This window comes from Miscanthus floridulus, chromosome 10 (genome assembly GCF_019320115.1).
Source record: "Miscanthus floridulus cultivar M001 chromosome 10, ASM1932011v1, whole genome shotgun sequence".
Lineage (NCBI taxonomy): Eukaryota > Viridiplantae > Streptophyta > Magnoliopsida > Poales > Poaceae > Miscanthus > Miscanthus floridulus.
The window spans coordinates 4,770,817-4,838,012 of NC_089589.1; the positions used below are offsets into that span (position 1 = coordinate 4,770,817).

A 67,196-nucleotide genomic window follows, 5' to 3' on the forward strand; every position below is an offset into this window, starting at 1 on the left:
TCAGGCCAAGAGTACCACCTTCTTTTATAATTGACCAGACGCAGCTTACCAGAGTCCGGTCACCACGTGACCAGCGTCCGGTGCACTCTGTGAAACCCTGTCTTTTCTGTACAGGGCGCCGGTGAAGTTTCGAACCCTTGCTCCCAAGTGCTAAACATAATGTGTATCACCTTTGTGCATGTGTGTTAGCATATTTTCACAAACATTTTCAAGGGTGTTAGCACTCCACTAGATCCTAAATGCATATGCAATGAGTTAGAGCATCTAGTGGCACTTTGATAACCGTATTTCGATATGAGTTTCATCCCTCTCAACAGTACAACTATCGAACCTAAATGTGATCACACTCGCTAAGTGTCTTGATCACCGAAACAAAATGGCTCCTACCACTTATAACTTTGCCTTGAGCCTTTTGTTTTTCTCTTTCTTCTTTTCAAGTCCAAGCACTTGATCATCACCATGGCATCACCATCAACATGTCATGATCTTTATTTGCTTCACCACTTAGAATGTGCTACCTATCTCATGATCACTTTGATAAACTAGGTTAGCACTTAAGATTTCATCAATTCACCAAAACCAAACTAGAGCTTTTAGCCCTGCCCCGCGCGCCCCGAGCTGCCGAGCCCCGCGTGCCGTGCTGTGCGCGCCGGCTGGGAGTGCTCGACCGCGCCCATCCCCACCCCGCGCGCCGAGCCACGAGGCACCGTACCCTGCCACGACTGTTGCACCATGGCGACCCCTGCTGCGCTGCCCTCCCTTGCCCGCTCCACAAGGGCAGCGGGGGCCGTAGGCCGGTAGCAGGGTGCCGTTTGCTGGCGTCCTATGGCCGCCCGCCCCCACCCGCTTGGCCACTCCTATTGCCGCTCAGGTGCACGCATGGGCGCATGACAGCTTCCCCGCCAGCCGTGTCTGCCTCTTGTTGACCGGCTGGGCGTCCCCTGCACTCGAGGTACATTAGTTTTTAAATTTTGTTATTTAACAATGGTTATTATTTGGTTAGTGTGGTAGTGATTTAGATAGGTAAAAAGATATTTAGATTGATAGGTTGATTGATGGGTACTTTACATAGTTAGATATATAGTTAGTTATATAGTTGGCAAGATAGTTAGTTAAATAGTTATATACTTAGTTACATAGTTAGTTAGATAGTTACTTGACATAGTTAGTTAGTAGTAGTTAGTAGTTAGTAGTGAATTGATAGTATCTATTTAGTTAGTTATTACATACTAGAGACCTTGTACTTAGTATGCTTCATTTATATTGGACTAAAGGAATTGTGCGTCCTTATGTGTATGAACTAGATGGACAACCTAGTGAGCATATATCATGGAGGCTCCATGGAAAGAGATCGCTATGGATATGTTGAGTTTGTTGAGATGCAAAGCGTGCCTGTGTTATTCAATGAAAAGCCTTCATTTAGTGAGTTGGTTGCAAGGGCTCGGGAGGAGCTACATTACCATGGAGCTGATGATGATAATGGCATCGTAGTGGAGGGTGTACTTCACCTAGGTTCCCCTCCCAATATCCTAAGCAAGATGATCCCAATTGGGTGTGCAGACCAGTGGGAGAACTATGTGAGATCAGCTATGAAGTGCCAGTTCCAAAGTTTGGACGTGGTTGTGCATCGGGTGTTAGTTGATCCCATCCCTCATGGGGTTTCCCCACCAATGGGTCAGCAGGCACACTTTGACCCTCCCGTCTTGGAACCTGATATGGATGTGGAGGTTGCACCTACGGTTCCCGATGCTCAATCTATCCCCAATGAGCTAGTTGGAGATGCTTGTCAGACTCATGATGTTGTGATAGATCCTCCTCATGAGATCCCTTTGACACAGAATCATCCGAGTAAGTGTCTTATCCATGGCATTTTCTATCTAAAGTACGTATTAATCAGCGGCATCAGTTTTTCTAGTTCAAAATAGTGATTGAAGTCTAAAATCGAATAGGCTTTTCAGTCATGGAATCTAGGGGAAATAGCCTTTACAGTGATTTGTCATGTCACCATCGAATAGACTTTTCAGTGTCCTTCGGAATAGTGATTGAAGTCTAAAATCAAATAGGCTTTTTAGTCATGGAATCTAGGCTCTCCAATGTCCTACGATGTAGGCTTTTCAGTTTGGAGGCTCTCTAGTGAACAGCACAATACAATGGCTAGCAAACCTGCCTCCGCCTATATATATGCGTTCTAGGATACATTGCTAACTAAAAGGAAAACCAAACTAGTATTCGGTTTTGTTGCAGTAGGAATGTCTGGAGGGTCATCTAGAGGAAAGGGTTTCAGGAGTGGGAGAGGAAAAGGGGGGGGACAAAGGGAACTCTCATTGTGTGGGAGGGGTCTCTTGGGCTTGATTTCTTTGAGGAACCCATGTATCAGTTTCTCCCCGAGAGCAAGAGTGATTTCACTAAAGAGTGCCCTCTTAAAGGATATGATAACAGGAAGGAAGATTGGCCAAAATAAATGCATGGTAAGGACTGCTTAGTGCAGATGTTCACCGAGGGGGTCGACGGAGGTCGTCGCTTCTTTAAATGCCCACGAGCATGGGTAATTGCTATTACATTTTGTTTTGTAAAATATGTTTCTCGAATACCCTTACAACTCACAGGACATACTTATTGTAGTCTTCCGAGTCCGAAGAAAACTGTGGATTCACTAGGTGAGTCGATCCTCGACCAATTTATTCGCATCAATAGTACATCTACTACCTACAGGACCAAATCTTCGATCTACAAAGAGAAGTTAGCAGTGGATACAAGGAAAACGAAGACGACGACAATAACAATGGTGCAAGTTCACAGGAGACACTCTGCAATGATCCATATTACACCTGCCCTAATCACAAGAATAAGGGGCCTCCGCTATCACCCCTGCCACCACCACCAACAACAATGGGAGGCTACTGTGGAGAAGGTGCAACACAATTTGCTATGTGGCCACACTACTAGGACGACCTTATCTTATTCACATGGCACATCCATGTGTTTGTTGTTTGGTTTAATTACCTAAGGCATGATAGGTTTAGTCGAAGGAACTATGTACCCTTGTTTGGTACATGTTCTCACATGTCATTTCGTGTGCTTGTTGTTCGCTTCAATTACTTAAGGCATGTTAGGTTTAGTTCAGGACATCTATACCCCAGTTCGGTACATGTTCTCACATGCCATTTCATGTGTTTTATGTGTTGAATTATATAATGCCCTACTTCGTTAGGTTTTGTTTGCAACACATGATCATATTTCATTACGTCCGCAATATTAAACTGAATATTATGACCATAAATAATGAAAACAACTACATAATGAAAAGTCCAATACTATGACATAATAATACTAGAAGTACGTGCTGACAAACTAAATAACACAGTACATGACCTAAGCATGCCCATAGTTAAAGTGCATTACATGACAACACAATGAAAAGTCCAACAGTAGATAACATTGTTCATGAATAAACCATAGAACTAGCAAGTAATGGAGACTACTGAGTGCAACGAGGTCACTTTCTCTTCCTCAGGCATCGGGATTCTCCTCCATCGCTGCTTTCGCTCGGCGTGCACGCTCATGCTTCTTCTCCCTCTCCTCCATGTACGCAGCAATATGCCTCTTTTTCTCCTCTTCCTTGTGCTCCTTTTTTGCAGCCTCCTCTCCGCATCTCTTCTCCATCATCTCCTTGTCCTCTGTCTCCCACCGCAACAGTTTCTGCATCCATTCCTTGTCTTCAGGTTTGATCTCAGTGTCAATCCACTGCTCAAAATCACAGAGCGGTGTAGGGGTCTGCAAAAAATGTAATTATTACAAAACAAAAAAAATCATACAAGATGTCATATGACACAAACATCAATTCCTCACCATCTTGTTAATGCGGCGCTGACAAAATATAGGCTCAAACGCAAAATTGGAACACATCCAATACCTCTGCCTACACGTGTCCTCTTCATTAGACCTGGCTACCTTGCAAGTATCGCCGCAAAAGCACATGGACACTAGAACACCACTAGACAGAGGCAATGGGTCAAAGGCATTTCTGGTCATCCAGCCATAACTATAATTTAGCAATTTTTGTTCTAAGAACCAAAAGCAATTAACATTAAACCCTACACCTAGGGTTTCCCATTTGATCCACAATAATGACAACGTGAGCTAAGGTTACCTTGGTTTAGTAGCTTTTCCACGCCTTGGCATCCTACGGTTGTATAATATAAATATTAAAATTGCATGAAACCCTAAGTAATGACGATTCTAAAGTTGAAAAATCCAACTAATATATACTGAATCGATTTGAAAAAAAAAACTAGGAGGGAGCGATGATACCTTGTGCTCGAAGATCTACGAATTAAATCAAAGTTTCCAAGGTCCAATATGCCGATTCGTGAGGTAGGGCGAAGTGAGGAGAGAAAAAATCCGAGAGGGAGGAGAAAGAAGAGGAAGAAGGCTCGGGCAAGAAGGTTGGGCGCTGGGTTAAAACACCACCTCGCCACCATAGATCTTGGTGCCGTTCTCGGCACCAATAACCACAGCGCCAAGCTTGGCACCAATAACCACTACGCCAAGCTCGGCGCCAAGATCTACGGCGCCAAGGTGCTTGCCAAGTCACCGCCACGTCTGCGCCGAGCCCAAGACTTAGGCGTCAAAATCTATGGTGCCGAGACGTGTAAGCTCGGCGCCACCAACGATGGCGTCGAGCTAAGGGTCCAGATTTTGAAAGCATACCTCCAGGGGCATATTTGTGAAAAACTTTCTAGAAAAAGGGCCAAAAAAATCGGCCGCCTCCTCACAAGACCGACGTCCGCCCTCCCAGCTGCTTGCCCCTGTCGGCTGCCCCCGCCGGCCGCCTGCCCCCGCCGTTGCCCGGGCCCAGACGTCCGCCCCGCCGCCAGGCCGCCCGCCCCCAACCGTCGGCCCCCGCCGGCCGCCCGCCCTAGGACGTCAGCCGCGCCGCTCGGATGGTCGCCCCCATCTCCCCGTCGGATGGTCGCCGGCTGCTCCTGTTGCCCCTCCCCGTGTGACCGTTCCTCTCCCTTGCCGCACCGCTCCCTTCCCTTCCCGGAGCGAGATCCGGTGGCTGGTGCGCCGGCCCTCCTCGTGGGATTCGTCGATGGTGGAGGCGGGATTCGGTGAGCACGACCTAGATCCGCACATCCACGACGGTGATGGTGGCGCGGTGGGCAGGCTACGGCCCCTCCGGCGGCGCACCCCTCCGGCAGCGCGTGCGCAACAGCTCACACGGGCCGCGGTGTCTTACCCATCACGATGCGATACCCAATCGGTTATGTAGTGAGGAAAGGTTCTATGGCTTGCTCTTCTAGGTTGTGATTGCTATACCTTTCAAGTTCTAGTCAGTCCATTGCGACAGCAGAAGTATGAATTCTGAAAAAAATCAGGTTCCTACATATGAATGTTTCATGAAATTTGGGTAGGTGTGCTGTCCACAACTGTATAGGAAATTTTCTTATTGAATCATGAATTTTGGGTTCAGATACAGAGCTGTCTACACGCCACCGAATTTAGATAATTGCACAAAAGAGATACTGGAATTCAGAGATGTTGTATTCAGTAACCTGGGATGCGGCTTAAGGACACCTTGGGCTATAACATGAACCAGCTAACTATGCTAGTTTAGCTGTAATTTATATCTCACATGCTCTCTTAAATGTCAATGCTCGGATGTTTACATTGAACATGTCATTTTCTGGTCTTAATTGTACTTTAGTGTTCTGCAGGGATATGAGCAACAATGATTTGTTTAACCAGCTCACAAATATAACAACGTTGTTAGTGATTTTTCTTTCTTGAACTATTTGTATTCGGATATGATCTAATCACATGTGTATATATATTGTTAGTCATATATGCTGCTCTGCTTTTCAATGTCTTGGAGTAGGACAGAGCTGCCTTCATTCGTTTGGCTGGCTCAGTGAGTTGTAAAGTGCTGCAAATTCCATCCTATCACCTTCACTAAGGTAATTTATGGTTCCACTCGCTTCAAAAATTTTGTACATACTAAATCTGGTTCCAATGGATCTTCAGTACTAAGTTTTCTGTAATTGGTTTATATAGTTCCATCATTTGTGCTAGATCTGGTGGTGGATAAAGAATCACATACTTTTAAAGTTCTAAGTGTAACTAGCAGTAGTAACATTTGTGTGCTATATGCAACACAACGATAGGAGATGGGCAGAGTTTTTTAGGCTCATGCTTTAAAGACGGAAAGAAAGCCATTATATAATTAGAACTTCTAACTCATATCAATGCCTAGCTAAGTTCAGTAGTTTAGATTTTTTTCCTCCACCTTTTCTGAGATGGGCAGTGTTTTTTAGGCTCATGCTTTAAAGACAGAAATAAAGCCATTATATAATTAGAGCTTCTAACTCATATCAATGTCTAGCTAAGTTCAGTAGTTCAGATTTTTTTCCTCCACCTTTTCTGAGATGGGCAGGCTCATGCTTTAAAGACAGAAATAAAGCCATTATATAATTAGAGCTTCTAACTCATATCAATGCCTAGCTAAGTTCAGTAGTTCAGATTTTTTTCCTCCACCTTTTCTGAGATCACAGTATGTGGTTTACTTCCATAATTGAGTAAGAAGTTGATCATGTACTTGTTTTTTTTTTTTGCTGGAACCACAAGTCTCAGCTAGCACAAGTTTGAAAATTCACTGTTTTCTCACCAATGCTACCATAATTATTATTTTTGTACAAGATTAGATGAAGATGTTAAATCGTGTGATATGGATGGACAAAATAACAATGAGGATCATACATGACATTCACAACCAGGTAATCATCTTTTCCACCCCTTTTGTCTTCTAAGTTTGTAGCTGCCATTCAGAAACAAAAATTTCTTGGTATTCACAACCAGGAATTATTTATCAAAGCATTTCTTGGCATTTTACTTTTTAGTTAATGGCACCAAAACAAAAATATAATATTGTCAGCTTACACTTCATCAGTTCAGCAGAAATGTTAAGGACTGTATATATGTGATAGTTTGTATGCCTCTGTTACAGGTGATTGTCTAAATGTCGGCGCAGTTCCTGCTGCAGGTTCGTACCTATTCATCGATTTGCTTCAACCCCGATTACTCAGGTACTACTAATCTTGGACTTGGATTCTTAAACAGCCTAGATTAAATTCATGTGTATGCTATGGCCAGTGCTTCAGTGTTGGTGCAAACCTTCATAGTTGGTGCACTTTTTTTTTGCTGTGTTGTTTTACAGTGGCACCTATCACTATCTTTTTGCTGTGTTGCTTTACAGTGGCACCTAGAACTGTCATGACAGATTTGACGGAAATTTTGCTGCACAATATTATTTTCATATTCATTGACAGTAGGGGAATCGAGAGAGAAGCAGATCCAGTATCTGTGCCACAGCGACAAACTCAGGCAACATTGATTCCCTAATGCGACAGAAAATGTATTGTTTAGATATTTTCTACAAGAAATTCAGAGGTCCTATGAACCTGCAAGTTTTAGATGCGAAATTGTTTTGTGCTATTATTGATTGGTTTGAAGCTGAAACTATGCGCAGTACGATAGGTACCTGTAGGGTTAGTTAGACAACCTAGGTAGAATCAATGTATGTTATGAACATAATTACTATATTAGAGACTAGATTTCCTGATTTCTGGCATCTTTGTTAACTTTAATATTATTATTATGCTTTACAAAATCTCCTACACACTTGCTGCTTAGCTCTATGGTTTATGCAGACATGCACATACATTTATCTGTCGTATTTGTTACTCAGTGCTTTATTCTTGTCTGTATGCTTTGCATTGTTTACGAAATTTACAACGGTTTCCTACGTTACTGGTGCCTCCTCATGCTACATTTTTATGCTTGCTAGTGCAGCTGAACGGGGGTTCGTGCTAGGCCTGGTTCACTTTGCAAATTTTTTGAACCCGATGAATAGTACCACTTTCGTCTTATTTGGCAAATATTGTCCAATCGTGGACCAACTAGACTCAAAAGATTCATCTCGTAATTTCCAACTAAACTGTGTAATTAGTTATTTTTTTACCTACATTTAATACTCCATGTAAACGGCTAAAAATTGATGTGATGGAGAGAGAGTGAAAAAACTTAGAATTTGGATGGCATCTAAACAAGGCCCTAGTTAGCATATTTTTTAGTGCTACTTGTGTACAAAAGTATAAAAGTAAAATACTTTCTTATTCAGTTTCTATCTATTTTGGTTGTACACGTGCTCTTCCTATCCATGTAGTGGGTCCTTGGCGTCTATAGTTGCACATTTCAGAAGGTGTAGAACACTTCAGTATAGATTTCAGTCAGCACGAGAGGATGGTTTATCTACTCAATACTCACAGTCATGTACTGATGGTTGTGTATTTTGAGCTTTTACCTAATTTTTGATGGCTTCCATGGACAGCAAGTGTTAGTTTGTTTTTTTCATCAGTTGTATATACATATGTTGAGACAAGGATAGCTTGATTTTAAGTGACATGATTGTATATGTACTTGAGTTTGACGATTGAATGAGTATGTCTAATGTGATCATTTGTGTATGTCATCCTAAATCATTTCAATATTGCATTGGTCTTGAATGTTTAATCCAATGTATACGAGTTTTAGATATACAAGGTTTTATTTTTTTATCTTGTTTAATTGAGCGCGATGGATTGTTAGTCGCTAAAAGTCCTTATTGTGATGAACTGTCGGTCGCTAAAAGCTCTAACATGTTGTCGGTCGCTAAAAGTTGCACCATCGAACTGTCCGTTGCTAAAGATGATGTCCGTTGTTGTTTACATATATAATGATGGCTTCAATAACATCTGCAGGGGTCCGTCGCTATAACATTTAGCAACTGACTGTCTATCGTTGTACACCCCTTTCAGCAACTCCAAATCAGTCGCTATTTAAGGGTCGTGGTGTAGTGAACGTACATTAAAAAAATAGATGAAACATTGGGAACAGAAGCTTTAAACATTCGTGTATAACCATTGCAACATATGCAACATTTCGATTGCCTTTGCAACATCCATATACCTACGAAACATCTTAAACACTTAAACATATGTTTGCAACATGCGTTTTTCATCCTTGTTCTTTCGAACAACGCAGAGCATAGCGGGGAACGGTCAGTTTCGGTCAACCGACAACCGAGGATGGTGACGTGACCTTGCAGCGGCCAGCTGTGCTTGGGCCCGGCCAGCGACGGCCCCCTCTCCTGACCGCCTGGTGCTTGAGCGGTGGTCGGTGAGCATGGTGGAGAGAGAGGAAGGCGATTGGGGACGCTCGAAACGGTGGAGACGGAGGATGGAGGCCGCTTGTCGGGCGGGCGTGGTGGAGAACGTGACTGTGAAGCGGTCACGGTGAACCACGCTGCGATGGTACGGTCGTTGCTTATGAGCGAAGACAGCAGCCAAACGAAAGAAACACGAAAACAAGCGCAGGAAAAAAGTTGTTGGACCATTCGAAGTGTCGCGGCCCACGCCAACCTAATCGTCCAGTCGACCGGACGCCCAGTAGTAGAAAGATATTTTGGAAAGGATATTTTCGTTCGCGGTGCGCTGTATGCAGTCCACACGTGCAGTGGGGAGCCAATGATTGGTGGCGTGGCGGTGGCCAGCCACACACGGACACGGCACGGCACGGGCACCACATCCAAGGCAAGTCATACGTGGCACGCCCGCCTCCACCTCCATGGCGGTGCCGGCCTCCGCCTCCGCGTGCGCGCGCGCTGGCTCGCCGCCGGGCCTCCGCGCGTGTACCAGCACCACTGGCACCGCGGCCGCGGCGTTCTTGCTCCGCCGCCAGCGACTACCGCCGCCACGGCATCAGCCGCTCCACCTCCACGGCCGTGCCAGCTCCGACCTCCGCTGCCGCTGGCGACTCCTCACGGCGCGAGGCGAGCGCCCGTCCCCCGACGAGGAGGAGGACGACGACGAGGAGCAGGCGGCTGCTGGTTATGGGTCGTTCGACGCGGCGGTGGCGCTGTTCAACCGCGGGGAGTACCACGCGTGCCACGACGTGGTGGAGGAGCTGTGGTACGGCGCCGAGGACCCCGCGCGGACGCTCCTCCACGGCGTCCTCCAGTGCGCCGTCGGCTTCCACCACCTCTTCAACCAGGTTCCTTCATGAACTCTATGCCAATAGATGCTCGATGAATTCTTCTGAATTTGACATCGTCGGTGCAAGTGTGCAACGACGATCCAATTGCTCCATCCCGATATGACGATCTCGGCCTGCGCGCGCAGAACCACCGCGGCGCGATGATGGAGCTCGGCGAGGGCCTCTGCAAGCTCCGCAAGCTGCAGCTAGACAGCGACGGCGGCAGCCCTTTCTCCAGGTTCCGGGACGAGGTCGCCGCCGTGCTGCAGTTCCTCTACCGCACCCAGAAGGAGCTCGCCGCATGTACGTCGGTCATCGCCACTTCCTCGATCGTCGACGTGTGCTAAAGCTGGATCCGATTTGCATAAATAAGTAAATCTGTTTATTTCATTGATTCAGGCACCGATGAGATGTGCTTAACCATGGACGGCTCGGCGAGCTCGTACCAGCTGCTGGGCAACTTCGCCGCCGGCCAGCAACTCTACCGGCTGGAACTGGAAGCCGAGGAGGACGGAGCTTGTTCCAGCATACTGTTCTCTGCACCTAAGGGCAGCGATGGCGCTTCACAAGGAGCTCATCAACCTCAGAGAGTGAAGCTTCCAACACTGCGTGCCACGGAGCAACATCTGGCTGCGCTTCAACGTGCATACGAATATACGTAGCTGGCCTAGCAACTAGCATGTGGACAAATCATGGTTTAAAATAACGGACTACCGTGGTGCTATAGCGGCCGGAGATACTCCACACTAAGTTATTGCTATTTGTGCCGCTACCGCTATGCCAACTTTGACCACTATTTAGCGCTATAGCTCCGCTAAATTGCATAACTTTAGCGTTCAAATAGCGGCGCTATTTCAGATTTTGCCAACGAGCCATATCAAAACATGCTAAGCTGTGTTGTACAATTATCCTCCTGAGGTCCAGTTGGCTGCAAAGTTAAAAGAATAACAGACGTTTGATGTCTCCATGGGTGTGATTCTCATACGTAATATTCGTATGTACATTGAAAGATGAGAGGTCCTGTTGTTGGCTGCAAAATTCCCTTCATCCCATAGACGTTTGATGTCCATGGGTGTGATTCTCATAGGAAAGATGAGGTCCAGTTGGCTGCAAAACTGGTCTATATGGATCATTGGATCTTAAATTTAGCCGGATTATATTGTACTAGCAAATATACCCGTGCGGTTACAACGAGAGAAAATAAGCAATCGAATATTCATAGAAAATGAGATCAGGAACGCAATAGATCTATTTGTGTGTTACCTTCAAAGCTACAATGATGCCAATAGTATGACAATGTTTTATAAAGAAAGATTAGTGGTTATTTTATTCTTAGTTAAATTACATCAATAACTTAGTGGTGCACAAATCTTTATTTTATAGAGAAATAATAGATGTTGAAAGGCATATGATACTTGCCTTTATTTTTTTATATTTTAAATTTATGAGAAATAAATATACAACCAAAAGAAATAAGAATCAAACTGGGATGCTCGAGTCACGTGGGAAAAAATCATAAAATGCTCACGCAAAAACAAAACAAAGAGCGTGGTCCGGGAGCAACTCGGCGAGGGAGATGAACTTGGACGACGGGAGGATGTTGCACTACTACACAAATGATTTTACAAGACGATACCCTTTCATTAACCGAGACGGTCACAAAATCCAACCGTCTCGGTTATTCCCTACGGATCGGAAAATCGATTTACGGCAACCGCCTCCAAAAATGATTTATTTTCGGAAGCGGCCGTCTTAAGGCAACCGCCTCCGTAAATCGATTTATGGAGGTAGGCACACTATAAGGCCCGCCTTCGAAAATGCTGGCCCAGTCCTGAGCCCAGGCAAAGCCCAGTCCTCCAAAAATACTTAGTGTTTCAGTCTGAGCTCCCTCCGTTCCTCAGCCGCACGAGCCGTGCGCCCTCTCTCCTCCTCTCGCTCTCAGCGCGTGGCGCCCTCTCCTCCCTCACTCCCTCCGGCGCTCTCCTCCCTCCCTCCGGCCCTCTCCTCCCTCCCTCCCTCCAGCGCTCTCCTCCCTCCCTCTTGCGCGCCCTCTCCTCCCTCCTTCACGGCGTCGTCCTCCCTCCGTAGCCCCGTCCTCTCTCCTCCCTTCGATGCGGATCATGGCGGAGCGGCAGCGCTCGGCAGCGCAGATCCATGCCGAGGCTGGGTGGATCCATGGCGGGGCGCGCGCGGATCTAGGCGGGGCCCGGGCGGATCCTCGGTGTGGTGGCCCACCTGTGGCGGCATCGCGCGGGACGACGCGGCCTCCCTCTCGCGGGTGCGGGCGGCGGCGTACCCCGGCGGCGAATCCTCCCTCTCCCTCGAGCTCTGCGGCGGATCTGGCCGAGGAGCACCTCCTACGGCGCGGATCTGGCCGAGGAGCACCTCCGGCGCGCGGCGGATCCTTCCTCTACCTCGAGCTCGACGACGGATCTGGCTGAGGAGCACCCCCAGTGGCGGCGGATCTGGCCGAGGAGCACCTCCAGCGGCTTCTCTAGGCGGATCTACGACCGTGGTGGTCAGATCCGCGGGCGAGGTGGCCGCTCCTGGCCGTGTGCAGGGGCAGCAGCGCGGATCCGACGGCGCGAGGCCCATATCCAGGCCTGTTAGGGCTGGGCATCTAGCTTTTTCTCTTTTCTTTGTTTTTTAATTGATTATCCGAGGCGGGCATTTGGACTGTCTCCGTAAAGTCACGATTAACCGTGACCTTTGATTGGAGACGGTTACGATGTCCGTCTCCATTAACCCTTTTTGTCTGTCTCCATTAAGATTTTTGTAGTAGTGTTGGAGTCGAGCGCGACCTCTACTAGGCTGTTCAGCAGCTTGGTGGCCTTCACCAGGAGGCTCGATCTGCTTCGGTGACCACGGGCTGTCCTAGTCAAACCCGGCTGTCCTAGTCAAACCCGGCGTCTTCCTCGTTGTCGTCATCGAGGTTGAGGAACACCGAGAAGATGTGCGCAACCACGTCCGTGTCATACAGCACGTGCTGCTGCCTGATCGGCGTGGCCGCGCCTGCGCTGGAGGCGACGAGTATGTCCTCTAGGATGGCCTGGTCCAGCTACATGCCGATCCGCTTCTCCATGTCGGCCCTGAAGAAGTGTAGATGCTGGATGCGGACACCACCATCGCCGTCTTGAGGAGCCCCGAGAGGAAGGCCATCGGAGCGGGGCTATTCTTGGATTGCGCCGGGAGAGCAGACCCACGAGGGCGCGCTGCTTCTTGACGGTGCCGGCGTCTGCGTCCGCCGAGCTATAAAAAAAACCCAAGCTGATGCCCTCCTCGATATCTCCCTGTTCGCTGCCACCACGCGCAATCTTCTTCCTTTTGTCCATCTCCTCTCTCCCGATCTCAGGTGAGGGCCGTGAGGTTGCCTAGGTCAAGGCCGCAGCTGCCGTGGCCAGTTGCGCTCCGTTCGTGCCGGGTGTCAAGGAGCGACCACCACTGCGGTGCTCTTGCTGAACCAAAGACGACGAACCCTGGAGCTGTGCGCCCTGGTCGACCGCCGTCCATCATCACCATGCCGAGGGCGCTTCGCCGAGCGGCGGCGGGAACAAAGCCACATCGCACGTCGCACGGGAACCCGCGGTGTTCAGCTCTCCCTCTCCTCCGTCCCTCGGCATCGCCTGCTCGATCCGGACGTCGCGGCCCTGCCCCTTCTTTGCTCGCTTCCTCGCCACAACGTCAGCCTCATCGATCTACAACACGTCATGGTAAATTAATGATCCAGCCAAAACAAATACTCCTTTCGTCTTAAAATAAATCAAATGCTAGAGTTATCTAAAATCAAGTTGTCTTAAATTTTACTGGATTTATTCAAAACAGATCAGCTACTAGAGTTCCCTAAAGTCAATCTATCTTAAATTTAGCTGGATTTATGGAAAATAATACCAATATTTATGACACCAAAATAATGTCATTTAAATGAATTAGTCTACTTAATTGGAGTGTACTCTTCTCTATAAAGTTAGTCAACTTTAAAATAGTTTGATCCAATGGAACTCTATGAGTTGATTTATTTCATGACAACAATTATAGGATGTAAATGTTACTATCACAGTGTGCCCCTTGTTCCCATGCCATTTGGCATTATCAAGAGAGTTGTGCTGGAGCCTGCGAAAATCAGGGACTATGCTGGTTTGAAGGCCCAACATCACCAAACTTGTTGAAAAGGGCTCATCCAGCCGGCCGCGAAGACGCAAGGCCACCTCCTAGATCGCACCGCTGCATCGGTATTTGTTGTTTCCTTTTATGTAATAGCGAAATAAGATGTCTCTGGCTAGGATGGTCCAGCTACGGCCACTACAGGAACTGCTGGATTCCCCGAGTGCCGATTGCACTCGGGGAAGGCCCAGTTGCACTCGGGGAAGCCTTCCCCGAGTGCAACACTCAGGGAAGAGCCTCCGGCTAATCCTCTCACGGGAAAGTCGCCTTCCCCGAGTGTCAAAAATCGTGCACTCGGGGAAGGCTTTGCCGAGTGCCGTGCTGGCACTCGGGGAAGACTTGACGCCGTTGGCCGGCGGCCGACGTTGTTTTTTTTTATTTTCTTCCCCGAGTGCAACACTCGGGAAAGATTTTTGAATTTTTTTTTAAAATACTCTTTGCCGAGTGCCGAAGTTCAGGCACTCGGGGAAGAAATTTGTTTTTTTTTATAAAAATCCCTCTTCCCCGAGTGCCACAGCACAGGCACTCGGGGAAGCCACCTCTAAAATTCTTTTTTTTTTGTTTTTTGCTTTACCACGTAAACAACAAAGTATATATATATATATATATATATATATATATATATATATATATATATATATATATATATCACAAACCAAACCACAAATCAACACCAATATGTCACAAACCACATTTATATATCACAAACGACCAAATTTGTCCGAAATCCACAATATATTACAAACCACACATTCAAAAGTACACACTATTCCAAGTTCACAAGTTCAATACAAAAAAAACGACTCCGAAGGCGGCTCACGGCGACTGTGAGGGGTGGGACGCCCCAGCGTGCGATCCCGGCGACGGTCCAGGTGGGGATGGCCCGACGTGCGATGCCGGCGACCCTTCGACATGGTTCGACGCCCCACCCGATTGATGCTGCAAAAAAGAGAAGAGATTGCACGTGAGTGACAAGATAAAAATATAAGGAGTGTAAAGAAAAGTTGAAAATTTCGGCAGCACCTCCCCTGCATGGGGAGGTTTCCAAAACCTGCAAGAAAAACGTCGGCACGAAGGCCGACAACCACATTTCCAGCACGAAGGCCGACATATCAACAAATCCGGCACGAATGCCAACACATCAACAAATCCGGCACGAAGGCCATCACTAGGTTTGACACTAAGCATGAGCAAAGAAAGTAAAACATCCGTACTCATACTCACCGGAGTAGACTCTCGACGATATAGTGGTGGTGGTGGTGGTGCAAGCAGCTCTGCTGGAATCTCCCAACCTTGTTTCTGTCCAAGTTGTTGCACGAACTTGAGCAAACCATCTTGCTGGGCCTCTAAAGCTTGTACCCTCTGACGCTCGGACTCCCGCTCGGCCCGCTCAGCCTCCCTCTCAACTAGCAAACTCTTCTGCTGAGCCCGAAGTTGCTGCAGCTCGGCCTGCAACATTTGACCCCAATGTTTCAATAATGCAGAGCTAAGGAACGTAAAAGTGAAAGAACGACGAATGAAACTGGAATACTTACCTGGATTGAAGCCACCGCTGTCGGCCGTTGGCTTATGGGCACGCTAGAGCTCGTGCTCGCTGCTCGTAGGCGGTTGAGAGGAGGAGTACAGCCCGTCTCGAGGATGCCATCGCCCATGTAAAACCACCCATGCTTCTTGCCTTGCCCAATCCTCATCACTAGCTCAGGATCAAGGCGCTCCTCGGTCCTCGGATCGTAGTCCGACCCGTGGACTAACCTTGATGCCTCCGTGTACGAACTGAGGCGGGTGTGGACGCTGGAGTTGGTGTACGCCTCTGGGCCCGCATCCGGGTTGTACTCGATGTTGGACTTTGCCGGGCCCATGTGGGCCAGAGCATACGCCGTGAGTTGGCCAATTGGCTGGCCACCGTGCGCCGCCTCCTGCGAAAAAGACAACAACATGTGGTTAGAAATCATACAGAATTGAGCGTGGCTAGATTAGACAAGTGGTGGAGACTTACATATGTCTTTTTGTATTTGCTGAGGGTGGCGCTGCCCTGATGGTGAGGTACACCTGGCATCAGCATACGGTGCTCGCTTTTCTCGTGGTGCGCCTTCTGCCAGTCCGCGTCCAACCATCTGTCCACTATAGCAGCCCAGCAATCGGGAAAGGTGGCGCACCAGCTCAGAATCACCTACAAGCCATCAGAAGATCAAATTAGGCATAGTTAATCTAAAAAGAGATCAATAGGAGATGTTTTCTATTTACCTGTAGGTACTGCTCCCTTGTCAGAATCTCTATCTCTCTTCTTGCCTGAGTTCTGTTCATTCTTCTATTACGGTAGGTGATGTTGTAGTCAATGTGCGCCTGGAGGCGGGACTCGTGATACAAGTCCGAGACACGCCTTCTACAGGAAGCGGCAGCCACCTCATGCGCCCTTAACTCCTGTCCCGGCTGGCATCTGAAGAAGTCCTGCATAAAGACACAAGGTATCCATTATTTTATTTCAAGAATGTCCAATGAATGCAATGAATTGAGGGTCGTAGAGCGAGAAAGGCTTACCCACAACTCCGTAAGCACCTGATCCGCCAAGTTTAGGTGCCCAGCGGCGGGGAAGAGGGCGTAGTGGTCGAACGAGGGTATCTCTGGGTCCTCATCCTCCGACGTCCACACTAGGCCAGGGAAGTGTTCCCTGCACAGAAGTCCTAGGATCCCATTGACATTGCGAGCCGGGACCCCCTCCTCCACAAGCATCCAGTTCCTGCACAAGTGGTTAACAATAGTTATTATTAGCTCTAATTATGATTTTTCAACATATCAAATGAAGAACATATGAAGTTACTTACCTATCCCCCTCGGGTGCAATCAGTGGGCGGCGGTCAACAAGAATCGGTCGCTTCGGGAGCTGGCTGGGACCTCGCTTATAGGGTTTCGAGGCTGCAGAGGAAGTCGAACCCCCTGTCCCCTCCTTGGACGCGTGCGGAACAGCGTCGTCGTACATCTGTGGAATGGCGTCCTCGCCCACCGTGGGCAGAGGTACGTCGTCAGCCCTAGCAGAGCGCGAGGAGCCGAGGTCGTGGTCAGTCAGCGGTAGGCCCCCCCGCCTAGGCCTGCCCCTCGGACGCCTCTGCCTCTCTAACGGCTCCGTCTCTGTCTCCTCAGCCGCTGACATGTCCCTCGGTCTCGAGTAAGTCGAGGGACAGCTCCTCCTAGTGGGTCCCATCACCTGCAATTAAAAAGAATAAACCATTATTAGTCATGATAAACAAGAAATACTTAGCAAGGGATGCAAAATAAAGAAAATGTAATTACAAAATAACATAGTATTACATGTATTTCTAATATTCTTCATGATCAGGATTATCTGGATGATAGGTATCGTCATCACTATCAAGAGCCTCCAAATCATCAACAGCCTCATCCTCATCGCTGTCTAGTTGTAGTCCGTCAAGCATTTTCAAGTCTCTCGGATCATGCACCTCATCTGCAGCTTGCTCGTCAACAACCCATTCCTCATCTACTTCCATTTCAATCTCCCCGGTTAAGTCTATCTCAAGCATCCCTAGTAGTCCCTCGTCTTGTTGATAGAACTCCCCGTCATGCGTGGGTGGGTTCAAGTTGTAATCATCATTGTTTAGGCGAGGTAATTTACCATGTGGTGATACCTTGTGCACAATATACCAACCCTGAAGACGTGGGTCGGTTTTGCACGCATATGGACAATAATAAACTTGACTGGCTTGTTGAGCCACAATATAGACATCATCTCCTTCATAGAAGGAATCCTGTCTAGTTTCGACTATTCCAAGTTTAGGGGACTTTCTCTGTACTGCAGGTTTAAACCACTGGCATTTGAATACGACAAGCTTAGGTGCATTTTCACCATGGTATTCGAGCTCGTATATTTCTTCAACTGTGCCATAATAGTCCTCCTAATCAGCGTCGGGCGTAACTACTCCGGGCGTAAATACTCCAGTATTCGTGGTCCTTGCATTGGCCCGATTCTTCTCGTAGCCTGTTGTGTGAAAGCGATATCCATTCACATCATAAGCGTTAAATGACGAGACCTTACAGTAAAAGCCTTTGGCCACTTGTCGTAATTCGGCACTTATAGACAAATCACTTTGGCACTACAAGATCAAGCAGGAGAGAAATGAAATTAGGCAACTAGGAACGCCAAACTTGGAACGAGCTAAGTTGGTCAGAAGGTACCTTTCTTTGGAACCATGTAATGAAATCAACCTTGAAATCAGGCGAACCATGTTGAAGAAGGGTATCTCGTTCATGGTCAGAAGGTGGACTTGGATGATGCCAGTATTGATTAAAAAATTCTCTGCACCGACAAGCAACAAGGTTGTTGGATGCAGAAAATTTACGGAGTATGTAACAAGTTCGTTGAGAACTTACCCCTGATACATGTCGACTTCCTCAATGTTCGTCAACACGTAGAGCATGATCTTGCGCCACTCTTCATTGGTCAATATCTTTTTGGACGCTCCACTTGATCTCCCATGTTGCCCTTTGAATAGGCTGAGGGTCGATTCATTTTCGTCCTCATTGTAACGAGGGGGTGGATTATGCACACTTGGAAGGTTCTCACTATAGTATGATGTTGTGAAGTTTGACACCTCCTCACGAATGAATGCCTCTGCTATGGAAGCCTCAATCCTGCCTTTGTTTCCACATTTCTGGCGAACAGTCTTTAGACATCTCTCTATTGGATAGCACCAACGGTTCTGCATGGGCCCCCCATTCGTACCTCATTCGGGAGGTGCAAAATCAAATGTTGCATCGACAAGAAAAAGCCAGGTGGAAAAATCTTCTCCAACTTACAGAGCAACTCGGGTGCCGTTTTTTCCAACTCCTCAACCACTCTCAGAGATATCTCCTTGGCACAGAGCTGGCGGAAGAAAAAGCTCAACTCTGCCAGCACCTTCCAGACATGCTCAGGGACGTAGCCTCAAACCATCGATGGAAGAAGCCGCTCAATCCATATGTGAAAGTCATGACTCTTCATCCCTAAGACTTTGCCAGTTTCTGGGTTCGCTCCCCTCCTCAGATTCGCTGCAAACCCATCAGGGAAACTTAACGTTTGCATCCATTCTATCACTTCCGTCCTGTGCTTCTTTTCCAAGACGTAATCAGCCTTAGGCCTTTTCCATGGTTTGTTGTCTCTTGGAGGCAGCATCTATAGCTTAGGTCTATCGCATAGTGTTGCCATGTCTACTCTGGCCTTAGGGTTGTCCTTTGTCTTGTCAGGAATGTCCATGAGTGTTGCCCAAAGTGCTTCGGCGACATTCTTCTCAGTGTGCATTACATCTATGTTATGTGGAAGGAGAAGGTCATTAAAATAGGGAAGCCTCTCCAATCTCGGCTTATGAGTCCACATATGTTCCACACCATAGCCCACAAAGCGATCTTTCTTTGGCTTATCTTTCTTTGGATTACCTTTCTTTCTTTTACCCTTCTTTGGATTATCTTCCTGCGCTGGGACCACGAGAGCATCTATCAGAGCATGAACCTGGGCACTTGTCATCTTCTGAGGTGCACTAGTCATCACCGTGGCACCTTTCATGAAGTTCTTGGTGTCTCTTCTGAATGCATGGTCAAGAGGGAGGAACTGTCGATGCTTGTCGAACGACGAGAACTTGCCACCCTTCTTCAACCAAATGAACTATAGAGCTGCCTTGCATACCGGGCATGGATACTTCCCGTGGACACACCAGCCGGTGAATATCCCATACGCCAGAAAGTCATGCATAGAGTATTGGTACCAAACATACATTTTGAAGTTCCTCCTTGTAGCTCGGTCGTAAGTCAATACGCCTTTATTCCAAGCCTCGATCAATTCATCATAAACAGGCTCCATGTACACACCCATTTTGTCTCCTGGGTGTCCAGGAATTATCAACGTCAAAAATATGTTTTGCCGTTGAAGTAGGTCCCCGGGGGGGAGATTGAGGGGGATAGCGAACACGGGCCAACAAGTGTATGGGGCCGACATCATTCCATAAGGATTGAACCCATCCGTTGCCAGCGCAACACGTACATTACGGGCCTCTTCATCTTTGCCACGATGCTTGGCATTAAAGCTTTTCCATGCTTCACCATCTGCTGGATGTATCATCTTGTCTTTATTGTATCGAACACCATTCTTGTGCCATCTCATCTGTTTCGCGGACTCCTCTTTCATGAATAGCTGTTGGAGCCTCGGTATGATTGGAAGGTGTCATAGGACTTTCATGGGGATCCTCTCATTCTGCTCCTTCTTGCCATCACCTTTGTCTACCTCCACATATCTAGAGGATTTACACTTTGGACAGTACTTTGCATCCTTATGTTCTTTCCTAAATAGGACGCACCCCTTTGGACAACAATGTATCTGGTCATACGGCATCTTCAGTGCCCGAAGGAGTTTTGTTGTCTCGTACAAGTTTGGAGGCAGCTGATGACCCGCCGGAAGCAGATCCCCAATAATTGCCACCATATCATCGAAGCATTTTCGAGTCATGTTGTGCTGTGACTTCAACCCCAATAGGCGCCCAATGGCATCTAGTTGAGAAATCGATGTCTTCTCATGTAGGAACTTCTGTGCCGATTTCAACATGTCCAAGAACACCTTAGCGCTTGGCTCTGGCTCCTCCTCCCCATCCTCCTGCTCGTCCTCCGTACGTCCTTCAGCGAACATCGCATCCGCATAGTCACCTAACCATCCTGCTACCCCGCCATCACCATCAAATGCCTCCAAGCCTCGTCTCACGACCTCCTCTCTAGGACGGTAGGGTTCACCATGGTGCACCCACCGGGTATAGTTTGGCATAAATCCATACTTGCAAAGATGCTTCATCATGACTTCCCTTGTTCTTCTTTTCTTGTTTTCACATTCGCTGCAGGGACAGAATGTGTCTCTCGCTCCCTTAGCTGCCTTAAATGCATGGTCCAAGAATTTCTCGGTCTTATCCATCCATTCACGGGTGATTTGAGACTGACTTGGGCGTCCTGTGTACATCCACTCACGGGTATCCATCCTCTAGCATATACACATAATGGAGTAAAGTAACCATCAGTCGCATCTGCACGGCGTGCCTACTGTCTAATAGGTGAGGATAGGTCCTAATCCCACCCGCGGATGCGTAGATGAGGTTAGTTTCCATGCTCTACTCCAATCCGAGACAGAATTTCGGCAGCACCTACCCGCTGCTCTCCCGATACACGTCCTGGAAGGGAGTGTGTATCTAGAGAACAACAGGTAGGTGGTGCCGAAACTCCGTCTCGGATCCGAGCAGAACATGGAAACTAACCCATCAACCCATCCGTGGGTTGTCCAATTACACCTGGACAATCCGAAATAGATACGGTCATAGATATGCAGAGATCCGCATACCTCCAATCGTATCTATTTCGGACGGGAGACGCCTAACTGGGCTACACCGATCTACGTACGACAACGGTAAGGAAAAGAGCTTAATTATACCTAGGGTGGCGGTGGAGAAAGGCTAGCGACGCAGTGGCGATTCGGTGCAGTGGCGAGTCAGCGCTGTGCAGGTAGGACCGCAGCGCCGACGAAGACGATCGAGGTCGCCTAGGTGCTCCGATTCCCCTGCGACAGGTCCTGCTCTGCAAAAGAAGAAAAACAGCACTATAAGTACAAAATTTCGGCAGAACCTCCCCTGGATGGGGAGGTTTCGATAACCTGCAAGAAAAACCGTCGACACGATGGCCGATGTCCACATTTGGGGCACGATGGCCCACACATCCACAATTCCGGCACGAAGGCCGTCAACACATAAACGGCGCGATGGCCGACAACCAGAGCGGGACGGTTCGTATACCTTGGGCGTTGGCGGGACGTGCACGCGGAGAAGAAGACGCCGACAACGGGACATGACGTGGCGACGGTGGCACCTCCTCCCCTTCTTTCTCCTTCTCCTCCACTTCCCCTTCTTCTTCCTCCTTCCTCCTCCTTCCTCCACCTACCTCCTCCTTCTCTGCTCCCTGACCAGCGCCAGGGGCTGGGCTCCACACGGACAGACGGACGGATAGGGGCCTGGCGGCTTGCCTCGGGGCTGGGGAGGGAGCGCGCCGGCCGGTCGGGCCCCGACGCGCAGGGACAGGGGGCGCGCTGGCGGGGCCGCGCCGTCGTCTCGGGCTACGGGGGGCGCGCCGGCGGGGCCTGAGGGGTCGCGCGGCGCGGGGGCTGCGGGGGCGCGACGCCGTCTCGGGCTGGCGGGAGCGCGCCGGCGGGGCCTGCTGGGGCGCGCGGCGCGGGGGCTGCGGCGGCGCGCGGCGCTGCGGGGCTGCGGGGGGCCGCGCGGGGCTGCGGGGGGCCGGCGACGCCGTCTCGGGCTGCGGTAGCGCGCCGGCGGTGCCTGCTGGGGCGCGCGCGCGGGGGCTGCGGCGGCGCGCGGCGCTGCGGGGTCTGCGGGGGGCGCGCGGCGAGCGGCAGTGGCGCGCGGAGGGGAGCTGGCGGCGGCGGGGTAGCGCACGGACGGGGCGGGCTGGCGGGTGTGGGGTGGGGTGGGGTGGCCGGTTAGGTTTAGATAAGGCCTGTTGGGCCTTTTTTTTAAGTCTTCCCCGAGTGCCCTGTCCTGGCACTCGGGAAAGAGCCTCTTCGCCGAGTGCCAGGGAAGGCACTCGGGGAAGAATTTTTGTTTTTTTGTTTTTTTACCTTATTTTTTTGTGAGGCCTTCCCACATTGTTTAAAACTGCATGTTCATATTTGGGAAAATTTTGACTTATTTTGTTATATTTCGTTAGTTTTTTTCGTTTCGTTGAATTTTTTTGCATACTTCGAATTTGAACTGCAGGTGCATGAAATAATAGAATTTGGTGATTCAAAAAATTATATTAATGATATTTGGTGTATGTTGATGCCTTATCCAGGAACTCGCATGAAATGTCGAGCATCTTGTTGACGTAACATGACGAACAACTTGCGGGAAAAGTGTATTTAAATTATATAAAATCCGAACGAAGTCCGAAAATCATGAAACTTGTCTGGGCGTCGTGTTATCGCATGTAGAGGCTATGATAAAAAATCGAGAAGGTTTCGACGAAGTTGCAACGTCGGATGCCTAAAACCCAAACATCTCCGCATATGCGGCGCGCCGAGCCCTGCCACGACTGTTGCACCATGGCGACCCCTGCTGCGCTGCCCTCCCTTGCCCGCTCCACAAGGGCAGCGGGGGCCGTAGGCCGGTAGCAGGGTGCCGTTTGCTGGCGTCCTATGGCCGCCCGCCCCCACCCGCTTGGCCACTCCTATTGCCGCTCAGGTGCACGCATGGGCGCATGACAGCTTCCCCGCCAGCCGTGTCTGCCTCTTGTTGACCGGCTGGGCGTCCCCTGCACTCGAGGTACATTAGTTTTTAAATTTTGTTATTTAACAATGGTTATTATTTGGTTAGTGTGGTAGTGATTTAGATAGGTAAAAAGATATTTAGATTGATAGGTTGATTGATGGGTACTTTACATAGTTAGATATATAGTTAGTTATATAGTTGGCAAGATAGTTAGTTAAATAGTTATATACTTAGTTACATAGTTAGTTAGATAGTTACTTGACATAGTTAGTTAGTAGTAGTTAGTAGTTAGTAGTGAATTGATAGTATCTATTTAGTTAGTTATTACATACTAGAGACCTTGTACTTAGTATGCTTCATTTATATTGGACTAAAGGAATTGTGCGTCCTTATGTGTATGAACTAGATGGACAACCTAGTGAGCATATATCATGGAGGCTCCATGGAAAGAGATCGCTATGGATATGTTGAGTTTGTTGAGATGCAAAGCGTGCCTGTGTTATTCAATGAAAAGCCTTCATTTAGTGAGTTGGTTGCAAGGGCTCGGGAGGAGCTACATTACCATGGAGCTGATGATGATAATGGCATCGTAGTGGAGGGTGTACTTCACCTAGGTTCCCCTCCCAATATCCTAAGCAAGATGATCCCAATTGGGTGTGCAGACCAGTGGGAGAACTATGTGAGATCAGCTATGAAGTGCCAGTTCCAAAGTTTGGACGTGGTTGTGCATCGGGTGTTAGTTGATCCCATCCCTCATGGGGTTTCCCCACCAATGGGTCAGCAGGCACACTTTGACCCTCCCGTCTTGGAACCTGATATGGATGTGGAGGTTGCACCTACGGTTCCCGATGCTCAATCTATCCCCAATGAGCTAGTTGGAGATGCTTGTCAGACTCATGATGTTGTGATAGATCCTCCTCATGAGATCCCTTTGACACAGAATCATCCGAGTAAGTGTCTTATCCATGGCATTTTCTATCTAAAGTACGTATTAATCAGCGGCATCAGTTTTTCTAGTTCAAAATAGTGATTGAAGTCTAAAATCGAATAGGCTTTTCAGTCATGGAATCTAGGGGAAATAGCCTTTACAGTGATTTGTCATGTCACCATCGAATAGACTTTTCAGTGTCCTTCGGAATAGTGATTGAAGTCTAAAATCAAATAGGCTTTTTAGTCATGGAATCTAGGCTCTCCAATGTCCTACGATGTAGGCTTTTCAGTTTGGAGGCTCTCTAGTGAACAGCACAATACAATGGCTAGCAAACCTGCCTCCGCCTATATATATGCGTTCTAGGATACATTGCTAACTAAAAGGAAAACCAAACTAGTATTCGGTTTTGTTGCAGTAGGAATGTCTGGAGGGTCATCTAGAGGAAAGGGTTTCAGGAGTGGGAGAGGAAAAGGGGGGGGACAAAGGGAACTCTCATTGTGTGGGAGGGGTCTCTTGGGCTTGATTTCTTTGAGGAACCCATGTATCAGTTTCTCCCCGAGAGCAAGAGTGATTTCACTAAAGAGTGCCCTCTTAAAGGATATGATAACAGGAAGGAAGATTGGCCAAAATAAATGCATGGTAAGGACTGCTTAGTGCAGATGTTCACCGAGGGGGTCGACGGAGGTCGTCGCTTCTTTAAATGCCCACGAGCATGGGTAATTGCTATTACATTTTGTTTTGTAAAATATGTTTCTCGAATACCCTTACAACTCACAGGACATACTTATTGTAGTCTTCCGAGTCCGAAGAAAACTGTGGATTCACTAGGTGAGTCGATCCTCGACCAATTTATTCGCATCAATAGTACATCTACTACCTACAGGACCAAATCTTCGATCTACAAAGAGAAGTTAGCAGTGGATACAAGGAAAACGAAGACGACGACAATAACAATGGTGCAAGTTCACAGGAGACACTCTGCAATGATCCATATTACACCTGCCCTAATCACAAGAATAAGGGGCCTCCGCTATCACCCCTGCCACCACCACCAACAACAATGGGAGGCTACTGTGGAGAAGGTGCAACACAATTTGCTATGTGGCCACACTACTAGGACGACCTTATCTTATTCACATGGCACATCCATGTGTTTGTTGTTTGGTTTAATTACCTAAGGCATGATAGGTTTAGTCGAAGGAACTATGTACCCTTGTTTGGTACATGTTCTCACATGTCATTTCGTGTGCTTGTTGTTCGCTTCAATTACTTAAGGCATGTTAGGTTTAGTTCAGGACATCTATACCCCAGTTCGGTACATGTTCTCACATGCCATTTCATGTGTTTTATGTGTTGAATTATATAATGCCCTACTTCGTTAGGTTTTGTTTGCAACACATGATCATATTTCATTACGTCCGCAATATTAAACTGAATATTATGACCATAAATAATGAAAACAACTACATAATGAAAAGTCCAATACTATGACATAATAATACTAGAAGTACGTGCTGACAAACTAAATAACACAGTACATGACCTAAGCATGCCCATAGTTAAAGTGCATTACATGACAACACAATGAAAAGTCCAACAGTAGATAACATTGTTCATGAATAAACCATAGAACTAGCAAGTAATGGAGACTACTGAGTGCAACGAGGTCACTTTCTCTTCCTCAGGCATCGGGATTCTCCTCCATCGCTGCTTTCGCTCGGCGTGCACGCTCATGCTTCTTCTCCCTCTCCTCCATGTACGCAGCAATATGCCTCTTTTTCTCCTCTTCCTTGTGCTCCTTTTTTGCAGCCTCCTCTCCGCATCTCTTCTCCATCATCTCCTTGTCCTCTGTCTCCCACCGCAACAGTTTCTGCATCCATTCCTTGTCTTCAGGTTTGATCTCAGTGTCAATCCACTGCTCAAAATCACAGAGCGGTGTAGGGGTCTGCAAAAAATGTAATTATTACAAAACAAAAAAAATCATACAAGATGTCATATGACACAAACATCAATTCCTCACCATCTTGTTAATGCGGCGCTGACAAAATATAGGCTCAAACGCAAAATTGGAACACATCCAATACCTCTGCCTACACGTGTCCTCTTCATTAGACCTGGCTACCTTGCAAGTATCGCCGCAAAAGCACATGGACACTAGAACACCACTAGACAGAGGCAATGGGTCAAAGGCATTTCTGGTCATCCAGCCATAACTATAATTTAGCAATTTTTGTTCTAAGAACCAAAAGCAATTAACATTAAACCCTACACCTAGGGTTTCCCATTTGATCCACAATAATGACAACGTGAGCTAAGGTTACCTTGGTTTAGTAGCTTTTCCACGCCTTGGCATCCTACGGTTGTATAATATAAATATTAAAATTGCATGAAACCCTAAGTAATGACGATTCTAAAGTTGAAAAATCCAACTAATATATACTGAATCGATTTGAAAAAAAAAACTAGGAGGGAGCGATGATACCTTGTGCTCGAAGATCTACGAATTAAATCAAAGTTTCCAAGGTCCAATATGCCGATTCGTGAGGTAGGGCGAAGTGAGGAGAGAAAAAATCCGAGAGGGAGGAGAAAGAAGAGGAAGAAGGCTCGGGCAAGAAGGTTGGGCGCTGGGTTAAAACACCACCTCGCCACCATAGATCTTGGTGCCGTTCTCGGCACCAATAACCACAGCGCCAAGCTTGGCACCAATAACCACTACGCCAAGCTCGGCGCCAAGATCTACGGCGCCAAGGTGCTTGCCAAGTCACCGCCACGTCTGCGCCGAGCCCAAGACTTAGGCGTCAAAATCTATGGTGCCGAGACGTGTAAGCTCGGCGCCACCAACGATGGCGTCGAGCTAAGGGTCCAGATTTTGAAAGCATACCTCCAGGGGCATATTTGTGAAAAACTTTCTAGAAAAAGGGCCAAAAAAATCGGCCGCCTCCTCACAAGACCGACGTCCGCCCTCCCAGCTGCTTGCCCCTGTCGGCTGCCCCCGCCGGCCGCCTGCCCCCGCCGTTGCCCGGGCCCAGACGTCCGCCCCGCCGCCAGGCCGCCCGCCCCCAACCGTCGGCCCCCGCCGGCCGCCCGCCCTAGGACGTCAGCCGCGCCGCTCGGATGGTCGCCCCCATCTCCCCGTCGGATGGTCGCCGGCTGCTCCTGTTGCCCCTCCCCGTGTGACCGTTCCTCTCCCTTGCCGCACCGCTCCCTTCCCTTCCCGGAGCGAGATCCGGTGGCTGGTGCGCCGGCCCTCCTCGTGGGATTCGTCGATGGTGGAGGCGGGATTCGGTGAGCACGACCTAGATCCGCACATCCACGACGGTGATGGTGGCGCGGTGGGCAGGCTACGGCCCCTCCGGCGGCGCACCCCTCCGGCAGCGCGTGCGCAACAGCTCACACGGGCCGCGGTGTCTTACCCATCACGATGCGATACCCAATCGGTTATGTAGTGAGGAAAGGTTCTATGGCTTGCTCTTCTAGGTTGTGATTGCTATACCTTTCAAGTTCTAGTCAGTCCATTGCGACAGCAGAAGTATGAATTCTGAAAAAAATCAGGTTCCTACATATGAATGTTTCATGAAATTTGGGTAGGTGTGCTGTCCACAACTGTATAGGAAATTTTCTTATTGAATCATGAATTTTGGGTTCAGATACAGAGCTGTCTACACGCCACCGAATTTAGATAATTGCACAAAAGAGATACTGGAATTCAGAGATGTTGTATTCAGTAACCTGGGATGCGGCTTAAGGACACCTTGGGCTATAACATGAACCAGCTAACTATGCTAGTTTAGCTGTAATTTATATCTCACATGCTCTCTTAAATGTCAATGCTCGGATGTTTACATTGAACATGTCATTTTCTGGTCTTAATTGTACTTTAGTGTTCTGCAGGGATATGAGCAACAATGATTTGTTTAACCAGCTCACAAATATAACAACGTTGTTAGTGATTTTTCTTTCTTGAACTATTTGTATTCGGATATGATCTAATCACATGTGTATATATATTGTTAGTCATATATGCTGCTCTGCTTTTCAATGTCTTGGAGTAGGACAGAGCTGCCTTCATTCGTTTGGCTGGCTCAGTGAGTTGTAAAGTGCTGCAAATTCCATCCTATCACCTTCACTAAGGTAATTTATGGTTCCACTCGCTTCAAAAATTTTGTACATACTAAATCTGGTTCCAATGGATCTTCAGTACTAAGTTTTCTGTAATTGGTTTATATAGTTCCATCATTTGTGCTAGATCTGGTGGTGGATAAAGAATCACATACTTTTAAAGTTCTAAGTGTAACTAGCAGTAGTAACATTTGTGTGCTATATGCAACACAACGATAGGAGATGGGCAGAGTTTTTTAGGCTCATGCTTTAAAGACGGAAAGAAAGCCATTATATAATTAGAACTTCTAACTCATATCAATGCCTAGCTAAGTTCAGTAGTTTAGATTTTTTTCCTCCACCTTTTCTGAGATGGGCAGTGTTTTTTAGGCTCATGCTTTAAAGACAGAAATAAAGCCATTATATAATTAGAGCTTCTAACTCATATCAATGTCTAGCTAAGTTCAGTAGTTCAGATTTTTTTCCTCCACCTTTTCTGAGATGGGCAGGCTCATGCTTTAAAGACAGAAATAAAGCCATTATATAATTAGAGCTTCTAACTCATATCAATGCCTAGCTAAGTTCAGTAGTTCAGATTTTTTTCCTCCACCTTTTCTGAGATCACAGTATGTGGTTTACTTCCATAATTGAGTAAGAAGTTGATCATGTACTTGTTTTTTTTTTTTGCTGGAACCACAAGTCTCAGCTAGCACAAGTTTGAAAATTCACTGTTTTCTCACCAATGCTACCATAATTATTATTTTTGTACAAGATTAGATGAAGATGTTAAATCGTGTGATATGGATGGACAAAATAACAATGAGGATCATACATGACATTCACAACCAGGTAATCATCTTTTCCACCCCTTTTGTCTTCTAAGTTTGTAGCTGCCATTCAGAAACAAAAATTTCTTGGTATTCACAACCAGGAATTATTTATCAAAGCATTTCTTGGCATTTTACTTTTTAGTTAATGGCACCAAAACAAAAATATAATATTGTCAGCTTACACTTCATCAGTTCAGCAGAAATGTTAAGGACTGTATATATGTGATAGTTTGTATGCCTCTGTTACAGGTGATTGTCTAAATGTCGGCGCAGTTCCTGCTGCAGGTTCGTACCTATTCATCGATTTGCTTCAACCCCGATTACTCAGGTACTACTAATCTTGGACTTGGATTCTTAAACAGCCTAGATTAAATTCATGTGTATGCTATGGCCAGTGCTTCAGTGTTGGTGCAAACCTTCATAGTTGGTGCACTTTTTTTTTGCTGTGTTGTTTTACAGTGGCACCTATCACTATCTTTTTGCTGTGTTGCTTTACAGTGGCACCTAGAACTGTCATGACAGATTTGACGGAAATTTTGCTGCACAATATTATTTTCATATTCATTGACAGTAGGGGAATCGAGAGAGAAGCAGATCCAGTATCTGTGCCACAGCGACAAACTCAGGCAACATTGATTCCCTAATGCGACAGAAAATGTATTGTTTAGATATTTTCTACAAGAAATTCAGAGGTCCTATGAACCTGCAAGTTTTAGATGCGAAATTGTTTTGTGCTATTATTGATTGGTTTGAAGCTGAAACTATGCGCAGTACGATAGGTACCTGTAGGGTTAGTTAGACAACCTAGGTAGAATCAATGTATGTTATGAACATAATTACTATATTAGAGACTAGATTTCCTGATTTCTGGCATCTTTGTTAACTTTAATATTATTATTATGCTTTACAAAATCTCCTACACACTTGCTGCTTAGCTCTATGGTTTATGCAGACATGCACATACATTTATCTGTCGTATTTGTTACTCAGTGCTTTATTCTTGTCTGTATGCTTTGCATTGTTTACGAAATTTACAACGGTTTCCTACGTTACTGGTGCCTCCTCATGCTACATTTTTATGCTTGCTAGTGCAGCTGAACGGGGGTTCGTGCTAGGCCTGGTTCACTTTGCAAATTTTTTGAACCCGATGAATAGTACCACTTTCGTCTTATTTGGCAAATATTGTCCAATCGTGGACCAACTAGACTCAAAAGATTCATCTCGTAATTTCCAACTAAACTGTGTAATTAGTTATTTTTTTACCTACATTTAATACTCCATGTAAACGGCTAAAAATTGATGTGATGGAGAGAGAGTGAAAAAACTTAGAATTTGGATGGCATCTAAACAAGGCCCTAGTTAGCATATTTTTTAGTGCTACTTGTGTACAAAAGTATAAAAGTAAAATACTTTCTTATTCAGTTTCTATCTATTTTGGTTGTACACGTGCTCTTCCTATCCATGTAGTGGGTCCTTGGCGTCTATAGTTGCACATTTCAGAAGGTGTAGAACACTTCAGTATAGATTTCAGTCAGCACGAGAGGATGGTTTATCTACTCAATACTCACAGTCATGTACTGATGGTTGTGTATTTTGAGCTTTTACCTAATTTTTGATGGCTTCCATGGACAGCAAGTGTTAGTTTGTTTTTTTCATCAGTTGTATATACATATGTTGAGACAAGGATAGCTTGATTTTAAGTGACATGATTGTATATGTACTTGAGTTTGACGATTGAATGAGTATGTCTAATGTGATCATTTGTGTATGTCATCCTAAATCATTTCAATATTGCATTGGTCTTGAATGTTTAATCCAATGTATACGAGTTTTAGATATACAAGGTTTTATTTTTTTATCTTGTTTAATTGAGCGCGATGGATTGTTAGTCGCTAAAAGTCCTTATTGTGATGAACTGTCGGTCGCTAAAAGCTCTAACATGTTGTCGGTCGCTAAAAGTTGCACCATCGAACTGTCCGTTGCTAAAGATGATGTCCGTTGTTGTTTACATATATAATGATGGCTTCAATAACATCTGCAGGGGTCCGTCGCTATAACATTTAGCAACTGACTGTCTATCGTTGTACACCCCTTTCAGCAACTCCAAATCAGTCGCTATTTAAGGGTCGTGGTGTAGTGAACGTACATTAAAAAAATAGATGAAACATTGGGAACAGAAGCTTTAAACATTCGTGTATAACCATTGCAACATATGCAACATTTCGATTGCCTTTGCAACATCCATATACCTACGAAACATCTTAAACACTTAAACATATGTTTGCAACATGCGTTTTTCATCCTTGTTCTTTCGAACAACGCAGAGCATAGCGGGGAACGGTCAGTTTCGGTCAACCGACAACCGAGGATGGTGACGTGACCTTGCAGCGGCCAGCTGTGCTTGGGCCCGGCCAGCGACGGCCCCCTCTCCTGACCGCCTGGTGCTTGAGCGGTGGTCGGTGAGCATGGTGGAGAGAGAGGAAGGCGATTGGGGACGCTCGAAACGGTGGAGACGGAGGATGGAGGCCGCTTGTCGGGCGGGCGTGGTGGAGAACGTGACTGTGAAGCGGTCACGGTGAACCACGCTGCGATGGTACGGTCGTTGCTTATGAGCGAAGACAGCAGCCAAACGAAAGAAACACGAAAACAAGCGCAGGAAAAAAGTTGTTGGACCATTCGAAGTGTCGCGGCCCACGCCAACCTAATCGTCCAGTCGACCGGACGCCCAGTAGTAGAAAGATATTTTGGAAAGGATATTTTCGTTCGCGGTGCGCTGTATGCAGTCCACACGTGCAGTGGGGAGCCAATGATTGGTGGCGTGGCGGTGGCCAGCCACACACGGACACGGCACGGCACGGGCACCACATCCAAGGCAAGTCATACGTGGCACGCCCGCCTCCACCTCCATGGCGGTGCCGGCCTCCGCCTCCGCGTGCGCGCGCGCTGGCTCGCCGCCGGGCCTCCGCGCGTGTACCAGCACCACTGGCACCGCGGCCGCGGCGTTCTTGCTCCGCCGCCAGCGACTACCGCCGCCACGGCATCAGCCGCTCCACCTCCACGGCCGTGCCAGCTCCGACCTCCGCTGCCGCTGGCGACTCCTCACGGCGCGAGGCGAGCGCCCGTCCCCCGACGAGGAGGAGGACGACGACGAGGAGCAGGCGGCTGCTGGTTATGGGTCGTTCGACGCGGCGGTGGCGCTGTTCAACCGCGGGGAGTACCACGCGTGCCACGACGTGGTGGAGGAGCTGTGGTACGGCGCCGAGGACCCCGCGCGGACGCTCCTCCACGGCGTCCTCCAGTGCGCCGTCGGCTTCCACCACCTCTTCAACCAGGTTCCTTCATGAACTCTATGCCAATAGATGCTCGATGAATTCTTCTGAATTTGACATCGTCGGTGCAAGTGTGCAACGACGATCCAATTGCTCCATCCCGATATGACGATCTCGGCCTGCGCGCGCAGAACCACCGCGGCGCGATGATGGAGCTCGGCGAGGGCCTCTGCAAGCTCCGCAAGCTGCAGCTAGACAGCGACGGCGGCAGCCCTTTCTCCAGGTTCCGGGACGAGGTCGCCGCCGTGCTGCAGTTCCTCTACCGCACCCAGAAGGAGCTCGCCGCATGTACGTCGGTCATCGCCACTTCCTCGATCGTCGACGTGTGCTAAAGCTGGATCCGATTTGCATAAATAAGTAAATCTGTTTATTTCATTGATTCAGGCACCGATGAGATGTGCTTAACCATGGACGGCTCGGCGAGCTCGTACCAGCTGCTGGGCAACTTCGCCGCCGGCCAGCAACTCTACCGGCTGGAACTGGAAGCCGAGGAGGACGGAGCTTGTTCCAGCATACTGTTCTCTGCACCTAAGGGCAGCGATGGCGCTTCACAAGGAGCTCATCAACCTCAGAGAGTGAAGCTTCCAACACTGCGTGCCACGGAGCAACATCTGGCTGCGCTTCAACGTGCATACGAATATACGTAGCTGGCCTAGCAACTAGCATGTGGACAAATCATGGTTTAAAATAACGGACTACCGTGGTGCTATAGCGGCCGGAGATACTCCACACTAAGTTATTGCTATTTGTGCCGCTACCGCTATGCCAACTTTGACCACTATTTAGCGCTATAGCTCCGCTAAATTGCATAACTTTAGCGTTCAAATAGCGGCGCTATTTCAGATTTTGCCAACGAGCCATATCAAAACATGCTAAGCTGTGTTGTACAATTATCCTCCTGAGGTCCAGTTGGCTGCAAAGTTAAAAGAATAACAGACGTTTGATGTCTCCATGGGTGTGATTCTCATACGTAATATTCGTATGTACATTGAAAGATGAGAGGTCCTGTTGTTGGCTGCAAAATTCCCTTCATCCCATAGACGTTTGATGTCCATGGGTGTGATTCTCATAGGAAAGATGAGGTCCAGTTGGCTGCAAAACTGGTCTATATGGATCATTGGATCTTAAATTTAGCCGGATTATATTGTACTAGCAAATATACCCGTGCGGTTACAACGAGAGAAAATAAGCAATCGAATATTCATAGAAAATGAGATCAGGAACGCAATAGATCTATTTGTGTGTTACCTTCAAAGCTACAATGATGCCAATAGTATGACAATGTTTTATAAAGAAAGATTAGTGGTTATTTTATTCTTAGTTAAATTACATCAATAACTTAGTGGTGCACAAATCTTTATTTTATAGAGAAATAATAGATGTTGAAAGGCATATGATACTTGCCTTTATTTTTTTATATTTTAAATTTATGAGAAATAAATATACAACCAAAAGAAATAAGAATCAAACTGGGATGCTCGAGTCACGTGGGAAAAAAATCATAAAATGCTCACGCAAAAACAAAACAAAGAGCGTGGTCCGGGAGCAACTCGGCGAGGGAGATGAACTTGGACGACGGGAGGATGTTGCACTACTACACAAATGATTTTACAAGACGATACCCTTTCATTAACCGAGACGGTCACAAAATCCAACCGTCTCGGTTATTCCCTACGGATCGGAAAATCGATTTACGGCAACCGCCTCCAAAAATGATTTATTTTCGGAAGCGGCCGTCTTAAGGCAACCGCCTCCGTAAATCGATTTATGGAGGTAGGCACACTATAAGGCCCGCCTTCGAAAATGCTGGCCCAGTCCTGAGCCCAGGCAAAGCCCAGTCCTCCAAAAATACTTAGTGTTTCAGTCTGAGCTCCCTCCGTTCCTCAGCCGCACGAGCCGTGCGCCCTCTCTCCTCCTCTCGCTCTCAGCGCGTGGCGCCCTCTCCTCCCTCACTCCCTCCGGCGCTCTCCTCCCTCCCTCCGGCCCTCTCCTCCCTCCCTCCCTCCAGCGCTCTCCTCCCTCCCTCTTGCGCGCCCTCTCCTCCCTCCTTCACGGCGTCGTCCTCCCTCCGTAGCCCCGTCCTCTCTCCTCCCTTCGATGCGGATCATGGCGGAGCGGCAGCGCTCGGCAGCGCAGATCCATGCCGAGGCTGGGTGGATCCATGGCGGGGCGCGCGCGGATCTAGGCGGGGCCCGGGCGGATCCTCGGTGTGGTGGCCCACCTGTGGCGGCATCGCGCGGGACGACGCGGCCTCCCTCTCGCGGGTGCGGGCGGCGGCGTACCCCGGCGGCGAATCCTCCCTCTCCCTCGAGCTCTGCGGCGGATCTGGCCGAGGAGCACCTCCTACGGCGCGGATCTGGCCGAGGAGCACCTCCGGCGCGCGGCGGATCCTTCCTCTACCTCGAGCTCGACGACGGATCTGGCTGAGGAGCACCCCCAGTGGCGGCGGATCTGGCCGAGGAGCACCTCCAGCGGCTTCTCTAGGCGGATCTACGACCGTGGTGGTCAGATCCGCGGGCGAGGTGGCCGCTCCTGGCCGTGTGCAGGGGCAGCAGCGCGGATCCGACGGCGCGAGGCCCATATCCAGGCCCGTTAGGGCTGGGCATCTAGCTTTTTCTCTTTTCTTTGTTTTTTAATTGATTATCCGAGGCGGGCATTTGGACTGTCTCCGTAAAGTCACGATTAACCGTGACCTTTGATTGGAGACGGTTACGATGTCCGTCTCCATTAACCCTTTTTGTCTGTCTCCATTAAGATTTTTGTAGTAGTGTTGGAGTCGAGCGCGACCTCTACTAGGCTGTTCAGCAGCTTGGTGGCCTTCACCAGGAGGCTCGATCTGCTTCGGTGACCACGGGCTGTCCTAGTCAAACCCGGCTGTCCTAGTCAAACCCGGCGTCTTCCTCGTTGTCGTCATCGAGGTTGAGGAACACCGAGAAGATGTGCGCAACCACGTCCGTGTCATACAGCACGTGCTGCTGCCTGATCGGCGTGGCCGCGCCTGCGCTGGAGGCGACGAGTATGTCCTCTAGGATGGCCTGGTCCAGCTACATGCCGATCCGCTTCTCCATGTCGGCCCTGAAGAAGTGTAGATGCTGGATGCGGACACCACCATCGCCGTCTTGAGGAGCCCCGAGAGGAAGGCCATCGGAGCGGGGCTATTCTTGGATTGCGCCGGGAGAGCAGACCCACGAGGGCGCGCTGCTTCTTGACGGTGCCGGCGTCTGCGTCCGCCGAGCTATAAAAAAAACCCAAGCTGATGCCCTCCTCGATATCTCCCTGTTCGCTGCCACCACGCGCAATCTTCTTCCTTTTGTCCATCTCCTCTCTCCCGATCTCAGGTGAGGGCCGTGAGGTTGCCTAGGTCAAGGCCGCAGCTGCCGTGGCCAGTTGCGCTCCGTTCGTGCCGGGTGTCAAGGAGCGACCACCACTGCGGTGCTCTTGCTGAACCAAAGACGACGAACCCTGGAGCTGTGCGCCCTGGTCGACCGCCGTCCATCATCACCATGCCGAGGGCGCTTCGCCGAGCGGCGGCGGGAACAAAGCCACATCGCACGTCGCACGGGAACCCGCGGTGTTCAGCTCTCCCTCTCCTCCGTCCCTCGGCATCGCCTGCTCGATCCGGACGTCGCGGCCCTGCCCCTTCTTTGCTCGCTTCCTCGCCACAACGTCAGCCTCATCGATCTACAACACGTCATGGTAAATTAATGATCCAGCCAAAACAAATACTCCTTTCGTCTTAAAATAAATCAAATGCTAGAGTTATCTAAAATCAAGTTGTCTTAAATTTTACTGGATTTATTCAAAACAGATCAGCTACTAGAGTTCCCTAAAGTCAATCTATCTTAAATTTAGCTGGATTTATGGAAAATAATACCAATATTTATGACACCAAAATAATGTCATTTAAATGAATTAGTCTACTTAATTGGAGTGTACTCTTCTCTATAAAGTTAGTCAACTTTAAAATAGTTTGATCCAATGGAACTCTATGAGTTGATTTATTTCATGACAACAATTATAGGATGTAAATGTTACTATCACAGTGTGCCCCTTGTTCCCATGCCATTTGGCATTATCAAGAGAGTTGTGCTGGAGCCTGCGAAAATCAGGGACTATGCTGGTTTGAAGGCCCAACATCACCAAACTTGTTGAAAAGGGCTCATCCAGCCGGCCGCGAAGACGCAAGGCCACCTCCTAGATCGCACCGCTGCATCGGTATTTGTTGTTTCCTTTTATGTAATAGCGAAATAAGATGTCTCTGGCTAGGATGGTCCAGCTACGGCCACTACAGGAACTGCTGGATTCCCCGAGTGCCGATTGCACTCGGGGAAGGCCCAGTTGCACTCGGGGAAGCCTTCCCCGAGTGCAACACTCAGGGAAGAGCCTCCGGCTAATCCTCTCACGGGAAAGTCGCCTTCCCCGAGTGTCAAAAATCGTGCACTCGGGGAAGGCTTTGCCGAGTGCCGTGCTGGCACTCGGGGAAGACTTGACGCCGTTGGCCGGCGGCCGACGTTGTTTTTTTTTATTTTCTTCCCCGAGTGCAACACTCGGGAAAGATTTTTGAATTTTTTTTTAAAATACTCTTTGCCGAGTGCCGAAGTTCAGGCACTCGGGGAAGAAATTTGTTTTTTTTTTTATAAAAATCCCTCTTCCCCGAGTGCCACAGCACAGGCACTCGGGGAAGCCACCTCTAAAATTCTTTTTTTTTTGTTTTTTGCTTTACCACGTAAACAACAAAGTATATATATATATATATATATATATATATATATATATATATATATATATATATATATATATATATATATATATATATATATATATCACAAACCAAACCACAAATCAACACCAATATGTCACAAACCACATTTATATATCACAAACGACCAAATTTGTCCGAAATCCACAATATATTACAAACCACACATTCAAAAGTACACACTATTCCAAGTTCACAAGTTCAATACAAAAAAAACGACTCCGAAGGCGGCTCACGGCGACTGTGAGGGGTGGGACGCCCCAGCGTGCGATCCCGGCGACGGTCCAGGTGGGGATGGCCCGACGTGCGATGCCGGCGACCCTTCGACATGGTTCGACGCCCCACCCGATTGATGCTGCAAAAAAGAGAAGAGATTGCACGTGAGTGACAAGATAAAAATATAAGGAGTGTAAAGAAAAGTTGAAAATTTCGGCAGCACCTCCCCTGCATGGGGAGGTTTCCAAAACCTGCAAGAAAAACGTCGGCACGAAGGCCGACAACCACATTTCCAGCACGAAGGCCGACATATCAACAAATCCGGCACGAATGCCAACACATCAACAAATCCGGCACGAAGGCCATCACTAGGTTTGACACTAAGCATGAGCAAAGAAAGTAAAACATCCGTACTCATACTCACCGGAGTAGACTCTCGACGATATAGTGGTGGTGGTGGTGGTGCAAGCAGCTCTGCTGGAATCTCCCAACCTTGTTTCTGTCCAAGTTGTTGCACGAACTTGAGCAAACCATCTTGCTGGGCCTCTAAAGCTTGTACCCTCTGACGCTCGGACTCCCGCTCGGCCCGCTCAGCCTCCCTCTCAACTAGCAAACTCTTCTGCTGAGCCCGAAGTTGCTGCAGCTCGGCCTGCAACATTTGACCCCAATGTTTCAATAATGCAGAGCTAAGGAACGTAAAAGTGAAAGAACGACGAATGAAACTGGAATACTTACCTGGATTGAAGCCACCGCTGTCGGCCGTTGGCTTATGGGCACGCTAGAGCTCGTGCTCGCTGCTCGTAGGCGGTTGAGAGGAGGAGTACAGCCCGTCTCGAGGATGCCATCGCCCATGTAAAACCACCCATGCTTCTTGCCTTGCCCAATCCTCATCACTAGCTCAGGATCAAGGCGCTCCTCGGTCCTCGGATCGTAGTCCGACCCGTGGACTAACCTTGATGCCTCCGTGTACGAACTGAGGCGGGTGTGGACGCTGGAGTTGGTGTACGCCTCTGGGCCCGCATCCGGGTTGTACTCGATGTTGGACTTTGCCGGGCCCATGTGGGCCAGAGCATACGCCGTGAGTTGGCCAATTGGCTGGCCACCGTGCGCCGCCTCCTGCGAAAAAGACAACAACATGTGGTTAGAAATCATACAGAATTGAGCGTGGCTAGATTAGACAAGTGGTGGAGACTTACATATGTCTTTTTGTATTTGCTGAGGGTGGCGCTGCCCTGATGGTGAGGTACACCTGGCATCAGCATACGGTGCTCGCTTTTCTCGTGGTGCGCCTTCTGCCAGTCCGCGTCCAACCATCTGTCCACTATAGCAGCCCAGCAATCGGGAAAGGTGGCGCACCAGCTCAGAATCACCTACAAGCCATCAGAAGATCAAATTAGGCATAGTTAATCTAAAAAGAGATCAATAGGAGATGTTTTCTATTTACCTGTAGGTACTGCTCCCTTGTCAGAATCTCTATCTCTCTTCTTGCCTGAGTTCTGTTCATTCTTCTATTACGGTAGGTGATGTTGTAGTCAATGTGCGCCTGGAGGCGGGACTCGTGATACAAGTCCGAGACACGCCTTCTACAGGAAGCGGCAGCCACCTCATGCGCCCTTAACTCCTGTCCCGGCTGGCATCTGAAGAAGTCCTGCATAAAGACACAAGGTATCCATTATTTTATTTCAAGAATGTCCAATGAATGCAATGAATTGAGGGTCGTAGAGCGAGAAAGGCTTACCCACAACTCCGTAAGCACCTGATCCGCCAAGTTTAGGTGCCCAGCGGCGGGGAAGAGGGCGTAGTGGTCGAACGAGGGTATCTCTGGGTCCTCATCCTCCGACGTCCACACTAGGCCAGGGAAGTGTTCCCTGCACAGAAGTCCTAGGATCCCATTGACATTGCGAGCCGGGACCCCCTCCTCCACAAGCATCCAGTTCCTGCACAAGTGGTTAACAATAGTTATTATTAGCTCTAATTATGATTTTTCAACATATCAAATGAAGAACATATGAAGTTACTTACCTATCCCCCTCGGGTGCAATCAGTGGGCGGCGGTCAACAAGAATCGGTCGCTTCGGGAGCTGGCTGGGACCTCGCTTATAGGGTTTCGAGGCTGCAGAGGAAGTCGAACCCCCTGTCCCCTCCTTGGACGCGTGCGGAACAGCGTCGTCGTACATCTGTGGAATGGCGTCCTCGCCCACCGTGGGCAGAGGTACGTCGTCAGCCCTAGCAGAGCGCGAGGAGCCGAGGTCGTGGTCAGTCAGCGGTAGGCCCCCCCGCCTAGGCCTGCCCCTCGGACGCCTCTGCCTCTCTAACGGCTCCGTCTCTGTCTCCTCAGCCGCTGACATGTCCCTCGGTCTCGAGTAAGTCGAGGGACAGCTCCTCCTAGTGGGTCCCATCACCTGCAATTAAAAAGAATAAACCATTATTAGTCATGATAAACAAGAAATACTTAGCAAGGGATGCAAAATAAAGAAAATGTAATTACAAAATAACATAGTATTACATGTATTTCTAATATTCTTCATGATCAGGATTATCTGGATGATAGGTATCGTCATCACTATCAAGAGCCTCCAAATCATCAACAGCCTCATCCTCATCGCTGTCTAGTTGTAGTCCGTCAAGCATTTTCAAGTCTCTCGGATCATGCACCTCATCTGCAGCTTGCTCGTCAACAACCCATTCCTCATCTACTTCCATTTCAATCTCCCCGGTTAAGTCTATCTCAAGCATCCCTAGTAGTCCCTCGTCTTGTTGATAGAACTCCCCGTCATGCGTGGGTGGGTTCAAGTTGTAATCATCATTGTTTAGGCGAGGTAATTTACCATGTGGTGATACCTTGTGCACAATATACCAACCCTGAAGACGTGGGTCGGTTTTGCACGCATATGGACAATAATAAACTTGACTGGCTTGTTGAGCCACAATATAGACATCATCTCCTTCATAGAAGGAATCCTGTCTAGTTTCGACTATTCCAAGTTTAGGGGACTTTCTCTGTACTGCAGGTTTAAACCACTGGCATTTGAATACGACAAGCTTAGGTGCATTTTCACCATGGTATTCGAGCTCGTATATTTCTTCAACTGTGCCATAATAGTCCTCCTAATCAGCGTCGGGCGTAACTACTCCGGGCGTAAATACTCCAGTATTCGTGGTCCTTGCATTGGCCCGATTCTTCTCGTAGCCTGTTGTGTGAAAGCGATATCCATTCACATCATAAGCGTTAAATGACGAGACCTTACAGTAAAAGCCTTTGGCCACTTGTCGTAATTCGGCACTTATAGACAAATCACTTTGGCACTACAAGATCAAGCAGGAGAGAAATGAAATTAGGCAACTAGGAACGCCAAACTTGGAACGAGCTAAGTTGGTCAGAAGGTACCTTTCTTTGGAACCATGTAATGAAATCAACCTTGAAATCAGGCGAACCATGTTGAAGAAGGGTATCTCGTTCATGGTCAGAAGGTGGACTTGGATGATGCCAGTATTGATTAAAAAATTCTCTGCACCGACAAGCAACAAGGTTGTTGGATGCAGAAAATTTACGGAGTATGTAACAAGTTCGTTGAGAACTTACCCCTGATACATGTCGACTTCCTCAATGTTCGTCAACACGTAGAGCATGATCTTGCGCCACTCTTCATTGGTCAATATCTTTTTGGACGCTCCACTTGATCTCCCATGTTGCCCTTTGAATAGGCTGAGGGTCGATTCATTTTCGTCCTCATTGTAACGAGGGGGTGGATTATGCACACTTGGAAGGTTCTCACTATAGTATGATGTTGTGAAGTTTGACACCTCCTCACGAATGAATGCCTCTGCTATGGAAGCCTCAATCCTGCCTTTGTTTCCACATTTCTGGCGAACAGTCTTTAGACATCTCTCTATTGGATAGCACCAACGGTTCTGCATGGGCCCCCCATTCGTACCTCATTCGGGAGGTGCAAAATCAAATGTTGCATCGACAAGAAAAAGCCAGGTGGAAAAATCTTCTCCAACTTACAGAGCAACTCGGGTGCCGTTTTTTCCAACTCCTCAACCACTCTCAGAGATATCTCCTTGGCACAGAGCTGGCGGAAGAAAAAGCTCAACTCTGCCAGCACCTTCCAGACATGCTCAGGGACGTAGCCTCAAACCATCGATGGAAGAAGCCGCTCAATCCATATGTGAAAGTCATGACTCTTCATCCCTAAGACTTTGCCAGTTTCTGGGTTCGCTCCCCTCCTCAGATTCGCTGCAAACCCATCAGGGAAACTTAACGTTTGCATCCATTCTATCACTTCCGTCCTGTGCTTCTTTTCCAAGACGTAATCAGCCTTAGGCCTTTTCCATGGTTTGTTGTCTCTTGGAGGCAGCATCTATAGCTTAGGTCTATCGCATAGTGTTGCCATGTCTACTCTGGCCTTAGGGTTGTCCTTTGTCTTGTCAGGAATGTCCATGAGTGTTGCCCAAAGTGCTTCGGCGACATTCTTCTCAGTGTGCATTACATCTATGTTATGTGGAAGGAGAAGGTCATTAAAATAGGGAAGCCTCTCCAATCTCGGCTTATGAGTCCACATATGTTCCACACCATAGCCCACAAAGCGATCTTTCTTTGGCTTATCTTTCTTTGGATTACCTTTCTTTCTTTTACCCTTCTTTGGATTATCTTCCTGCGCTGGGACCACGAGAGCATCTATCAGAGCATGAACCTGGGCACTTGTCATCTTCTGAGGTGCACTAGTCATCACCGTGGCACCTTTCATGAAGTTCTTGGTGTCTCTTCTGAATGCATGGTCAAGAGGGAGGAACTGTCGATGCTTGTCGAACGACGAGAACTTGCCACCCTTCTTCAACCAAATGAACTATAGAGCTGCCTTGCATACCGGGCATGGATACTTCCCGTGGACACACCAGCCGGTGAATATCCCATACGCCAGAAAGTCATGCATAGAGTATTGGTACCAAACATACATTTTGAAGTTCCTCCTTGTAGCTCGGTCGTAAGTCAATACGCCTTTATTCCAAGCCTCGATCAATTCATCATAAACAGGCTCCATGTACACACCCATTTTGTCTCCTGGGTGTCCAGGAATTATCAACGTCAAAAATATGTTTTGCCGTTGAAGTAGGTCCCCGGGGGGGAGATTGAGGGGGATAGCGAACACGGGCCAACAAGTGTATGGGGCCGACATCATTCCATAAGGATTGAACCCATCCGTTGCCAGCGCAACACGTACATTACGGGCCTCTTCATCTTTGCCACGATGCTTGGCATTAAAGCTTTTCCATGCTTCACCATCTGCTGGATGTATCATCTTGTCTTTATTGTATCGAACACCATTCTTGTGCCATCTCATCTGTTTCGCGGACTCCTCTTTCATGAATAGCTGTTGGAGCCTCGGTATGATTGGAAGGTGTCATAGGACTTTCATGGGGATCCTCTCATTCTGCTCCTTCTTGCCATCACCTTTGTCTACCTCCACATATCTAGAGGATTTACACTTTGGACAGTACTTTGCATCCTTATGTTCTTTCCTAAATAGGACGCACCCCTTTGGACAACAATGTATCTGGTCATACGGCATCTTCAGTGCCCGAAGGAGTTTTGTTGTCTCGTACAAGTTTGGAGGCAGCTGATGACCCGCCGGAAGCAGATCCCCAATAATTGCCACCATATCATCGAAGCATTTTCGAGTCATGTTGTGCTGTGACTTCAACCCCAATAGGCGCCCAATGGCATCTAGTTGAGAAATCGATGTCTTCTCATGTAGGAACTTCTGTGCCGATTTCAACATGTCCAAGAACACCTTAGCGCTTGGCTCTGGCTCCTCCTCCCCATCCTCCTGCTCGTCCTCCGTACGTCCTTCAGCGAACATCGCATCCGCATAGTCACCTAACCATCCTGCTACCCCGCCATCACCATCAAATGCCTCCAAGCCTCGTCTCACGACCTCCTCTCTAGGACGGTAGGGTTCACCATGGTGCACCCACCGGGTATAGTTTGGCATAAATCCATACTTGCAAAGATGCTTCATCATGACTTCCCTTGTTCTTCTTTTCTTGTTTTCACATTCGCTGCAGGGACAGAATGTGTCTCTCGCTCCCTTAGCTGCCTTAAATGCATGGTCCAAGAATTTCTCGGTCTTATCCATCCATTCACGGGTGATTTGAGACTGACTTGGGCGTCCTGTGTACATCCACTCACGGGTATCCATCCTCTAGCATATACACATAATGGAGTAAAGTAACCATCAGTCGCATCTGCACGGCGTGCCTACTGTCTAATAGGTGAGGATAGGTCCTAATCCCACCCGCGGATGCGTAGATGAGGTTAGTTTCCATGCTCTACTCCAATCCGAGACAGAATTTCGGCAGCACCTACCCGCTGCTCTCCCGATACACGTCCTGGAAGGGAGTGTGTATCTAGAGAACAACAGGTAGGTGGTGCCGAAACTCCGTCTCGGATCCGAGCAGAACATGGAAACTAACCCATCAACCCATCCGTGGGTTGTCCAATTACACCTGGACAATCCGAAATAGATACGGTCATAGATATGCAGAGATCCGCATACCTCCAATCGTATCTATTTCGGACGGGAGACGCCTAACTGGGCTACACCGATCTACGTACGACAACGGTAAGGAAAAGAGCTTAATTATACCTAGGGTGGCGGTGGAGAAAGGCTAGCGACGCAGTGGCGATTCGGTGCAGTGGCGAGTCAGCGCTGTGCAGGTAGGACCGCAGCGCCGACGAAGACGATCGAGGTCGCCTAGGTGCTCCGATTCCCCTGCGACAGGTCCTGCTCTGCAAAAGAAGAAAAACAGCACTATAAGTACAAAATTTCGGCAGAACCTCCCCTGGATGGGGAGGTTTCGATAACCTGCAAGAAAAACCGTCGACACGATGGCCGATGTCCACATTTGGGGCACGATGGCCCACACATCCACAATTCCGGCACGAAGGCCGTCAACACATAAACGGCGCGATGGCCGACAACCAGAGCGGGACGGTTCGTATACCTTGGGCGTTGGCGGGACGTGCACGCGGAGAAGAAGACGCCGACAACGGGACAGGACGTGGCGACGGTGGCACCTCCTCCTTCTTTCTCCTTCTCCCCCTTCCCCTTCTTCTTCCTCTTCCTCTCCTCCTTCCTCCTACCTCCTTCTCTGCTCCCTGACCAGCGCCAGGGGCTGGGCTCACACGGACAGAGGACGGATAGGGGCCGAAGAGGGGAGAGGGAGTGGGGGAGGAAGGCAGCGGCGCGGGAAAAGAAGAGCCCCTCTAGGGAACAGGGGAGGCTGGGAGGAGCCGGAAGCGACGAGGCGGGTAGAATGGGGGGCAGACGGAGGGGCAGGAGGGAGAGCGGAGGCGGGGATGAGGGGGGCGACGAAGAAGGATAGGGATGGAGGCGGAGGGAGAGAGACGGAGGGGAATGATGGGGCGGAGCGGAGCGGGGGCTGAGGAGGAGACGAGGCGCGGGGGGGGAGGGGGGAGAGGCGGGTGATGAGGGGGCGCGACGCCGTATAGGAGGCGGGAGAGCGCCGGCGGGGCCTGCTGGGGAGCGAGGAGCGGGGCTGCGGAGGGCGCCGGAGAGGCGGGGCTGCGGGGGGCGCGAGGCGAGCGGCAGTGGCGCGCGGAGGGAGCTGGCGGCGGCGGGGGTAGCGCACGGACGGGGCGGGCTGGCGGGTGTGGGGTGGGGTGGGGTGGCCGGTTAGGTTTAGATAAGGCCTGTTGGGCCTTTTTTTTAAGTCTTCCCCGAGTGCCCTGTCCTGGCACTCGGGAAAGAGCCTCTTCGCCGAGTGCCAGGGAAGGCACTCGGGGAAGAATTTTTGTTTTTTTGTTTTTTTTACCTTATTTTTTTGTGAGGCCTTCCCACATTGTTTAAAACTGCATGTTCATATTTGGGAAAATTTTGACTTATTTTGTTATATTTCGTTAGTTTTTTTCGTTTCGTTGAATTTTTTTGCATACTTCGAATTTGAACTGCAGGTGCATGAAATAATAGAATTTGGTGATTCAAAAAATTATATTAATGATATTTGGTGTATGTTGATGCCTTATCCAGGAACTCGCATGAAATGTCGAGCATCTTGTTGACGTAACATGACGAACAACTTGCGGGAAAAGTGTATTTAAATTATATAAAATCCGAACGAAGTCCGAAAATCATGAAACTTGTCTGGGCGTCGTGTTATCGCATGTAGAGGCTATGATAAAAAATCGAGAAGGTTTCGACGAAGTTGCAACGTCGGATGCCTAAAACCCAAACATCTCCGCATATGCGGCGCGCGTCGTGTTATCGCATATGCGGAGATGTTTGGGTTTTAGGCATCCGACGTTGCAACTTCGTCGAAACCTTCTCGATTTTTTATCATAGCCTCTACATGCGATAACACGACGCCCAGACAAGTTTCGTGATTTTCGGACTTCGTTCGGATTTTATATAATTTAAATACACTTTTCCCGCAAGTTGTTCGTCATGTTACGTCAACAAGATGCTCGACATTTCATGCGAGTTCCTGGATAAGGCATCAACATACACTAAATATCATTAATATAATTTTTTGAATCACCAAATTCCATTATTTCATGCACCTGCAGTTCAAATTCGAAGTATGCAAAAAATTCAACGAAACGAAAAAACTAACGAAATATAACAAAATAAGTCAAAATTGTCCCAAATATGAACATGCAGTTTTAAACAATGTGGGAAGGCCTCACAAAAAAAATGAGGTAAAAAAACAAAAAAAATAAAAATTCTTCCCCGAGTGCCTTCCCTGGCACTCGGCGAAGAGGCTCTTTCCCGAGTGCCAGGACAGGGCACTCGGGGAAGGCAGCCTCTTCCCCGAGTGTCCTGTTCTGACACTCGGGAAATGGCCTCTTCCCCGAGTGTCTTCCCTGGCACTCGGGGAAGAATTTTTGTTTTTTTAAGTTTTAACGGCGTGGGCGGGGTGAACCGTCAAGTAGCATGTTTCTTTGCCGAGTGCCGATCTTCCCCGAGTGTTGCACTCGGGGAAGAGGGCCTTTGTCGAGTGCTTCTCTTTACCGAGTGCCAGGTTCTCTGCGGCACTCGGGAAAGCCTCTCTTCCCCGAGTGCAATTCTTCCCCGAGTGCAACACTCGGGGAAGATCCTCTTTCCCGAGTGTCCGATTTTTGGCACTCGGGGAAGCCAGCGACACTCGGGGAATTTTGTCTCTCCCGTAGTGGGCTGTGCTACGTAAACCTCCTTGGCGCTTCGATAGAAGCGCGTTGTATGTCTACTTAAACTCTTCTTCTTAATACAATAATATGCAAATCTTTTACGTATTTGAGAAAAACATCACCGAACTTGTTGACACCTGCCTGGATCATAGGCCACCGCCGAGCCTTCTAGGCCGGTGCAGCTGCCACAGGCGACACCATGTACTGTGACATTGAAGTAGATTGGTTAGATAAAACTATTTCAAGGAAGAAGAGTAAGAAGTTGGCGGTGGCACAATTGTTGACTATTGTTGCTAAGTGCCATCAAGGACGTGGAGCAGTGCTAAGTTTACCCTACCTAAAACTGTAAACAAGCTCTTTCACTCCTATATGCTTCCATATTATATTCTCTTTATATATCTAAGTAGAGACATCATCCTTGACAAATAGATGCACCGTGGACAAGAAGGGGAGATATAAGAACAAGCAAAGAAAAAAAGACACACAGGAGGAGGGGAAATGGCGGCCCATTGCCGTCGCATAGGCAAATGGTGCACAAAGCAGGAAAATTCAATCCTAGTGTTTTAATGGATGCACGCAAAAGAACGAATAATGCATTAGACTGCATATAGGTCTCTTCAATCTAGCAACTAAATAATATAAAGAGTGAAATACACCGGCGGCCCTTTAACTTATCGGTCTGTGTCAGTCCGGTCCACGAACTTGCAAACACGGAAAATGGGTCCCTGAATTGTTCACCACAGGTCCATTTCCCATCCGGCGCGGTCTTCAGGCGACGTGGCAGAGCCAGCGTGGCGGACGAAGCACGTGAGCCGCACGTTTCAATAACGAAGATGCTGCCAGCGCGCATGTAGACTTCCAGCACAACGGCGCGCGAGGGCGGCGGCGCAGACGTGCATCGCGGCGGCGTGTGGCGGGCATGGTCGGCGCGAGCGGGCGTTGCCGAGCGAGACGGCCGTGGCCAGCGCGGCCGAGCGGAGCGGGCGCAGGCAGTCGAGCGCGGCGCCCCTAGAAACCGACGCCGCGGGAGCCGGCGCGGAGCTACTGCTACTGATGCGGCGCAGCAGCTTTCGGCACGCCACGACGGCTGCGAACCGGGCGAGCTCCCTGACGGGGAGGATGCGCGGCGCGAGGCGCGTCATGTTGGCGGCGAAGGCTCGGACAGTGACCTTGGGGAGTGACATGCTGAGGCTGATGCCGACGAGGCCGTCGCCATCCTCGCGCTGCATGATGGCCGAGTGCGCGTCGGCGGCGGCGGCGACGATGGTGCGCTCCACGATGCGGAGCTCCATCTTGGCGCGCCCGCGGAGCGCGGGGTCGGTGGTGAGCACGGCTGAGCCGCCGCAGCGCCCGCGGATTAGTTAATGATATCTATTATGTATCTTAAATATTAAAATATTTTGATTTTCTCGAAAATAGGAACGATACTTCTTCTGGAACGGATAGAGTATATATAAATCTAAGATACAGTCTAGATATATATATAAGTCTAAGATACAGTCTAGTACAATCAATCCTACAGCGACGGATAATCCACACAATAAAGAAGGCCAGCCAAAATAAATATATACATATAAAATATTTTATTTTTACCCTTTTTCTCAGTCTCACGCGCAAAATACGCTGGAAAAGAAAAGGGGGGAAAAACCAAAACAGCCACCCCACCAAAACCACCAGCACGCCGCGCCGCCGCTCCGCCCTTCTCCCATCCGCCCCGTGCGCCCGCCGCCCTTCCCTATCCTCGCCGCGGAAGGCGTCGCGCCGTGCGTAGCTAGCAGTGCCGGCGCGCGCGCGTCGAATAAGGATTGGATTTGGCTCTTCGTCTCCCACCTTCCCCTCCCCCTCCCCCTTCGCCTCGTCCGTGGCGGCAAGCTCAAGCTCAGGAACTCGCTACCGAGGTATGCATCTCTCCCCGTAGAACTCCGAGCTCCAATCTCCCACCACAATCCCGAGATTTCTGGTTTTTTCTGGATATTTTCTCTGCATTTTTATGCGCAAAATTAGCTCGATCTTGCTTTCGCAGGAGTGCAGATTTCTCTAGGGATTTGGTGCCGTATCCACGAGGGAGCCGGATTAGTTTAGGCTTCGTGATGGCGGGCGCGAAGGCGGATGTAGACGCGGAAACGGGAGACGGGGGCAGGGCCGGCGGTGGCGGCAGCGGCGGCTCCTTCAGCGAGCAGAGGCTGATTGATAAGCTCAACAGGCTCAACAACTCAGCCACTAGCATTCAAAGTATCCTTTCTTCCGTGTTTACTTTCCTTCACGCTAGCAAATTTGGTAGCATGGTGTTTGCTGTCTGTTTCATATTCTCTTGATTAAGTAAAGCCCTAACTTGTAAATTGCAATGTCTGTGAGTACAACTGGCTAGGAGATCTAAGTATAGCCGTCTTGCTCTGTTCCGCGTAGTGCTTATCGTGTTGTTAGTTTGGAGGTGCACATATATAGGAATTGCAAATCCGCTTGTGTAGTGTATCAGTATTACAGTATGATTTATATTACTCTACTTCCTGACAGTTCTCTTGATTCTAGAGTCTTTCTCGTTCAGTTTATTTGAATAAGATAGTTCTCCTATTGTAAATGCAAATCAAACATGGTACAAGCTTTGGATTTCGAATCAGCTTTGTGCTGCACTTGAATATACGCGTTTCTGTCCTTGGACATAAGTGCGTAGAAACCAGCACTGCACCACTGGAAAGATGACATAGGCTACCATCTCCTCTTGTGATTAGTACAGTTAATGTTACTATCGTCATTAATGCCCTTTTTCTTTTTACTTCTTTATTGGTGGCTCTTGTTGGGTTTCAACTCTGGCCTGCCCCAACTTTCTGGGGACTAAATGGCTTTGTTTTTGTTGTCTTTACTGCCAATGCTTGGTTTCCATTTCTCTATAAAGATGAATTTCATTGTCTTTGAGGCTGTCCCCTTTGTGAAATGGAAAATGATAACATGAATTCCTAAATTTCATTGTCTTTTCAGGCTGTTCCCTTTGTGAAATGGAAAATGATAACATGAATTCCTAAGACTACACATTGCATCTATTAGCTGTCACTAGAGTATAATTGCAAACTAGTTTACAAGTAAGAACGACATGGCTAAACTTTAGCTCCTAGTGAAGGATGTGGCACATAATTGTTCTGCTCACTTAATATGGTAAACTAGACAGGATAACAGAAATATATGTCTCAACAAGCAAGAGATGTCTCTTGCTGTTATTTATGCACTAATATGGTAGTAACTAGTAAGCCTGTTTTTTTGCTTTTGGTTTGCTGCTTGCACTTTATGGTATTCTGATGTTCTTTTGTAGTTTGTTACCTGTTCCATGTTCAAACTAAATTGTTCTAGCATATTATTGCACTGAAAAGGTATTGCCAGTACTACATCACCTTCTACATCATGGCCATATATCTTCATTTTGAGCCAACTAACCAGTGAAGTGAAGACATGTCCTACACCCTTAACTCCTTATTAATTTATATAAACAAATCCTGCAAGCCCTACTTTTGGAGTTTGAAGTAAGGCATGTCGCATGTCACTCTCTATTAATTGATAAAAAAGGAGAATCATATGATTATTTTAATATCATTGTGCTTGCTTCTGCGTGAGGAATCCGTGCTGTATGTTGTTATATACAACTCCATCTCTACTCAAGTTACTGTGAGATATACTGTGTCTGCATATATTGCTGTATGACATACTAACCATTCCTACCCTATAGAACCAAATGATCTCGCCCCTCGTTAACTTTCCATGCTTACACTCAGCTTAATTTGATGTCCACCGCTAAATGTCTAAACCTGTAGGTTTATTGAGCAATGCTGCTCTTTTTTTTGGCCTCAAGACATGTTCTGTTTCTAGAGATGTAATATAATTACACTATCAAATCAGGAAGAGATGACTGAAACTGTTGACCACCTTTTAGTGGGAGCCTGCATGGTAGGAACTTCTCATTTTACAAATATGGAACCTGTATTGACCTAGGAACTGTGTTCCCCTTTTTCTTAATGGTGGTGGTCTCAATTCTGTGGTTTATATATCTTGTGTGCTTTAAGTATGTCTTTCTACTATATAGTTTGATTTAGTCCAGGTTTCTCAAGTAGTAAATAACCACCTTGTCTATTTATTTCCACACTTCCTGTCTGTTAATGATGTTAATTTTTATCAGAATTTTGTCTTTTTTTTTATATGTAAGTTTGCATCTAGAGATTGCATTTGTGGTTCTTCTTTTTATGTTCCTTAATTCTTATGCAGCACTTTCACAATGGTGCATTTTTCACCGCAAGAGGGCCAAAAGGGTTGTGGACACATGGGAAAAGCAGTTTACTATTGCAAGGGAGGATAAGAAAATATCATTCCTATATCTATCAAATGATATCCTGCAAAACAGCAAACGTAAGGGAGCAGATTATGTGGATGAATTCTGGAGGGTTTTACCTAGATCAATGAAGCATGTCTATGAAAAGGGGGGAGAAGAAGGGAAGAAGCAGGTGGCGAGATTGGTAAGTTTAATCTTTTTCACTGTTACGTGATTAATTCTTTGCATTTGAGAAGCAACTTTATTCTAGAGTTGTCCTAGAACCTTGTCTAATAATGCAGGAGGATCTGTACCATCATGCTACTATAGTACCATTGGATCAATGACCATCCTAAGTTTATTTGTTATAGCAAACTATTGGTGTCATATGCTTTTGCTGCTTTATATCTGTACCATCATGCTACTATAATACCATTGGATCAATGACCATCCTTAGTTTATTTGTTATAGCAATCTATTGGATTCATGTGCTTTTGCTGCTTTAGTTATGCAACTATCCTTATTACTCCCCCAGTACACTTATCTTAATTCCAGGTATTTGTTTGCTTTGATGTTTTTTTAAGACACGATCATAGTCATAGTTTGCTTTATTTTCATCAATACTCTGTACGGAAAATTCCTAGTCATAGTGTGACTAGATTAATTGTGGAATAACTGATGGAATTTTTATGTCATCTTTTATTGCAAGTCCAAAATAAGTACTAGGTAAGCTAAATGTTTCTATCTTGTTATTCTTTTTTGGAACTACAGATATTAATCTGGGATGATCGTAAAGTTTTTGGGACCCGTATTGAAAGTATGAAAAATGACATTCTTGGTGACAACTCTCCTAACAATGGGAATAGTTTAAATCCTAGCTCTAATCCCACTTCAAATTCCAAAGCTGCACGGAAGGATTCCGGTACAATAGTAAAAGTAAGTTGCTTATTATCTTGGGTGGATCTGACTTCTGACATTGAATTGGATATGAGAGCACCACCTTATTGTTGACTTTTACTGTAGAAACTCACTGTTGGCGGGATGCCTGAAAAAATTGTGTCTGCATACCAATCAGTGCTTGATCAACATTTTGATGAAGACACAGCTTTAAACAAATGTAAGACTACTGTGGGCCTTTTGGAGAGGATAAATAAAGATATTAACGATGCTAGCATCAACGGTAAGGATTTTGCTTGCTCACTAGTTATTCAAAGTTGTGATCTGCTGTTGAAGAAAGTTTGACTACATTCTGATGTGTTCTGCTATTTTAATCCTCTATGTTTCTTCATAAGGTAATCAGCCAGCATCGTCATTGATCTCTGACCTGCAAGAACAGGAAATGACCCTAAAACAGTGCATCGAACAACTCGAAAGTGTAGATATGGCAAGGGTATCCCTGATCAATCAATTGAAACAAGCTCTCAGCGAACAGGTTTTGAGCCTTTTCATTATCTTCCCAACGTTCTATCTCAATTACATACCCTGTGCTGTTCAGAACTATATGTTTTTCTTCTTTATAACAGGAGTCGAAGTCAGTAGTTCTTCGCGGTCAATTGCAAGTAAGAATTCTTCTTTATATCTTATTGCATGTTGTCCTTTTCATCTGTTGTTATTCCTTGCAAAATCACATCCTCACTATGATGCTTATCTATCTTGTCCCATTTACTCTTTTAATCTATTTTAGAGTTCTGGACAGTGGAGAGTGGATACCATTCTTTTATCTTAGTACTGCCTAAGATGTCCCATGATATGGACATAATTATAAAACTATGGCTGTATGGCATCATATTGATCAATGCATCCACATGTTCAAGATGCGTTGTGTGATAAAATAATTAGAAATAGAGGCAGAACATGCACATGTTACAGGGAAGCTCTAGCATGATTAAATACTCTACCACTCTAGCATTGTTATGACCGGTAAGGTCTACAGGCGCAGGAACCGTGGCTGAGAGCCCGGTTTAGCCGGCCAGTTGGTTAGCAAGTCCTAGAATCTAGGATATTTATCTCCTTAGTTTGTTATTTGGTTAAGTTAGAGTTGAGTCGGTTAGAGATTGGCTTGTATAAGTATTGAACAATATGATGGAATAGATTCAGCCTGGGATTGAGTTTATCTCACCTTGGGCCCTCGTGCGTTACTGTTCACGATCTCTCTATTGTCACCGTCCTCCAGCCAGGCGCCGAGCACGGCGCCGCCAGTCCACCGCCGGGGTTCCAAGCCCAGGCCTCCCACCTTCCACTCCTATGCTCTCCGATCCCTAAGCATAATTTTCCTTTGCAATGGAAGGCTGACCAATTGTGGTTGCTGGGTATGTGGCAGCACATATATGTCTATGATCATAATTCATAACAACTTAGTGTGCCTTATGTTAAAGACAGTTTTTTGTGTGTGCTGTTACATGCATTTGGGTCTGAACTATCCTGTGCACTCGGATGTTTTCGGTTTTGTTGGGGTGCGGGGAACCTAATTCCATCAAAATCTTACCTATCCATGCATAGCCACAGTTGCGGGTACTACTAGTGGATATGGGTAGACCTACAACTAGAGAATAAACTTTATTATTATCCATAGTCCCCGCATTGCAAGTGCGCCCACCTGTGCGGTTGGTCCAGCCAGCACAAAGCAGTTCAGGATTATCTCCCACAAGTTTCATTTGAGCTATGAAAATTTATGGTGTCAACACAAGGTTGAAATTCCAAGTACTTTTAGATGTCATTCATTTTCTTCATGTTCATGGAGCCTACTTGTGCATTTAGTCCCTCCAATCTCCGCAAAGATCCTCTATAGTAGTTAATCATGTCTGATGTGTTTTAATTGATCTTGTAGAAATCTATGGTGTGAACGTGAGCCAAGTATACTGAATGTTAGATCTATTCTAACTCTTTGTACCTCCTCATTGTATAAGGGAGTTTTGTGCATATTTGCTAACTATGCAGCACGAATACGGATACGCGTATCGGTATCAGAAGGATATGGATACGCGGATACGGCAATTTCTCAGTAAACCTGATACGCGGATACGTTTTACTATTTTTTTAATAAAATAAATAATAATGCAAATTAAAATTGTGAAAGTGTAAATTGAGTAATCACTAATTAATAGTTTATAGTACATACAATCATATATGATACATCACCAGATCACCTTGTAGGTTTCTTAGTTTTCACAGGAGATCCAAGTCCAACTATACTGCGCAATTACTAAAACAGGAAGTCAGGAACAGGATTGTGTCTGTTATGGTTGTGGCCAGTGGATCCTATGCTAGGACTAGCTGACTAGCACTAGCACTTGCACGGTTGCGCCAGCACTGCTGAAATTTGGAGAGGCCATCTACTGGATGCATGCAACAAGTAGAGAAGTAGAGTACATCAAGAATGAAAAGGGAGTGTACTCATGGGAGATCGGCGGAAGCTAGCTTTGCCGCTGAGTGCTGAATCGTCTTCCCTGCATCTCCCCCCGCATCGCGGGAGCTAGCCGCTGTCTGTAGCGGACTGGTGGGTGCTCCCCAGGGTGGTGCACGTGGGGACTGGGGATGCGTGCACAGGATGCAGCGGGAGGGCGGAAACTCGTCGCTGGCGGACGGCGAGCGGGGACGGAGGCTCGTCGCCGGCAAGCGAAGAGGTGGAGGCTCATCGCCGGCGAGCGAAGAGGCGGAGGCTCGTCGCCGGTGGCCGGCGGCCGGCGCATGGGGATGCTGCGCGAGGCGCGAGGTTGCGGCGCGAGGCGTGTGGGAATCGGGAGGCTAGGGCGTCGGGGACAGGATAAGGCACTTTTGTTGGGCTGGGCCGTATCGGCGACGAAGATACGTATCAGACCACGTATCCAATATTCGTGAAAAAAAGAAAAAAATGAATACTCCGCGGACATGTATCAGCGGCGTATCCGTATCGGATACGAATCTGATACGCGATACGAGGGATCAGCGACATATCCGTGCAACGTAGTTTGCTAATACATGTACCTACATATATTTGGGCCTAGAGCTCTCATAAATCATAATGAATACAAGTTCTATTCATGTCATGGTACATACTACAGAGCCAAACTAGGGTTAGGTTTCCTCTTGATCTGCCCTAGATGATTTTGTTTTCACCCCATGTGACCACTGCTGTCATTCTTCGTTGAATTTGCTGTCGCACAACTTGTTGCTTGTCTGCCCCCACGTGGAAATCAGCGCTGGCATGCGTCCCCTCAGTCTGTGCAGCTCGTTGTCTGCATGATTTGCCACGGGGGTTCTCTCGTCCGATTCATTGTGGCTGCCTGCTTCCTCGGTCTGCTGGATTTTCTTGTCTCTTCAGCGCGTCCCTGCAGCACACGCAGCCTCGATTCCATCTTCCACGACTGTCCGCCTGTGTGGGCATGGGTAAATGATGGGCAAGTGTGTGTTACTGTCCCCGCACCCTATATTCTAGTGGGTTTGTAGATTGGTAGAATGATCCAATTGCAGGAAATAGCTGTAGCGTGTGTTAGTGTGTTAGAGAACTTGGTGTTTAGTTTTAATAGAGCTGTGCCCCACAGTTGTGCTTAGCTACCACCCCACCCAGTTAGGCAGGATTGAGAAGGGACTGGGAAGGCAGATTGCTAATTCTTACTTGATCAATTATTGGGAGGCATTTTACAGTGCTGATCCTGACTATCGAAACTAGGGCTCTAATCAGGGCTGTACGTACTGGGAGGGTATACCTCCCTTCCTTTTTTCTCGAAAAATGCAGGAGATCTGCGTCTCATTGTATTAAGAAGAAAAAGGGTATAAGAACCCAACACTTACAAGACCCACCCAAACACAACTCACTCACTCACACAACACACGCTACTGCAGCCAAAGCACAAGCGCACGTAAGCTGGCTGCAAGGCTACCCACACAGACCCAAAGACTAATCGCCTGGGAGATGGGCTGACAAGAGGGAAAGCCCTCGAGCCCCTGCCGTGGTCCACAACCGGTGCTCGGTGGCTCACACTAGAAAACAAATCAATCACGAGATAGCTTTCTAACTAACAAAAGATGACCTAATAAATTAGCTCAAACTAGGCCTGGCTTGAATAAGATATGGTCTACCAACTGCCCCCACTGCCTTCTTGCAGTTATTACTCTGTACCCTATCAAATAGTGTGTGCATGCTTGTGTGGGTAATGTTTACCCAATAGCATCCTTATCGAGACTGACGGAAATCGTGTCTTCTACCTATTTTTTCTTCACATAAATCTTGAGACACTTTTGGAGGGTAAAGATTATTATATATGTTCAAGTGGTTTTGCGTTTCCCCTGATCCCCCTCCTGGCCTCTTTTTTTCCTTCTGCATGTTTCTTTTTTGTTGTCTCATGAAGTTCCTTTCATTTATATATATTTGATATAAACAGCCTTAGCGTTCACTGAAAATTTGTTGTGCCTATATATAGCATGAAATGTTCAACATCATGAGTTTGATATAAACAGCCTTATTGCCTGTTGCTGCTCTTCAATTAGCTTGTTGAAAGTTATCTGTGAGGTCACAATTAACTTTCTTTAATATTGGTAGATATCACTGTTTTTTATATTGGTATCTTCTATGCAACTGTAGTCATGCTTTAGCCATTTTATGATTGTAACATGTCGTCTTGCTAATCTCTGATCTAATTATCAAAACAGGTTGCTCAAGCAGAGGCTCAACGTGTCATCCAACTTAGAGAACAACTGGGCCGTGCCCTTGTCATGAGCGTTACACAATCTACTTCTAGTCCGCTCATGATTACTCCACCAGAGCAAACTTCGGCTATAATGCAGGGTTCAGGAGTAAGATCGACACCTCCCCAGTCACAACCACTGAATCCTGCAACTTCACTTCCCCCTACAGTCAGTGCAGTGGGTGATGAGTCCAAGAGAACGGCAGCAGCTATGGCAGATAAGCTTGCATCTTTGTCAGCACCTGTGCAGGTGCTGACCTCCATTTTATCATCTTTTGCTGCTGAGCAAGCTGCTTCCATAAATGGCGGATCGCTTTCTGGAGAATTCTCTGGAGGACCACCAGGTTTCCAGATTGATAAGAGGCCTAGGCTTGAGAAAACAGGGCAGGCTGCTGACATGGGTGCACCTCCCTTTTTTGGGCAAGCACCACAGGTGCAACAACAGATTGGAGCAGTGCCTACTTCTCTTGGAGGCACGCATCCACCAACTCCAGGCCCATTCCCACCACCACCACCTCCACCGCCATTGCCTTCTCTATTGCCACCGCACCTGCAACAATTTGGTCAAAATACTGGAGGAATGATTGGGATGGGAGGACCTTTCGGGATGATGGCTGGCTCTATTCCACTTCCGCCTCCATTGACCAACATTCTGCCGGCAGGTTTTCCGGGACCAAGTGGGCCACCTCCTCCACCTCCACTTCCACCAGCTCAGAGTCAGCCCCAGCCCCAGCAGCAGCAGCAGCAGTCTCCTCAGGCGCCACAACAATCACCAACATCAGCTGGATTCTTTCAATCATCAGGCATGGGGTTCTTTCCGCCTGTGCAGGTGCAGCAATCTCCGTCTGCCCAACGACAGTGATTCCAACGGTGGCTATGGCATTCATGGGCTTATAAAGGCCGCACCTTGTGTTAACTTTTTGTACATTAAACAGTATTCACCGAGTATCGAGCTTAAGCGTGGCTGGTCCTGCAAGCGAGGCAGAGCCAATGGCAACGAATTATAAGATTGTAGAATAGGCATGCGTCTTTTGTGATGTATAACTATTCCTTCTTTTGTCTGAGGAGTTTTCACTCTTCCTAGTTATGTGAAGTAGTTGACTTTTTTTTTCATTTGCATTGATCCCCCGAGGCAGAAGAAAGTGACTTTGGAAAACTGGTGCTTAAGAGTTGCCAATTGGTAGATAGTTGTAGGGCTAAAACAGTTGTAGAACTTACTGGTCATAGTCTCATAGATATGATCTGAACTGCAAATATTTTCCATGCTGCTTAAGTTTGTTGATTATTATTTTATTATTATTATACCTTCTTGTTTGGGTTTAAAATTGCTGATTTCCTTAAGGTCCCGTTCGTTTAGCAGGGACTAGCAGGGAATGAGTCCCTGGAAAAAATCCAGCCGGAACAGTAGGCTTAATTTGTATAAGGAAGCAAAACTGGAATGAATCCCGGACCTGGAAGGAGCTAACCGAACGAGCCCTAACTTGGTTCTTACACAAGGGCTAGTTTGGACAAGGAATGGTGATTTAGACAAGCTGAGATGAATCAATTTGGCGTCTGTGCATGACTCCACACACCATCTATTCAGATTTTGAGTTTTTCTTAAAGATGTTTCTGAGTTTAATGACTCTGCACGACCAACTTCACAAGTTAGTGGTGTAGAGGCTAGAATGGAAGTTGGGGGCAATGTATTCGGCGCCCAGTGATGAAAAATGAATACCATGCACAAATGGATCTCAATCTGCTAATACCAAGCAGATTGAAGCTACAGATCATGGTGTAAAACTAGCTAGGAAATTCCAGCTGACAGTAAGCAACCTATCAGGCTAGTTCTTTTTTTTTTCTCTACACAAGATGAAGAGAGAGACAAGGCTGGCTACAGAGTAGAGATTAGCTACAAGAGAGAAGGAATCAGAGAATCAAGGAACAGCAAGTGATACTAAGCTGTAGCAGCAGCTTCCTCCGGTTTCATCATCAGGACTACTAGTTCTGCCTGGGGTTGTATCTGCTCGTCGGCGCGGTCTTGGTGCTGGCGTTGAACTCCACGTTCGGCTTCGCCATCTTCGTCGTCGGCGTTGCTGGTCGATGGCCGTTGTCCTTGGCGGCATTGAAGGTGTTGGTGGCCATGGCGGCCGCCGCCGGTCGCAGCAGCCTCCTGGTGGCCGTGGCACGACGACGCTGCGCCCAGCCTTCTTGCGATGACGATGATGCCACCGCATTGCTGTCCTCGCCACCGCCCGGACGCAGGGCCGTCAGCGACGACGACGCTGCTGCTGCGGCCGTCGCACTGCTGCTCAGGAGGAGGAGGAGGTGGAGCAGGATCACGGCGCTCATGGCCGCGCTGTAGCGGCATACTGCAGCCTGCTTCATCTGCAGAGGCTTCAGCTGAGTCTGTGTGTGGCTTGCAGTTACTAGCAGAGCAGGAGCAGGAGGATTGCTAGCTGCTAGGTCTAGGTGTGTTGGACGGAGTTGGAGGAGTAGATCTTGGACTTGCAGAGCGAGCTAGCTAGTGTAAGTAACCGCGGGTTACTAGTGCTAACATGGCTGCGAGTGGAGGACGAAGCACGCTGCTTCCACTTCCACTTCCACTAGGTGGGAACGTGCAGGGAACATGGATGCTACGTACTCTCCTCCATGTCCTGGGTGGAGTGGAGTGGAGTGGAGCATATGGCCGAGCTGTGTGAACATGTTGCCCTGGGATCACTGCATCACTTCATCGTGGTTCATTCTTTCAGATGCAAATTTTATTTAAAAAGAAAAGAAAAACTATAGTCTTTGGTTCCCTTTGACTGTGCTGGTCGGATCAGACGCCTATAAATGTTGGAGAATTCAGGTGTCCGCGTACCATTTCTGTCCTTCATTAATTCTCTCATTCTCTCTGACTCTGAAATCACACAATATTGCCGTCAGGTCAGGTCATCTGGTCAAATGCTTAGTATGGTCACCAGTTCAGACGGAGTCCTAAACGCCGACCATGTGAAGTTCATCTGAATTTGACCACTATCTTCACATATCCGCCGGCGCCGTATATTTATACAACAAACCGGAGGGGTTTCTTTCAATTCAGCATTTCAGTTTAGCTAGCTAGCCAGGCAGTGTCATGCATGTGATCAAATCACACATTCGTTTCTTGGACTAGAGTTAGGATATATATATATACTAGCTTGAGAATCTTATTCGGTTAGCTGCGTGATCGAACAACAATAATGGCACCAACAAGCTTCAGATTCAGATCCGTGGCCGATGTACGGCCGGTAGGCCACAGACGGATCACACGCAGATAGAATGCTCCTTCCTTTTGAACACTGTGCACAGCATATCCGATATAAATTCAGTAGCCGTGGTCTTTCAAGAAAGAAAAAAGAACATGAATTCAGTTCCTAACAGTATGAGCTAATTAAATTCTTCAGCTCTGAAATAAAGTTGGGTATGCCACTGATCTGAATTCTGATGACTGGCCTCGCATGAACTTGGACCTTGTTATATATACACCATATATGCATATATACCTTTGTGAAAATGCTGTTACCAATCCAATTTATTTAGAGTAGTAAACAAAGCACTGCCAACTAATGAACTGCTACAAGCGCATATGCGACTCCACATGGAAGAGGAGTTGGCCAAGGACTATCTGTCTCTTAGTCCACACCCAGCTTTGACCGGCCGCGGCCGGCTTTATATCTATCTGATCGTCGGCTAATTGCAATGCCGAGCTCCTTCTTCTTTGTTACCTAGCTAACTCCTCTGCAATCCCAATCATTGAGACGTTGTCAGTTCGTTCTTGGCCGTTTTGCTCTTGGGCCACAGCGGTAGATGGCATATGGTATAGCAACAAGTAACATGGGGAATGAACGAACTTGGTTGGAGTAGAGCTGCGTACCACTGCTCTACATTTGCAATGCAATGCATGCTGCTGTTTGCATTGGAATTGGACCTGCTGGACGGCTGCATGCAACTGCAAAGGAGATGAGGGCTTCTTAGTGAAGGACTGATGATATATGAGGGCAGCAACTCTTAGTCAAGCGCTATGGGCTATGGCTATACGTCCCAGTCTAAGGCCAGTCTCTGCATAGTTTCATACCGTTGTTACCAAGACAATAAAGCTTGGATGAAACACTCACTCTCAATGTAAAGTTTCATTGCAGAGTTTCATAGACATTTAATTTCATGACTCATAGATAGTTGGTAATCGTGCCAAGAAAGTTTCATTTCTTTCCTCTCTTCTTAAATACACTGCCACATCATAAAAAATGACTACATGCCAATGTATGTAATGGAAATAAAACTCACATGAAACTCCCACTAAGAGTATCATCTATCGCTGCTTAATCTGAACACGCTAGGGTCCTATTCTTTCGCTGAACAAATTAAAGGGATCGGAGTGGTTGCCGGTTTGCAATGATATATAGTGCAAATCACCACAACCGTCGCCTCCTTTTCATGTTGACCGCATCGGTTCAGCGACTAGTAATGGACAAAAATCTGATGCCACTTGTTCCATCGTGGATCCTTATGACTTGTGAGTGTAAACGCAAAAATGGTCTTCTATGAAAAATTAAGGAATATAAAATGATTCATAACGCTAAATCAAACAAAGTTGCAAACTGAGCATAGCTTTGCTGGTTGGGTTTGGTTGGGTCGTGAACTTGTGGTGGACCTTTCCAGCCGTGATGAAATACTCGACTTGACGCAGGTACGAGATTTGAACGTACACCTCCCAATTAAAAACTCTCTTTTTAATATAACTGTATTAAAAACTCGTTTTTTTAATACAAGGCCACCATGTTTGCCGATATACTATGACTTAGACTAGAATTACGAGATTAATCGGAAAAGAGATAAAAACCATACACTGTTAATTTTTCGAACATCTAACCGTTTAGATCCAACTGAAAAGCCCGTACCAAATACAATTAACATATAGATAAATGCAGATTTTAACAATATGAAAGAGGCTATATCAATTACAAACATTAAATTATATAAATGTTTACACTATCAACAAGCTTTGGAAATAATCCAATGATAACACATTTTTATATAGGTTTTAAATTAGATAAATGTTTACACTATCAGCAAGCTTTGAAAATAATCCAATGATAACACATTTTTATATAGGTTTTAAATTAGATAAATGTTTACACTATCAGCAAGCTTTGAAAAATAATCCAATGATAACACATTTTTATATAGGTTAGTTTATAAGGTATTTATTATTTCACATACATATGCCAAGAGTCAAACTTTATAATTTTTTACCAATAATTGGGCTAAGTATCACAAACTTGATACTATTAGTTTTGTAATCAAATATATACTATCCAATAACTAGGATATCATCTAACGCTGCTTAATGTGAACACAGAGAAACACGCTAGGTCCTCTTTTTTCGCAGAACAGTGCAAAGGGATCGTAGTGTGGTTACCGGTTTGCAATGACGGTGGTTACCGGTTGTTTTCGTTCTACTCGGCTCCACCTTGGGCGGTGATCTTCTGACGACAAGAAATCCGATCCTAAACACCTACGATATTGATTGGGTGAGGACGTCCGGCCGATCCGCGCGCGTCCGGACGCATCCACGCTGGGCCAGCGGTCTCCTTGCTGGGCCTGCGGACGGGCGGCCCAGGGACCCCAGGGAACACCCCAGCGAACAGTTTTCCCCGCTCACTCACTCTGAATCGGCACCCTTCACCAGACCGCGGTCGCGGCCGCATCCACGTCGCCGTCCGTGGCTCCTCCACCGCGCCGTCCGCTCGCCGCCGCGGCCTTCACCGCGCCGCCCGCCTTGCCCGCACCGCCCGACTTTCCCTCTCGCCATAGGCCCGCACCGCTCCACTCCGCCCCGACCGTCGCTGACAGCGTCCACGGTACCATCCTCCCGTCGTGACGACCTCCATCGCGCTGCCCACCTTCACAGGGATTGCGACGGTTGCCTATCACCTCAACCCTAGTGGTGCAGTACCACGCCGGTTGCCTGCCTCCTGCCTGCTCCTCCTTCTCCACCGCGACCTAGCGCCGGAGCGACTGTGATGCATACGAGGTAGGGATGTGTTGCCCATCAGGGGCGACTCGTCCAGCAGCAGCTACGAGGAGGCAGATGCTGGGCTGGTCCGTGGTCGCCGGCGTCATGCAGTGAAGAAGGTCCTCAACAGCAAGGCATGCGGGGTTCTGGCAGCGAGCAAGGTCCCCAACAGCAAGGCAGGCCAAGCATCTTCGAGCAAAGGACGAACCAACATTCCTGTGAAGAACTCTCCAATGAAGAAGGTCTCCAAGCAGCAAGGTATGAGTATTATGTAGTTGGAATTGTGGTTAGTGCTATGTAGTTGCATATGTGATGCTGATAATGCAGACCCTGGTACTAGTATGCTGATTATGCTGTAGCTGTGTAGTGATTAACCATTGTTTAAGCATAGTGTAAGATCATCAAGGTTGCTAGCTAGGTGTGCATAGTGCTCTACTAGGAATGTTTGTGTCCCTACTGTTTATTTGTGTGGTGCCATTTGTTTCGACCAGCATATCTCCATCGATCTCACAGCATCTGACAAGCATATGATACCTAAACAAGAGTCAAGAGATCTGTAATCATGGATTCATGGAAAATTCATTCATTAATACGAAACATACTGCAGTAGGTCCTAACAGAGAACATTAAGATTCAGTGACAATAACTGAAACAGTTTCTGTTGTGTCTATTATTCATGATGATCAAACTGCATCCTATCTTTTGGTTCAAATGGTCATCACCGTCCAACTAGTTTCGTTATGGTGTCTTGCTTTGTTTCACCATGATATGTCCAGTGTTTCATGTCTTTTTCATATATATATATTTTTGCAACAATTAGCTATAGGGTGTTTATATATTGGCATGTGTTATCGGCACATCTATGCTATCCACCTGCATGTTGGAACATGTACCAACTTTGTGTCCACTTTTTTATGTGTTATTATGAACTGTGTACCCCAATTTTTGGATTTGATTTTAATATGCTGTTTCTTTGTATTTTTTACGCAGGAATTAATGCTCACAAAACCAAATTCAAAGTCAATGGCGACCCCTTCAAAACAAGATTTTTAGTCCATAGGATCCGTGACCACAAGTTCAATCAAGATCAGATAGGGTGGATTGAAGAGGCTTAGGTGTTTTACTTGCCATGTCTGAGTTTTCCATCCCTGTGAAGCTAGTTACATGGATCATGAAGCACATTGACGTTGATTTGAGAGAGTTTAGGCTCAAACATAAAGTTATTGTATTTGACAAGCAGCTTGTTTGCAACATTCTTGGTGTGCCTAGCGGAGAAGAGCCTGTTAAGCTTACTTCCACCGCCGATCAATACGAATCATTCCAGAAGATTCGTGAGCCTTTTATGGATGGATTCGAAGGGAGGTGGCCCAAGTGCATGGAGGTGTTGACTAAACCTAAGGACAAGGACTCTTTTATGAGGGCATTCATGTTGCTTGCCTTGGGGTCTGTACTCTGCCCAGGAACAGATAATGCAACCACCCCATGGTACTTGTACAACTTATAGGATGTCTCTAAAATCAAATCATTTGATGAATCAAGTCCGAAAGTACTAGACCCATGATCCTCAAGCTGAAGGTGTTGCCGCAAGCCCCTACCTTGGCTCCTGCCTTGCTGTTTTGGCGGTATGTTCATTTTCCCTTTTGTCTTATATTCTTTTGTAGTCCCATTGCAATAACTTTGCTAATCTGTTTCATTGGTACCACCTCATGTGTTGCAGTAGCTATCTATATATGTTTCAGTACATATGTTTCCATATATTTCAGCCCTGATTTTCTATTGTTTCATTGGTACTACCTCATGTGTTGCAGTATCTATCTATATATGTTTCAGTACATATGTTTCCATATACTTTAGCCCTAATTTTCTACTATTTCATTGCTACTACATCATGTGTTGCAGTAGCTATCTATACATGTTTCATTACATGTGCTTCCATATACTGCAGCCTCGATTTCCTAATGTTGGGCCTTCATGTTTTTTTGATTGTATGTAGATTGCGTACATGGACCATCTTGACATACCTGCTGATCGGGCTACTCACAAGATCAATTATTCTGTTCTACGCATTTGCCATGTCAGCAATAATGACTTTAAATTCATTGAAAAGGTTGACGGGAGTAGGCTGCAACTTAATGCATATGTGAAACAACCTGTGAGTTTGATGCTTTTTTCCAATTCATTCATCTTTGGTCATTTCTTTTAGTCATTACATTATTTCTTGACATAATATATCTTCATTCATTGTTAGTTCCGAAAAACCAACTCATCCCCTACCCCGGTGCCCATGACTGGTTCATTCCACCCCCGCCGCTAATGCCTGAAGAAGAGGCCATGGGGCCACCCCCCGCCGCCAATGCCTAAAGAAGAAGAAGAGCCCGTGCTCCCAAGTCTTAAGGATTGGCTGGATTGCCCAGGCACTTCCAGCCACCATCCAGTTGATACTCCTGCGGTTGCCATTGAGGTGATTTTATCAAAGCCCTCTCATAATTTTTGTACATGTTGCACAATGTGCATTCATATGTTGCAGTGTAATTTTCCCCATGCATGTTTCATTTACCGCACTTCATATGTTGCAGTGTCATTTCTTACATGTGTCAGTGACCCTATTTTATATTGTACAAATATATATGTATATATATGTTGTAATTTCCTATGTTTAACATTGCATATATTATTTTATTGCAGTCCCTTCCTGAAGAATACCAAGTTCTATTGGCTCAGCATAATTCTTTGGTGGACAAAGATTTTGATGAGCTTGCACGGGTAATGAAAGAGCAAGGAAATGTGATCATGGCAAAGCATGGTGCTGAGTTGGCTTCTAAGTTGATCCATCTGAACAAACGTCTAAATGATGTTGATTTGACAAGTAAGATGAGCCAACTGAATTAACCTTCCAATGATAATGCCAACGTGCATCCTCCACTAGATCCAACAGATCCACTAGCCGAGTCACCCAAAAAACCATCTAGCCCACTAGAGAGTACAGGACATGCAAGTACTTCCAGTCCACCAATCCCACCAGAGGACAGAACACATGAACCAACTCCTCCCGGTTCACCTATCCCACCAAAGGATAGTACAAAAGATCCAACTCCTTCGCCTCTACCAATCTCACCAAAGGAGAGTACAAAAGGTCCAATTCCCCCAAGCCATCAGGCCCTTCATATTTAGATGATATCCCTTCATTTGACTTATTCAAACCTGATGAACCAGAGTTCGAAGATGTGCGTGCAGAAAGATCAAGAAGCCCTACGCCTACTAGTAAACACTCTAATTTTTTCATCCATCACATTTCATTTTATGTGTTGAAATGTGGCTTCTTTGTTTGACACATGTGTTTTTCTCTTTTTTTTGTCGAGGGGACACCACCATTGAGGCTTCCAAGTATAGAGAAACAGGCTCGAGCACAATCGAAAAAAGGAATAGAAAGAAGAGGAAAATAATTCACGTTGGCCTTAGGCTGAATCAAAAAAAATCAAGGTTGATGATGATTCCAAAGAAATTTGGAACAAGTTTTTGGCTAAAAGAGCTTTTCATCGGGGATTCAAGATAGAGGGTCAAAGCCAACCGTGAGTTTACCCCCTCCCTCCCTACCCCCTCCCTACCCCTACCTTTGTGACCAATAATAAACTTCATTGTGACAATCAATGAACCATATATTACTACAAAAGTGTTCAAGCAAATGGTCAACAGAATGCTTAAAGTCTCACACAAGCTAAATACAACTTTGTCTTTAACTTATAACTTAATGTGGCTCATATATACATTTATTTTTGCTGAAGCAAGATAAATCTATAGCTTTAACTTGGGGTCCCTTAGATGCATTGCTGCTTCCATGTATTTGCATGTCTCTACACCATGTCCTTCTTCGTGGCATACCAAGCATGCCAAGTCTTTGGCTTTGGTCTTCCTAGCCTTGGACTTGTTCTTCTTGATTGCTTTATCTTTCGCTTGTCGAACAATGGTCTTCAAACGGTCGACCTTGTCCTTGGGCCTTCCCTTTGGATCTTTTGTTGGAGGGTTCTTGAACTTTGTTCAATTCACCCCTCCCTCCACCTTCTTTTCACTCCCAACTGCATTCTGTGGATCATTTTGCCATGAAATCAATGCTCAGGTGGTTGCCTTCACCTTTTCCCTTAGCTGGTCGATGCCTTCTGAACCCACCATGTACTCTTCTGGCCCGACACAAGCTTCAGCTACAAGCTGTGTCATTTTCCTACACATCTCATTGTATCTTAGCTTGTTTGTCACTGGAACACCAAACACTGGTTCAGGGCCTGACAAATGTTGAGGTACTTTCAGCATTGCTTCTTCTGACCACCTGTGTAGCAGGTACTTCTGTGGTATGTGCTGCACATCAAGT

At 47.1% G+C, this 67,196-nt stretch overlaps 5 protein-coding genes and 1 pseudogene across 5 annotated transcripts; 3 read left to right on the forward strand and 3 right to left on the reverse strand.

Moving 5' to 3' along the window:
* The first annotated feature begins 9,130 nt into the window (after nt 1-9,130).
* On the forward strand, nt 9,131-11,036 carry LOC136487537 (uncharacterized). The gene is made up of 3 exons (XM_066484656.1): nt 9,131-10,089; nt 10,218-10,374; nt 10,471-11,036. Exons 1-3 carry the CDS (start codon nt 9,664-9,666, stop codon nt 10,731-10,733), a joined length of 846 nt encoding a protein of 281 aa, XP_066340753.1. The 5' UTR covers nt 9,131-9,663; the 3' UTR covers nt 10,734-11,036.
* A 3,884-nt stretch (nt 11,037-14,920) lies between these two features.
* Nucleotides 14,921-15,886, reverse strand: LOC136485976 (uncharacterized). Its single transcript, XM_066482757.1, has 3 exons — nt 15,768-15,886; nt 15,457-15,681; nt 14,921-15,171 (listed from the first exon to the last, which is right to left on the reverse strand). Exons 1-3 carry the CDS (start codon nt 15,882-15,884, stop codon nt 15,049-15,051), a joined length of 465 nt encoding a protein of 154 aa, XP_066338854.1. The 5' UTR covers nt 15,885-15,886; the 3' UTR covers nt 14,921-15,048.
* Nucleotides 15,887-31,739: 15,853 nt separating this feature from the next.
* Nucleotides 31,740-33,645, forward strand: LOC136487539 (uncharacterized). The gene is made up of 3 exons (XM_066484657.1): nt 31,740-32,698; nt 32,827-32,983; nt 33,080-33,645. Exons 1-3 carry the CDS (start codon nt 32,273-32,275, stop codon nt 33,340-33,342), a joined length of 846 nt encoding a protein of 281 aa, XP_066340754.1. The 5' UTR covers nt 31,740-32,272; the 3' UTR covers nt 33,343-33,645.
* Nucleotides 33,646-37,558: 3,913 nt separating this feature from the next.
* On the reverse strand, nt 37,559-38,524 carry LOC136486002 (uncharacterized). The gene is made up of 3 exons (XM_066482769.1): nt 38,406-38,524; nt 38,095-38,319; nt 37,559-37,809 (listed from the first exon to the last, which is right to left on the reverse strand). Exons 1-3 carry the CDS (start codon nt 38,520-38,522, stop codon nt 37,687-37,689), a joined length of 465 nt encoding a protein of 154 aa, XP_066338866.1. The 5' UTR covers nt 38,523-38,524; the 3' UTR covers nt 37,559-37,686.
* Nucleotides 38,525-48,500: 9,976 nt separating this feature from the next.
* LOC136487540 (uncharacterized) lies at nt 48,501-58,112 on the forward strand. The gene is made up of 8 exons (XM_066484658.1): nt 48,501-48,758; nt 48,884-49,092; nt 51,109-51,356; nt 51,923-52,087; nt 52,175-52,331; nt 52,444-52,583; nt 52,675-52,710; nt 56,780-58,112. Exons 2-8 carry the CDS (start codon nt 48,951-48,953, stop codon nt 57,674-57,676), a joined length of 1,785 nt encoding a protein of 594 aa, XP_066340755.1. The 5' UTR covers nt 48,501-48,758; nt 48,884-48,950; the 3' UTR covers nt 57,677-58,112.
* Nucleotides 58,113-66,625: 8,513 nt separating this feature from the next.
* LOC136487428 (protein FAR1-RELATED SEQUENCE 5-like) overlaps nt 66,626-67,196 on the reverse strand; it is a 2,609-nt pseudogene continuing 2,038 nt past the window's right edge.

Coding starts and splice junctions, on each gene's coding strand:
- LOC136487537 (XM_066484656.1), top strand. CDS start 9,664: ATGGCGGTGCCGGCCTCCGCCTCCGCGTGCGCGCGCGCTGGCTCGCCG. Junction 10,090..10,217: donor TCCACCACCTCTTCAACCAG/GTTCCTTCATGA, acceptor CTGCGCGCGCAG/AACCACCGCGGCGCGATGAT. Junction 10,375..10,470: donor CCAGAAGGAGCTCGCCGCAT/GTACGTCGGTCA, acceptor TCATTGATTCAG/GCACCGATGAGATGTGCTTA.
- LOC136485976 (XM_066482757.1), bottom strand. CDS start 15,884: ATGGGCGATGGCATCCTCGAGACGGGCTGTACTCCTCCTCTCAACCGC. Junction 15,682..15,767: donor CAGCGGTGGCTTCAATCCAG/GTAAGTATTCCA, acceptor CAAATGTTGCAG/GCCGAGCTGCAGCAACTTCG. Junction 15,172..15,456: donor ATCGTCGAGAGTCTACTCCG/GTGAGTATGAGT, acceptor TCTTTTTTGCAG/CATCAATCGGGTGGGGCGTC.
- LOC136487539 (XM_066484657.1), top strand. CDS start 32,273: ATGGCGGTGCCGGCCTCCGCCTCCGCGTGCGCGCGCGCTGGCTCGCCG. Junction 32,699..32,826: donor TCCACCACCTCTTCAACCAG/GTTCCTTCATGA, acceptor CTGCGCGCGCAG/AACCACCGCGGCGCGATGAT. Junction 32,984..33,079: donor CCAGAAGGAGCTCGCCGCAT/GTACGTCGGTCA, acceptor TCATTGATTCAG/GCACCGATGAGATGTGCTTA.
- LOC136486002 (XM_066482769.1), bottom strand. CDS start 38,522: ATGGGCGATGGCATCCTCGAGACGGGCTGTACTCCTCCTCTCAACCGC. Junction 38,320..38,405: donor CAGCGGTGGCTTCAATCCAG/GTAAGTATTCCA, acceptor CAAATGTTGCAG/GCCGAGCTGCAGCAACTTCG. Junction 37,810..38,094: donor ATCGTCGAGAGTCTACTCCG/GTGAGTATGAGT, acceptor TCTTTTTTGCAG/CATCAATCGGGTGGGGCGTC.
- LOC136487540 (XM_066484658.1), top strand. CDS start 48,951: ATGGCGGGCGCGAAGGCGGATGTAGACGCGGAAACGGGAGACGGGGGC. Junction 52,088..52,174: donor ATTCCGGTACAATAGTAAAA/GTAAGTTGCTTA, acceptor CTTTTACTGTAG/AAACTCACTGTTGGCGGGAT. Junction 52,711..56,779: donor TTCTTCGCGGTCAATTGCAA/GTAAGAATTCTT, acceptor TTATCAAAACAG/GTTGCTCAAGCAGAGGCTCA.